At 47.5% G+C, this 72,089-nt stretch overlaps 1 protein-coding gene across 1 annotated transcript; it reads left to right on the top strand.

Moving 5' to 3' along the window:
- Positions 1-25,301: 25,301 nt before the first annotated feature.
- Positions 25,302-67,163, top strand: LOC119101076 (neuronal growth regulator 1). Its single transcript, XM_037224330.1, has 6 exons — positions 25,302-25,433; positions 54,987-55,111; positions 60,560-60,770; positions 62,684-62,811; positions 63,091-63,259; positions 65,929-67,163. Exons 1-6 carry the CDS (start codon positions 25,373-25,375, stop codon positions 66,033-66,035), a joined length of 801 nt encoding a protein of 266 aa, XP_037080225.1. The 5' UTR covers positions 25,302-25,372; the 3' UTR covers positions 66,036-67,163.
- The last annotated feature ends 4,926 nt before the right edge of the window (positions 67,164-72,089 follow it).

Raw genomic sequence — 72,089 nt, 5'->3', positions numbered from 1 at the left:
GTTTAGATCAGATTATAGTAAGCAGGCTCCTGTCAGTGATTCACACCGTTACGGGGTGATATAAGCATACATGTATATATATATATATATATATATATATATATATATATACATATATATGATTACCGTATTGGTCACACGTACAGCAGCCGCATATTTCAACTGAACGATACAGCATATACTCTCACGTGTGAACAATATGGACACATGTAACTGTGAAACACGTTTTTGCTGGCTGCGCCTTCTCCAGTTATGAAAGGCAGAGATACCTCGGACGCCATGCGGTGCTGGTGTTCCGATAGCTGAACGTTCCGAGTTTAAACCTTCGGTCATTTCACAGCCCTTAGCTGCTGTCGGACTGGACGTGGTTGTCTCTTCTGACAGGTGATGACATAAATATTTCAACTAAAAAGGTTTGGCTGTCGCGTTGAAGTAGTCTTCGGGCTATTCGTGGGCGTGACCCTTTTCATTTTTTTTTTTTAGCTGCTGACAGGTATGCCTTGGCAAATCAGCACGTCAAGTGGCCAGAGCAGCCGTGGAGCGTGGGTTCACGTCCCAAAAGCTAACTAATTTTACTAGTCTCTGACGGTCGGTTGCAGCCTTTGCCCTTATACGGCTTAGGCCAGTTGCTACTGGTTAAAGGGAGTGTTCCACATTTATATGGGGTTTTGAACTGAAATAGCCACCATGAAGACCTTTCAGCACTGTTCATAATTCTGCCTTTCTTAAGACCTAAGTCGCTCTATTCTCTGGGCTACTCGCCTGCGAAATGGGGGGAGTATTTCGGGGAGAATATTTCAAACTCACCTTGGCATTCACAACGTCACAATAGCATAAATTAAATCCTGCCATTCCGTAAGCCATGTTTCGACCAGGTCAAGTAGAATATCATCATTGAGGTGTTCATACAGTGATTTCGTGACCGCGATTTCCAGATATGATTTCCGTCAATTGGCTCTCTATCAATGGCGTGCAACGTACAACGACATAATCAAACCATGACGCATTGAGGAGTATACTTACTAAGCGGACAATTGTGCTGCCTAGAGCAGTCTTCTCCACTTAAAAGCATACCAATAACAACTTACATGAGCATGCCAGTAGACATAAGCGGGCTTGTTTCATCACATCTGATGACTGCTTCAATATCTTCAAATGTGAAATGTTCCCTTCTACGGCAGCATGCTGAAACGGGCTGGCTGTTTCACGGCATGATGTGCCATGGTAACCTCTTTTTCGGCGAAAATGGTTGTTTGGACTGAAATTTTTCAGCTTTATCTCAAGAAGCAGTGTTGTGCACTGACTTGAATCTCAACGCTATGCCGACAGTACATTCTGCCATTTTTTTCTATATGGGGAATCACACCCGGCCGATCGATGACACGCAACGACGCTGGTATGTGTTCATGTTTAATTTGCACTTGCTGCGAAAGGAGTGAGTGACCGGGGATTTTCATCCTACAACCGTAAACTAAGTGCAGAACCATGTTAAGCACATTGCAAGCGAAAAGTGTGTAAGCTATTCCGGGGCTCATCATCATAGTAACTTTCGCCGAACACAAGAAGTTTCGGCATCTGATAAGACGGCTAGTAGCCCGTAGCTAATGAAGCTCAACACGGCACGTCATCGCCAGCAAGTTTAGGCGGCGCGTGTTAGCTAAAGGGCACGTCGGGCTTGCAGGCTGCAGCCATTTGTGCGTGCATGCGTGCGTGCGTGCATGCGTGCGTGCATGCATGCGTGCGTGCATCTGCCTGTGCGTGCGCGCGCGCCCGTGTGTGTGTAGTTGTGTGTGTAGGTGTGTGTGTGCAAGTGCGTGTGCTCGAATAAAATATAAAACATCGAAAAATACGACATCGAATGCTCGGTCAACGTCGGCCTGTTCTCAGTCCACTCATACGGCCGGCAGGACAACGCAGAGTCGTTAGTTTCCAGGCTTGATTCGATCAAACCAGCATGTGACGGGTCAGGATGCTAGGCCGGTGAGGTCTAGATCCCCGAAATACAAACGTTTTTTTCAAGACACGGCGAGGTCAAGGCATGTTTCCAGAAGGTTTTGCGTGGGTGGTCGTGTGTGCAGAGAATCTGCTCAGCATGGCTTACTGCGTGCATCCCGAATCTTCCATTCAGGCTGCGCCGTCAAGTTCAACGGATGCTTTTGCCGCCGCCCTTTCGCCAGACAGGACCGCGGAGGGGTTTTCGTGTCTTCCACTGCTGCGGCACGGCCTCCCGGGCCTGGGTTGTCCCTCGTCGGCCGTCTGCCGCGTGACCTTTCTGTACGTCGAGCCGGAACGAGTCTTACACTTTCCCGAATACCACGGAGGCGATGTGGAATGTCGGACTGGCTTGACCTTCGTAAACCTGGCTTCATGCTCGCTCGGGTAAGAAAAAACTGTATCCAAATAAAGGGTGATAAATGCCATTGGCATTAACACTCATAATCTTAACTGTGTCGTGACCCACCGTAATGTGCCGGAGCCGCGGGTAATTGAAGCGAATGTTTGACCTGTGTGAGCAATTAGAAAAGTTCAAGTCGAAAAGGTTAAACAGAGCATGCTGAATAACAGCGTGAGTGCATAGCCTTTAGTGCACGTCTCAGTGATTTTGCTTACCAGTTGTCATTAGTAACAGCATTCATTATTGTCAAAAGCGATGTGAAAAAGCAAAAGGCTCAGCCCTCGTGTCATACAGCAGATAAGGTCGTTCTCAAACCGATCAAATTTTCACCCCATTCACCATCCAAATTTAATACCTTGGGCAGTGCAGCAATCCCACACCTTTTTTGCACGCGTGTGCTGAATGGACTAAGTTAAAGGGAATGTTCCACAATGAAAGCAATGGAAGCAAGCATCGGATGTGGTGAAACAAGCTCACTGATTGCTGAAGGTGAACTTTTAAGTTGAAAAGACCGCTCTAGACAGCACAATTCTCTGCTTAGTAAATATGCTCCTCAATGAGTCATTGCTTGATTACGCCTTTGTACCCTGCACGACGTTCGTTAATAGCCAATCGACGGTCGTCATATCTGGGAATCGTGCTCATGAACGTCAGATATAAACGCCTCGACAACTACATTTTTATTTGCCTTGATCGCTGCATTGCTCATGAAATAGCAGAACTTAAATGACGCTATTATGACGGCATGAATGCCAAGGTGTCTAAGAAATAATCTACCCGACATACCTTTCCCCATTTTCGCGGGTGTGCAGCTCAGAAACTAGAGGAGATTAGGCCTTTAGAAGGGAAGGATTGCGAACAGCAGCGGAAGGTCTTCAAGACGGCCATTCCAGTTCAAAACCCCATATAAATGTGGAACACTCCTTTTAAGACCCATTCACACCTTGCGGGCGAGCCGCAGGCGCTGCAGATCCTGCAGTCGTTAGCTGTTACAGGATAGGGATGCTGCATTTAAGCTTGCAAGCCTGCAGACCGTAGGTAAAGAGGGCTAAAAAGGTACCTCTCCAACCCGCGACAGCTGACGACCGCAAAATTCCCAGGGGATACTGCAGCCAGTTCGCAAGATGTAATCAGGCCTCAGCTATTTGAAAGATACTTTTTGTGATCACCATTATTCGTTTTGGTTGATGCTTAACAGATCGCACTCTACTCAGACGTTGAACGGTTTTGCGCAATGCTTAAAGGAAATATTCCACATTTGAAGATATCGAAGCAAACATCAGATGTAAGCTCATTTATAACTATCGGTATGTCTTTTAGTTAGAAGACTGCTTTAGTCCATACACTTTCTTCTATTTTACACTTTGCGTCTTGCTTTATTTAGTAACTATACCTCTCAATACGTCGTTTGATTCTGTCATGGACCGTTTGTGTTACGTTGAGGCGTTGCCAAACTAGCCGTGCGAAATTGCTATCCCCGCACTCACTTAAAGTACTTTAAACTCGCCGAGAGATGACAGCGCGTTGTTGAAGCGTTCGTTGGGCTAAATATCATTACAAGGCCGTGGTTTGGCCCTTTTTCGTGGTGGTCTCGCATATTTGTTCATGAGTCAAAGAAGTTAACTTGCATTCACATGCTCGGTTATGACATTGTTTTTAACCGGCACCCGGCCGGGCCGGGGGGTGGTTGTCTCAGTTGACAAAAGTTTGTTATATTGAGTCAACTTTTGGGCCACCAGAGGTCATAAAAGGTCAACAGCGGTCTGGGCGATAGATGCAGTTAAAACCTATACTAACACATCAAGACATGTTGAGGGCACGGAAATACACGTGAAGACTGTAGGGAGTCCATTGCTGTTCCCAAAAAGGGTCAGGTCAGATCAGGTCACCGTTCAAAGTTAGTCTACCAGTAGCCTACAAGAACGATGTTTTTCACAATTTACTACTGACTAAGTTCATTTTATTAGGTGCAGCTGCTGGACAAAAGTATTCTAAACGCAAGAATACCATGAAGGCTAACCTAGCGGTCGCCTGAGATCAACTTGGGTAAAATTTATAAACCACCCAGATGAAAACATTTATTGCTGACCAGGTCTGTGTGACCAGAACAATGCTTTTCTGTGGTCAAAAGTAGTGTATCGTACGTCTACGTGTTCTCAGATTGCATAGCTATTGGTACGTTATACATCGCCCCTTCGACACCCGACAATGCATTTGTAACGCACTGAGAACATGCACGTTGGTACATGAAGAATTACATCATCATATTTACAAAGACGATAAGGAGGTGGCTACACCATTGCATTCGTTTATCTAGCCTCTCCACTATTGGCAACATAAGTCATGAACTTGCATGACTCATGTGACTTAACATTCCCTCACGTGACCTTTTGTGAGCTCAGTATACATTGTAATGACGTCACATGTTTTCAGTGAAAGATTATAATCCCGCGTCTAGAATTGTCTAGACCGTCTTTTAAGCTCGCACGGTGTGTTACAGAAGGTATCCATAGAGGGTACGTTATGACCTCGGGCCAAGGACATTTGCTCTGTGGCGATATAGTAGCTCTTAATGTAAGTTGGTGCTCTTTACCTCATATAAAACACAAAAAGCTACTCGAATGTGCGCGTAAATTTGCATCATTTACGAAGAAACAGAAAATACGAAGAATAGAAATAGACTAAGTAAGCTTCCTTGAACCGGGCGCAGTTAAACTAGTCGATTGCAAGCCTTACTTTCGTATTGACTAGCATTCCACCCAAATTATTGTATTAATACTATAACACTTTTGGGTGATTGCAACTTGTACAGCTTTGCCCAACAGTGGTTGACAGTCAATAGACGTCCAATATACTTCGAAATCGTGCTCACGGACGTCAGATTCGAACAACTGGACCATTATAATCTTTCTGGCCTTGAATGCCGCATGATCTACAGAGCGGCAGGATTCGAATGACAGTTATGGCGTCACGCATGCCTGAATGACCTTGAAAAGGTCTATACGAAATGCTCTGCACACGTTCGGGGGCATGTTGCTCGGGAACTAGAGGGTTTTATGTCTTTAGAAGTACACGGCTGTGAGATGCACCGAAAGATCTGTAAAATGCCTTTTTTCAGTTCAAAAACTCTTATAAATGTAAAACATTCCCTTTAAGTGCAAGTGCGACTGCCAGTAACACGACCAGCCGCCGCTGATCGATACCGCGCATAGCGATCATTATACATTCATCACTCATCTATGCATGGCATTCATCAGCCAGTCAAAGCTTTTCTAGCTCGCACATGTCGTCGTCGCGTATGACGTAATGCTTGACACATATGCTGAAATAACCATGCTTTTAACCCAGGAAACCGGGGTGCTGCACCGTGCATTGCGAACTGACATCTCGCTCCAAACGCCTGCGAAGGATCGAACGTCTTTAAAACGAAGGAGTGCTTTATATATCTAGTTCTGCGGCTTTTGCGAGTTGTTGGTCGCTGACGGGCACGGCATTGTTATCGTTTAGCGGAAAGATGCTTGTTCCGCAAACAGACGGCCCTTGATAGAGAGCTCTGGAGCATGGGCATTGTTCGAATCGACGAGTACGAAAAGGCCTGGTGCTGAGTTCCCAGAAGTTGTCGTCTTGGTTCATAGCTAGGGTTCTGTAGATTGTTGGTACCCAAATAAGTTCCTGCCTGGCTCCACCATACATTTGTGTGAGCGGGCTCAAAGACCCCTTTACGTCCTTGCTGAGATGCTGGGCGCGTTATCCAGCGCCAGGTACGAGTCCCAGAGCGGTCACATTGCTTGGCTCCATCTATATGGAAATTTGGGTAGCAATTTGCCAGCGATGGTCAGCCATGACCCGAGGTGGCCGTGTCATTAAGCGTTGCGTAACACCCCCGCAGTCCTGTCTGGCTAAAGGGAGGCAGCAAAATTATATGTTGAACTTTGCGGCACAACTCCGGTGGTGAATGCAGGGTACATATAGCTGCTTTGTCCTAGCAGATGCTCTGAACCTACAGCCACCCTTGCAAACAAAACAGGCTATGAAATAGGAGATGCCGCGGGTTTCTCAGAACAGTCCCTGAACTAATCGACAGTGTGTTAGACCTTGGCAACTTTTCCTGATCATGCTGCTTTGCATGCTCTCTATATTGCAAGACTCCAACGCTGTCGATGGCGTTCCAGGAAAGGAGTGTGTCTCAGAAATTATATTAATTTGCCTGGGTCGGTAATACGAATGAAACGGGTTGCAGGCATGCAAAGTGTGACGTCCAATCATCTTGATGTCACGTGTCCAGGTGATGCAAGGTAACACTTATCAGTGATATCAAGACGACAGAAACTGATTAAGGTTACACAATGTGCTATAATGCTCAGTTCTATCGCACGAGATCGCTGCGCGTACCGACTGCGTGACGTGTTCTCCCTTTATGATTTGTTGGTTGTCAAAAGCTAGTTCTGGTAAGATATTCTTTCTGACTCGTAAGCTATTCCTTTTCTCCTAACGGTAATACAATGCAAAAATGCTGGAAATTTTGAAAACCTGACAATGATACCTAATTCATGGATTGACTAATTGTTCGGACTATCGACCATGTCTGGTGTATTAGTATGTACGCAGCGTTTCCGCCAACTAAGTCTCCGACCATCGTCAGCTGGTATAGAGTCCTAAGAAAAGTGTACGGATGTTCTACCTTTCAGCTTTGCATGAATCGCACCCAGAATTATTTCCCTCGAAGTGGTGAGATTTGAACCAGGGTCAACTCTGGTCTTCTCTGAAGACTCTGGTGGTTCGATTCCCGGCAATTCAAAGAAGAGATTTCATGCTGTGACGGGTACATGGCTGAAAGCCAAACATCATCCATTCCTTCTCAGGACTCCATAACACTTGACGACGAGCGGAGAGTTCGCTGGCGAAACGTTGCATGCATACTAACACACCAGACGAGAACGATTGTCTGAACACTTATTGCATCCGGGAGTTTTCATTTTCCACAAAAAATTTAAAAAATGACTGTGACTCCAACTTCGTTCTAAATCACCATCATGCCATGCCTTAAAAGTCGTACGTAGCGTATTGGCCAAGAAAGGATGAGATTCCAGTTCTTTAAAAAGAATAAAATTCGTGTTCAAAAAAGCTCAATAATGGTCCCGACCCGAAAGCCGTTTCACTGTTTCCATCCAGTACATAACAAGATATTCAATATTTGTAGCACGGGCTATTCAGTCAAACGTTGTGCGATATAGGCTGTCATGTTCCCAATGTATGCTGCTGCTTACATCTCAGTTTAAATTGGCTCACCGACGACTTGTGTTCGTCAGCTCTGGGTAGACCAGCCCCCACCCGCCCTCCGCCATCCGTGTAAGTGTTACAAGGCTGTCAAATAACACGGTGAAGCAGTGCGACACTAAATACTTGAACGCTAAGTTCCACCAACAGCTTGCCTTATGAAAGCATAGCGGGAACCCTTGGGGTTACGTAAGATTCAAACGAATAAATATACTTATGGAAGCATTTCCCGAGCCTGACAACGCATGTATTCGATATAACGGAACAGTGATGCAAAAAACCCAACGGTAGTAGGTCCCAAGATGGTATGGAGGGAAAGATGATGAAAGATGAAAGTATGATGCTGTGCTCTGCCGAGGATTTCAGGCCCTCAGTAATGTTTGTTAGACGTAAATATATAGAAGCATAGAGCGTGAGTGCAACAATGAGCCCTGGGATTGCACTATCCCTGACCAGTTATATAGATAGTTATGGTTTTTGAATGCACTCTGTCAGCAGAATCATTTTTAAGAAATCAATGAACATCCTCAAAGATTTGGAAATATGTTACACTTAGTTCGTATTCATAGATTATGCAAAGCTATCCCCCCTCTAGGGATGTGCATAACTGGCTACCAGGGATGGAGTCTTCTAGTCAGCTGAATATGTTCCAGCTTCCCTACCCCAACAGAACATTGCAGAGGATGGCATCGTCACTGTTCTATACGAGACTTTCTAGAGCACGTTCTTCATGTCCACATGTATGCCCATTCCGCCCAAGAGTGGTCAGGGCTTCTCACGGGCAGCGACCGGTCACGCCCGTTCCGGACCGCGCGTGTCCTCCGATGCTTCGCGTCAACTTGAGCTGCCCCTTACCTCGCCAGCTTCGAGAAGAAAGTATGCTAAATCCGAGCCGTAATGCAACGCGACGTAACAAAGCGCAAGACATTCGATTTAATCTCTACCTATAGGAATGATTTTACAGCTCATTTAGGTGACTCTCATTACCCATGTTTCAGACGACTCAACGAGCTTGCCCAAACCATCTGTATCAAGTCATAGTGTTTTCTATTTCTTGTGAGGAACGCTTTGAAATCATCTGTAAATTCAAGGGACTGCTCTCAGACTACTTTGCCGTTATTTACAAGATATATAAATATGTCCTTGCTGCCAGGCCAAAGTACAAAATGTGGGAGAGGTCACACCACCAGTAATCTTGGTTTCGAAAAGTAATCGCATTGTCAACAAGACTATGGCCTAATTCATCCTCAACACCATTAGTCGCCTCTTTCATTAATCACCCTTTCACCCCACATTTATTCTGTCCAGTGTTCTTAGCCCACCCATCCTGAATAATTGGTTTCTAATACATCACGTCTGGGTTTCACACGAGGAAAGCCGGCGGCGGTGGCTCGGCCATCAGCGGCTGGTCGGCGGCCGCCTCGCGCCGCCGCCTGGCGCCCGTCACGCGTCTCGTGTGCCAGAGGATCGGACGCAGCCTGTCGGACTGGCGTGCCGGGCCGTCAGGTCCGGTGCCGCGCGCCTCGTCTGGCTTGCTGCTCGCTGTCCTGTCAGCCGCCGCCGGTCGGTCCTGAGCTCCAGTCGACTTAGCTACGGGGCCTTGGCAGCTGAGGGGGCGGCCGAGGTGCGCCTGACGGGCGTCCGGCTGGTTTCCGGGGCCTTGGCAACAGACGGGGCAGCCAAGGTGCGCCTGACGGGCGTCCGGCTGGGTTCCGGGGCCTTGGCAACAGACGGGGCACCCAAGGTGCGCCTGACGGGCGTCCGGCTGGGTTCCGGACCTTGGCAGACGATGGGGCGGTCGAGGTGCGCCTGACGGGTGTCCGGCTGGGTTCCGGGGCCTTGGCAACAGACGGGGCAGCCAAGGTGCGCCTGACGGGCGTCCGGCTGGTTTCCGGGGCCTTGGCAACAGACGGGGCAGCCAAGATGCGCCTGACGGGCGTCCGGCTGGTTTCCGGGCCCTGGCAACAGACGGGGCAGCCAAGGTGCGCCTGACGGGCGTCCGGCTGGGTTCCGGGGCCTTAGCAACAGACGGGGCAGCCAAGGTGCGCCTGACGGGCGTCCGGCTGGGTTCCGCGCCTTGGCAGACGATGGGGCGAGGTGCGCCTGACGGGCTCCAGCTGGGTTCCGGGGCCTGGGCAGACGACGAGGCAGCCAAGGTGCGCCTGACGGGCGTCCGGCTGGGTTCCGGGGCCTGGGCAGACGACGGGGCAGCCAAGGTGCGCCTGACGGGCGTCCGGCTGGCTTCTGGGGCCCTGGCAACAGACGGGCAGCCGAGGTGCACGTGACATGCGCCCGACTGGGCACCTCGGGGCCAAGTCCAGACCCTTTATCACTGGAGACTGCTGCCATTGCGCCTACATTAAACACTAAACTTGTTCTAATGATTTCATGAGTTGGCGCGCAATGCCATTCAAGTATTTACCTTTCCGAAGCACTCAAGTGGTGATTCTTCCATACAGGTCTGTCAACATTTCTTCACGCCATGCTATTTTCCTCTAGTTCAGTTGGGATTCAAGGACCATAGTGCTTACACTAGCTTTGTTGGGTAAACGTAGAGGTGCAAAACCTTGAAAAAGTGCTATCCACCAACAGCCACAAAAGTCGCCAAATGAAGTTCTTCCCGAAGTTACGGCTAAGTAGAGCAAAGGAACTACAAGCTTTTTTTACCTTTCCAGGACCCCTTTACCGGAATGGGCTTAATGCAGAGGTTAGTGAGGCGCAGGAAATGATGGCAAATGCGATAAAATATACCTTACACAATTTACTGATACGATACTCAAGTGCAGCCGCTGCACCATAATGCAAAAACACTTCTGTTGCATGTTCGTTCCACTATAGTATTTACGCACCAAGAACTTGGGTTATATTCACGTCGCAAAACAAGCGTGACTGCATTGTGACTGTCGTGATCGTGGGAACCAGGCGCCAACTTTAGGGGCAGGCATATGTCTGTTTTTTACTCATGAAAAGGTGAAAGAGGAATTAACACAAGATCCACCGCAATGCGAAGAGCACTGCATTAAGTCCATTTAACCTCAGAAAAAAAATGAAGGATGTAGTTGCTGGTTGCCACACAAACCTATATGAAAGAAGGCTGGCATAAAATGATTGCGTTGCATGCATTCAAGCTCGCAACTATCAATGCATCCAAGCGATGTTAGCAAAAGCAGCACTAATGCAAAGATGCATGAAAATCAGGAAGTATGCAGTGAAAAACAATGTACTGAACAGAACTTAACATATAAGCCGGAGGGAATGCGCGGTAGTGACCATTAAAACCCGCCTGCAAGTAAACAATGGAATCCCTTCCCCAGTTATAGACTTAACGACCATATGTTCGTGATAGGGCAGTTATTTGTAAAGATAAGAAGACAAAAAGGAACATGAGTACACCGCAGAGCACGACGGAGTGAACTTTCGGGATCCAGTCCGGTCCAATCCGCCCGCTAATATGCCTTCCCCAGGTTTTTCAATCCAGTCCGGTCCGGTCCGACTCAGCAGACCAGTTTACGATATGAATCCGTGCGAATCCACTTCCACATCAAGGACTTTTGAAAATTCGAAAGGCAAAGTCGGTTTGTCTGAGCAGGTTAAATTTAATTCATTTGCTGATTTTCATTAGAAAAGGGTGCATTAAGTTGCCATCAAGCAGTGGGTGCTCAGATACTTAACACAGCTTGTTGCCTGTTGGTAAGGTCATATTTCATGAAGATCAAAACGTACAAATTGCTAATAATATCTACCAATTATTGGCCAATAATTCACTTACCGGTACATCCCGGGGACCAAAATCGCTTCTTGTTTGAATAATGTAAAGGCACGGACACATGATCTTACTTGTTAAGGGTCCAGATTAAGTGCAACATACTGACACTTGTCACTCGACAGTTTGAGCGGCACCCAGCTCACAATCACAAGAAAGCACAAACAGCTCATCTAATATGCGTTCTGAAAAACGAAAACGACCATCTCACCTCAAACATAATGCTTCGTAATGAGATGGTGTGTCTTCGTTCTCGGGCACACCAAATAATAAAACAACCTACACTGCAACCATTATTTGCTGGTAGATTCCGGCCGCGTCAAAATTATAGTCTAAGTGCACGACTGTCCACTGACAGATGGCTGCGGTACTTTCATCTGGGAAAATGATACTGTTGCGTCGTTTTTGAGCTCCATCGCTGAAATTCCAGATGGTACCAATTCTCCATTTTTCTCTCATGTTGGAAAAATGCGAAAACTTTTTTGGTTGTTATTGTGCATCACATAGCGGTATAAAGTAGCGTTTATGCAGTGAAAAACAAATTATGTTACTGTACGTCACTAGTACGTTAATACGTTAGTGTTAGTGAGTATGGTATAATACGTTACAATTAGTTTAGTACGCACAACAGTACGTCACTTTTTATCCCTTATTTTTTCAACATGCTAAGAGAGGTACCACACATGATTTGTTTGGATGGCGCAGCATTTAACCAAAGTGTGGAACATCTGTCGTACGCCGTTGTTGTTTATTGGGGTTTATGGGCGCGTCGACTGCAGTGTCCATTTGGCGCCCATAACAAGAGTTTTACCTAGCTAATGACCCGTGTAAATGGTCCCGAAGTTTATAAGTTTAAGGAACAAAAATGGCTGGTTACATTCAAGAAAGCGCGAGTTGTCTCCTAGAATGTCACGGAGCGTCAGAAAGTCATACTGCTGGAAGTTATCCTGCTGAGGTAACTATAGGTCCGTCTTAAGCTATAACGTAACAAAACGTAAGACATTTCATTCAATCTCTAACTATATGCATGATCTTAGAGCTTGCAAGGTTGAATCTCAGAACGCCCTCTTGTCAGGAAGATGAGCCATGTTGTCCAAAATGACGTAAACGTTCTTCCAGGAGGCGCGGGCGCACACAATCACATAGGAAACGGCGACAACAGCACCTCATCGATAGCACATAGGTTTGTTGGCTCCTTCCAACAGATACGTGGGCTATATACGTGTGGCCCATACGTAGGCTACGGAGGATCACTTCTCCACGCCTTACTCTGCGAGAATAGGATAACCACTGATCTAGCTTGGGCTTCATTGCTTTGAGCTTATTACCATCCGTACCATCCCAACAACGCTGCCATTTGATACGAAGAAAGGTTCTTATTGCAGGGGTTTAGCTAGGATAGAAAAGGAGCGTACGCATGGAGCCAGCGCTGCTCGCCTAGCAGCCACGCCATCCGACACGTTGTCCGCGATTTCAACCTGAATGAGGATCCAACACAAGTGGACTCTCTTTCTGGCCTGCTCGAAATTAAGTCCGACGTACTAAAATGTCGTATGTTAGGATACTTGACGGATAGAAACATATCAGACCAGGAGCACTGCCCAGAAAGTGTCAAAGAGAGATGCAAAGGTACGCCACGTACTTCAATGAAACTTAGCGGGCGTAAAGAATTAAAGAGAGAGAGAGAGAGAGGGAGAGAGAGAGAGAGAGAGAGAGAGAGAGAGAGAGAGAGAGAGAGAGAGAGAGAGAGAGAGAGAGAGAGAGAGAGAGAGAGAGAGAGAGAGAGAGAGAGAGAGAGAGAGAGAGAGAGAGAGAGAGAGAGAGAGAGAGAGAGAGAGAGAGAGAGAGAGAGAGAGTTTTGCTTTTATTTGCGCCTGTTTTTTTGAAGGTACACCGGCTTGGCTGAGCGACAATCAAGCATGACACCTGAGTATAAAAATTTCTAAAGAATAGTCACCGCCAACAGCACCATGAACGCAAATTTCTAAAGAACAAGGTTCGGATTGAGGATGAGGGCATAGGAGCATTCGTGTTTTTTAAGGGATTTGGTTTCCACGGAAAGCCGGAAGGCGTGGAGCAAACCCCGCGGAGCTGACTTCCTTTCTCCCGTTCCAACTTGGAAGACGCTGCAATTATAACAGTTCGTTTAATACACAAATGCGTAAATTATTGCCGTAGGTCCTTCTTAAATGATGCATTACGAGCCCTGGGAGCTCTCATTACGTTTCCTTGCTCTGCGCTAGCAATTAAGTCGTTCCGTAGTGGGGATGGGGACCGATGACACCACACGATGTTCGGGTGGAGGTGACGATAGACCACGCAGTCCAGGAGCCGGGAGCTCTCCAGAACGCGACCGCCGGCGCCGGCACGCGCTGGGGAAATTCAGCCGCCAGTTCGCCGTGGAAGTTATTACGAAGATTTACGGCTGCAGCTCTATTTTGATGGCACGCGGTTCCGCGGAGACGTAATGGAAAAATGTAACTCTGGCAAACAATGAGGCGCGCTGCTTTTGTGCACTGCTCCGTGGCCAAGGGTGCTGAAGCATGACACCGGCCGATTTATTACTGGAAACGCCTAGCTTCGTGCGTCACATTGTTTCGCTCGCTGTTGTTGGCGTTAGCTGCCATCTTTCAATACACACTGTACAACAACACGAAAAGGAACAGTGGCACAGACGTCAGCAGCTGTCATTCAACGCACACTGTGTAGTTACAAGATAAATCTGGGATGTTATTCACGAAGTCACATATATTATTACTAAGCCGTCCATTAAAACAGACATTGCTGAAATAATATGCGTGACTGGTCTAAATTGGCCCCGGGCATGAACCTACGGTTTAAAATTTTCCGCACAATGCAATCACCACAAGCTTCTGGTTCTCGTTCCACGTCGAGCAAAGGAATATACGGCGTCATAAAATGTGGAGATGATTGGGTCGCCCTCCACCGTAAGGGTGGCGCGTGATCCCCTGCTGGATTACAGTGACCGGGCCCGTAGGACCCGCTTTGCCGAGGCTGATCTTCCCCGGCGTTCATATCGTGACCTTTACGGCACGGCGTGGGGTGGTGAGTGTTCATTCCGCGGCCAGTGTCTGGCGCCCAATCTAGGCCGTGGAGAGCCTGCTGCCGCTGGAGGGCGGGCCGATCACGCGCCGTGAGTAGACCGCTAGAACACCGACCCAGGCGACGCTCGTAAGCTTAAGGAGACAAGTGTCTCATTACTGTAACCAACTGTGTAGTGATATCGTGCTGTGTAAAACCAACGGATTGAAAACGAACTGTGCAAGTGTGAGCCATACGCATGTGCCACGTTTTTACGAGTTTAACTTTCAGATATTTTCGGACAGGTACGATCTTACTTAAAGCGCTCGGTGCACCGAATAATCACCATTGAGCCAAGCACATATTCTTCCTGTTTTTAGGTCTGAAATGCTACCTCATGACAGCAAAATGTCTCCTCGTTCTAAAAAGAATGAGGCTGGCAAACTGTTGTGCTAGGCCCGATCCCTTCAGCAGAGGTGGCATGCTTAATTATTCATGTTACGCAGAATCCGTTTTGTGTTTCTGACAAGGCATATTAGCATTTGTCATACACAATCTAAAGAGCCTTCATGATCTCTTGTGGAGGGAAGAGCAGAAGGTGGGGCAGCAGCGGCGGCTGACCAGCAGCGATATTCGGATCGATCAGTGGCTGATACAGCCCACTGCCCTGCCTGACCTTGTCGCGAGCGGGCCGGCGAGCGCCCAGCAGCTGCAGCCGGCCACAGGGTTACAGGTCTGTCTGGAGACGCTGCAGGGAGGAGCGAGCTTGCCTGGAGACACGGCTGTATCTGGGGCGACTACAGGGGCTGGAAATCAGCCTTGAGACACGGGGGGAAATAGGGAAGGTCTGAGCGCGCTGTTGGAGAGAACGGTATGGCTCGGGGCAGTACAAATGATTCAGGTTTGTCTGGAGACATTCAGGAGGCATGGACCTGTACGGAGGCCTCGCAAAGGACAAAAGTCTCTCCGGAGGCCCTGCACGATGCACGAGCCTATCTGGATGCACCTCAGGAGACATGGGTCTGGCTGTGTACGCACTGCAGGAGACACGGGACGGGTCTGCTCAGAGGCACTGCTCAGGTTAAGACATCGGACTGTCTAAATGCAATGCAGAGGAAGCCATTCTGTCTGGAAACGCTGCAGGAGACATGTGTTTGTCTGGAGGCTCCGGGATCAGTCAGAAAGTCTAGAGATACTCCAGCCGACGCGGCCCTGACTGGGGACACTACAGGGGGTACGGGTGTGTCCTCGCGCACCGCACATACACCGCACGCACGGCGCAGTTCAACAAATCATTTTAGGATTTATTCTGTTTATACCGTTTACTAATGGCCTGCCTTTTTGTAGTCGCTGCGGATAACTCACTGCGTATATGAACGGCGCTCGGTTTATCCGTGGGAATACTGTGATCAATACTGGCGATCCTCGTGAACGGGTGAGAACAATCATGTGCTGAGGCTCCGGAGCTCCGACTGGTATCGCTCCAACTTGGTCTTCACAAAATCGTCTTAAAATAACTCTCGTAGAATTTATTTTCTGCCCATAAAATATCCTCGACGTAAGTTGAGAGCAATTTTAGGGTCAACTTTGGAACAGCAAAATCAAACTCTCAGCTTCATTGAAGGTTCTTGGGACTGTTGTTCATGCTGACCTAAACTGGGAGCGTCAGGCATCTCCCACTGTGAAACGATGTCGTAGCAGGCTCGTTCATCCGCACGTACGATACTGCCTTATAGCGTGGGTTGGTGGTCCATACACACCGAGAAACCAAGGGTCCAGAAGGTACAAGATTTCGGCGCCAGAATTATCAATGGAACCAAAAAATTAAACACATATATCTCGCACTGAAAATGCTCAGATATCAAAAGTAAACGCCTGGCCGAAAACAGCCTTCTAGCTCTCCATTGCTACGGCCGCCAATAGCGCCAGACGGTTTACGTGCTTCTGTTGTCCTGAGCTCTGATGTGTCTGCCCAATACACGGGGGCTCCGCAAGTCTTTTGTTACGAACGCCGCGTGTCCGAACCGAACTCGCCCGCCGGTCACTCATGTGCTGCGACAAATGCATGTGGCATTGTCTACCTTATAGTGTAGGGCCCTAGCACCGGTGAGACATTCGCGTGCAGATGTGTCGGCATGGCTTCAAGCTGATTGTGCAAATCATGCGGCTTAGGTGTTATTCTTAAAATAGATGGCACATTCATCCGTCAACTGTGACTGAACTAACTGATGACCTGGTCATGTTAAGTAGATGTGCTGGCTTGGAAATCGGGAGAGCCCGTTGTGGGGAATTTTACAGATGCATACATGCATACATCCATGCATGCATGTATATACATATGCCCACTCACACAAGCACACACACGCACATATATACACACATATATGTATGCATATATGCATATATGCATGTATATATATGTATATATATATATATATATATATATATATATATATATATATATATGTACACATTCACACACATGCAATGCACATATGCATGCATGTATACATACATACCCACATACCTACATACACATTTACATACATACATACATACATGCATACATGCATACATCAGAGACGATAGTGCTGACGCGTGCTGGATGTCGAGGCCTGGCCATCTCCGCTTATACCTGCTCAGCCGTATAGCTGAGTGGTGCGCTGAAGTGATTCTGTTGCTGAGCCAACTGATTAGGTCCGGGTTGCTGTCAGAATCCCAATGGCCGAATCTGATATGGTCCGCCAACAGAGCTCTGAATATGCTGTGTTTCACCGGTGCTAACAAGTCGGCCGAGTTTTCCAGTCGGATCAAAGTCGGCCGGGCTTTACTTTCCGGTCAGGTGGTCGGGCAGCTGCTCCATCCGGGTCGCAGTGGGGCTCAGTCACAGCTGCAGTTCCATGAGTTCGATTGTCGGCGGCTGCGGGAGAGCGAGCGGCCGGAAGCCTCCGGCCGCGACATGCCGGGCATGGCGAGGCGCCCCGGCCGGCTGAGGCACGCCAGCCGCGACACGTATCTCGACACGTCTCTCAATGGGTGGTATCGTGGTATCTCAAATCGTATCTTGACGGCGACGAAAACGGCCAGCATTTCAGAGATTGGTGAACAGAAATAAACGTCTCTAAAAGTAATTCTCGCTGCCGCTGCAATCTCGTCCGTTTGACTCTAGATCGAGATTCTCGTGTTTTACGTGGTGCTTCGCAACCCGCGATTTCTGCGAAACGAGATCAAGCATGTATCCAGGGGAAAAGGACAGCCGGGCCATGCTTCCCCTAGATGGTCAAAGTCTTGCAAGAAATGGCAGCTCTATGGGTCTAGACATGCCATTTGAAGAAAACAGAGGAAATTTTGCCCGGTGTTGTTTTGTTTTGATGTTGTTTTGGAACACTTGTATAGAAGGAAGCGAAATCCATTGAGTTACAAAAAAACCTGGACGCCATTTGACCCTTTTCTCTGCTCACAGGCTGCTGGTGGTCCCCTAAGAAGGCGTTTGGCTTTCGCCCGTTGCCGAAATACGCCAGTACGCACATCTTTGATAACGTCGCAGGCACGGCTTAAAGGGAATGTTTCACATTCAAAGATCTCGAAGTAAGCATAAGATGAAACATGATCACTTGTAGCAGGTGGTATGCTTTTAAGTAGAAACGAATGCTCTGGACACCACAAAATCTCTGTTTGGTAAATATGCTCCTCAATGCGTCATGGTTTGATGACGTTATCATACCTTGCATAACACTGACTGGAAGCAATTTGACGGCCGTTGTATCAGGAAATCGTGCTCACGAACACCAGTTATGAACAAGCCGACCGTTATATTGTTATGGGCCTTGATCGCAGCATGGCTTATGAAATGACAGACAGGACATCATAAATGACGTTATTATGAGGTCATGAAGGCCTAGGTGACTTTAAAATACTCTTTCCGAAGCACTCTCTCCACTTTCGCGGGCGTATAGGTTAGAAACTAGAGGGGTTTAGGCCTTAAAAACGGACGCGGGTTGGTGAACAGTATCGAAAGGTCTTCAAGATGGCCATTTGAGTTCAAAATCCCATGTAAATGTGGACACTCCCAGGAGTGTATTTTCCTATTCATCTGGATAAAACGCTCCAGCCCCCAAATTTGAGAAGAAAAGCAGGGGTGTGCGCGTAAGGTTACTGGCACTCGAGCGCACTTGGCCCCCTCCCACCAAATTTGTGGATCTATAAAAATGTAAGTGACTTGATATTGACAGATACAAATACCACGGCAACAATTAAGAGCTAGCTTTGCACTTGTGACTCAAATCTCATTACATCCATATCGAACCAATTTGGCGTTGTGTAATCGCATGAGCAGTGCAATTTGCTTGCTCAGAGCCCTCCATTAGGCGCCATGACGGCAGTCCGGCCTCTCCTCCAGGGGCTGGTTAAAGCTCTCAATACTGCAATGACAGGCGACCAATGCCTATATCGCATGAGGTTCGTGACAATCTAGGTGTCGCTGAGAAGGACGCACATCACCGGGGACGCAAGCACAAATGTTCAAAGGCAATGGCGTTACATCGTCAGAAGTTGTCTTAACGGCTACAACGAGGTTCTTTTGTTTATCATTAAATTGTCACTGACAGGTGCAATGCCCAGTTTGCCCATCTCCATTGTCCTTTGTTACAGCCCACGTTTTGTCATGTTTTCCCAGTTATAATACCACCTTCAGATCAGGCTACCCCAAACCAAACCCCCATCCCCAGGCTGTTTCCAGTTCGACCCATCCAATCCAGGTTTGTTCCACCTCATTTCTGAAACGTGGTTAAACCCATGGCGGGGATGTTAGCCGAATGAAATACGTCGTCAATGGAGGCATATATATGACGTCACGACACACAAACCCATCAGTAACAATGCAATTGATAATACTGGCAGGTGAACATAACCAGGTTGTGCTTAACCGCCCAGGAATGCAAAATATGCTTCAAAATATGCCGCACTGCACACACAGAGCCAGATGATCCGCAAGATATATTCAGTTTATCAATAAATTCATAAGAGGGCTCAAAATTTATAGAGCACTTCAAAAATATTCTTGATTTAGCGTAGAGCCATAACTCGGTAATCATTTGCGACATTGGTTATGTACGTCCGCTTGTTTGCACATTTAGCTGTATACGCACACATACTATATATATATATATATATATATATATATATATATATATATATATATATTTATCCTATTTTTAAGCAAATGTATGAGACTTTGAAGATGTTTAGGGATATTCATTATGCAATGCTCAAGCCTGGAAATGATCAGTCAAATTCACGCCTAACCTATGACCAACGCGAAATGTTCTTTTTGAAGACATGCGTATAAATGATGCGTGCAAACGCAATGGAAATTTCGTGTTGATATTATCGCCACATTTTTTACACCTCACAAAAGCTCGCCAGGGTGCGGCAAACTCTTGGCATTCAATGAATAGCCGATCATTGGCCAAGGGAATTATTTCCGTCAACGCATATTCTCAGACTGTGCACAGCCGCCTCACGCAGAGCTACGTTGGCGGCTTATTGGTCCACCCTCATCCTTCTGGCGGGCTGGCCGGCACGCACCCTTCCTTGACCCCGCAGGGTGGTCGAGGTCCGGCCGGCGGTACTGGTATGCTGAAGGCGGATCCTCCACCGTTCCGCCGCCCGCCGGGGAACCCAACGGAAGTGCGCAGAGCCGATAGCTGGCCCGCATCACGATTCCAGTTGGGACCCGCAAAAATTCACATTATTTCTGTATGTGCTAATTCTGGATTTCTTAGTTCAACGCTTTGACAAGGCACGTGACTTCGATGGAAATGATCGTACGTGCGGGATTGCGGAATGCCCGTGACATTTGCCGAGGCCTACAGCACCGATACCCTTTAATCGCTCTCTACAACCGTGATCGCGCTCTACAACAACCGTGATCGCGCTCTACAACAACCGTGATCGCGCTCGCGGCTCATTTAGAAATCGCGCCCACAATTTCGAAACCCCAAGGAGAGCATCAGTGGCTCTGATGACTGACAAGTTGGCAGCTTTTCTAACAATGTCTCGGTGCGGTATTTTCCCATACGGATCGTTTCCGCTATCATCAAACCCCTCGGTTTGACCATTTGAGATATGCGGCCGCGACCTGACCCACCCGCTCGCCAATGTCCCACCGGCGACGACGGTCGCTACATAAGCCTTGTGTACGGTGCCTGCGGTTTGTATAGTCCTTCGTCAGGCGATCAGGTGGGAAGAGCCAAGTCACCATAGTTTCAACGCGCGCTGAAAACGAGAGAGCGTGTCAGTAAAAGCTACAACACGCATGCACATAAATGCCATTCGCTATTGATGATAGTCCGCTTTCGTACAAGAAATATGTCCAGTCAATATGTGATGCCTCTCCAGCGGAAAATGTGCCACATGTCACACGAAGTTTCCTGACCAGCGGTTTTTTTAACACAGGCACTCAATTGCCGCGCACGAAAAGGTGATTACTTCCTCTGCGCTCTCAAAACACAAGCCCTACCTACGCCCCCACCCGTGATTGGCTGTGAGAACTTCGATCAAACATCGGTGCAATCGCCACAAACCGCTGCTGAGTACGGAGCGAACAGGGCCCTGACGTTTACGAGCACTCTGGCGAGTGGCGCGGCTGTGATGAGGTCGGCACGGGCCCTGAAAGCGCGTCCGCCGGCGGCATATACTGCCGCTCCAGAGTGGCGGCGGAGGCAGGGCCTTGGTGAACCGGGCCTGGTGACGGTGGCTGGGCAGGACACGGAGTTCACCGGCGCCAACCAAGCCGGGGCTGTAGTCGGACGCCTCCTCGTGCCCAGGCAGGGCAGCCCGATATGTGCTCTTGCGATGCGGATGCCCGTCGTAGAAAATACCCTAAACTAGCACGCGATGCAACCTTTTCTTGTGCACTAGTTGCCGAACATTTGGACAACGCTACATGCAGATCAGTGTTTGGTGCTAAGCTTTCCCTTTCTTCAATTTGTTTGCCAGTTAAGCTGATGACGTGGGCGACAGCATCTTATCACTGCCTTCTCCACGTCGCATTTATTTCAGGAAAATAAGCTAGAACAAGCATTAGTTGTTTTTGTTTGCAAGAACGCCACGCGGTTGGACTGTTCTCAAACGTGCGCAGCTTGAGGTCTTCAATTTTACCAGCGCAAGTTGCCTTTTGTCTGATTAATCGCATGGGAGTTAGTAGACTGACGATTATATTTAGTGCCTGGTGTTTCACAACCAACACACCATGACGCCTTCTTGGCCTGTCTAAACTCCCCAGCTCCCGCCCTCTCGCACTTATCATCAAAAATTCGTCAGTCACAACATATCGACAGATGAAGGGCAAATTAACACTTGCATCACCCAATTTGGGAGCAAGTACTGCCTTTAAGCCCTATCTGATGCACTGAATCCTGCTCAGCAGTTTTGATCTCAGTCAGAACATTGTTGATTGAGTTACAGCCTTGGTGTTTCGACGGGTTAAAGCCGCATGATTGTTTTTAACCGTTTAAATCATGTACGAACGCATTCGGAATGACGCAAATAATTAGTTTTAACCTAAAACTGAACAACGCATGGATCGCTTGGGTATTTTCTTCAAGTTTTGACTTTGCATCTTCAGCCTTACAGCTCCTTTCGCCGGCGTCAGGGGCATGCCAGAATGCCGTTTTGGAAGTTATAAAGCATTTCCGTCGAGCACAATATTGCTAAGGACGGTGTGGGCTTCCGGGCGGTTCAACTGTTCATTTCGTGCAGCACCTTGTCACGCGTGTCCGATACGACCATGCCGACACCAACAGCACCGGCAAAATGATGTGTATACATATCATTATATGTATGCATATATACTCATATATATATATATATATATATATATATATATATATATATATATATATATATATATATATATATATGCAATCTCTCGCCCTCTCTCTCTCTCTCCTCTCACTCTCTCTCTCTCTCTCTCTCTCTCTCTCTCTCTCTCTCTCTCTCTCTCTCTCTCTCTCTCTCTCTCTCTCTCTCTCTCTCCCCCTCGCTCTCTCTCTCTCTCTCTCTCTCTCTCTCTCTCTCTCTCTCTCTCTCTCTCTCTCTCTCTCTCTCTCACTCTCTCTCTCTCTCTCTCTCTCTCTCTCTCTCTCTCTCTCTCTCTCTCTCTCTCTCTCTCTCTCTCTCTCTCTCTCTCTCTCTCTCTCTCTCTCTCTCTCTCTCTCTCTCTCTCTCTCTCTCTCTCTCTCTCTCTCTCTCTCTCTCTCTCTCTTATACTACTCGTGACGCGTTTCACAGTACAACGGCTGTATCATCAGACAAAATAACATACGCGTTCAGTGTAAGCCAGTATGGTTTAAAATACGCGCAGACAAATTTAAAATGCATATACACATGCAATGACACACGTCAAACCCCCTATTCAGCAGATATATATCGTTTTTATCACAATTTCTAATGTATACGATGAAGCCGTGCTATTTAGCGCTGCACGTTTATCAAAAATGAAGAAGAACATGACTGAAGATTGAAGAAAATGAGCATTCTCGAATCAAACGAGGAATTGCCCTGCCCAAGGCACTAAAATTGGAAGCCAAAACTGGGGTGTCACATGTAAATGAATGTTCTTGTATGGGGAGGGGTCAGGTTTTGCAAGACATTTTCCCGTCCGGATAGACTTACCTACATGCTGCGGAATGTAACTGTGCAAGCTCCGAAGGCTGGAGTCTATGTAGGATGCCCCACATGAGGCATATCTAAACTCATGTACAATTGTAGATTGGCAGCATTTAGGTAGTCTTTCTTTATGTTTGAAGGAGGACCAAACTGAGAAGGAATTTGCCAGAACAATCCTAGGATCTAAAAATGGATAGGATTTTGAAAGGAGACCGATCAACTAACGTTTGAGGCTTTCAGAATGCAAGCCATAGTCAGCAGAACAAAATAATTTTTTAACTTCGGAACGTCAAAGGGCTTGGACGAAGAATGATACCTAGAATCGAGCGGCCTTTGAATCAATAAATTGATACTGCCCAAGCGGAAGCTGCTGTTCCCGAAATACCTCTTTAAATCATTGATATCAGCATGGGAGAACCGGTAAGTAGAGCTAAGACGGTATGCCCTAAAGATGGCTGTTCATATTGAACTAAGCTTGAGTGATTCCGGAATCATTTTTCGGGAGCATTTCAACATCAACTCGGGAACAACGGTTTCCTGTTGAGAATCATCGATTTATTGACCTGTACGCCCCTCGATTCTAATTATCAGGCACAGGAATTCATATCACACCGGACATAATCCTTGCTTAATTTGAGAACCTTAGAGTTGTCATCTATTTTTAAGAAATAGCCAGTGCTAGATAACATAACTCTATCACATCCGTCAGAGGCTGTGATAATATATGATATATGTCTGTTGAATTGGGGGTTGGTCGTGTGTCATTGCATGTGCAAGCTCAGTATCTTCAATTGGTCTATCAAGTTTTAAACCATTAATGGTTTACACTGAGCGCGTGTGTTTTTTTGCCTGATGATGCAGCCGTTGTGCTGTGAGACGCGTCCCGACTAATGTAAGTTTCATAAGTTGATCAGCATGTGTTGATATACGTCAGTTCTTAATGATAAAACTTGTTATATACACAACTATTCACTTATGTGTAAAGATTTGTGTATATATATATATATATATATATATATATATATATATATATTCATATGCCAACACTGACAGCATGAGTTATGACAAACTATCCTGCATGCTCGGCGGAGGCAAAATTCAAGGTGACGACACCAAAAGAGGAAGAAAAAATAAAGCCTTGAACAAAAGTTACGCTCATGGAATATCATGAGAAGATTTCAAACCAACCCTTGGATCAAAGTGACGCATAGTTGGGCTTGGACGAATGGATGTTAACCTGTAACCACAGCAACTTAGGGAAACAGCTCGAGGACATGTTAACCCCAACTGGATGGTTCAAACACCATTTTCGACCGGAGCGGGTGGGTATCATCTGCCGATATGTAGAAGCTTAAAGAAACGGCGGGGGCATCGTTTAACCCAACCGAGTAGGTCAAACGTAACAGATTAATTCAAGTACTATAGATAATGTGTAGAAAACACGCGGTGAATGCACTCAGCCGCATCGCGTGTAAGCTAACGCGGTTTATTGCTGAAACACCACATCGCCGCAACAACGCAACACGAAAGCAGTGCTGAAGTTTCACAACAGCAACGTGCAAATGCATTATTCAGAAAGCCGAAACTTTTCTTTTCGAGGACTGTCAATGCATGACAGCACGGTACTAAGAGCTTCTCTGTTCAGGAAACTGCCATAACAATGGGATGCGCCAAACAGCACAACAAACGGCGAACATTCTATGCTGTCACTTGTCAGTAAAATAAAGGTTCGGAAGAATAGTTCTAGTAATTCAAGGGACTATGCATGACATATAGAAGCACGTTTTCCTCGGGATGTTCAAGTCCCTACGACTTCCTGAACCATTGCGCGGGATGCAATCGTCATGGTTATATACGAGGCCTCTGAAATACTCCACAATCACGCCCATTCCATCCAAGAGTTTGTCAGGGTCTGACAGGCAGCGGCCGGTCACGTCCGTCCTGGACCGCGCGCACTCTCCGATGCCTTGCGCCTGTAGCGCTGCTGCCTCACTGCGTGCTGGTGGTGCCTCCGGCCGTGCGGGCCGCGTGCTTGCCGCCGGAGCGCCGGAGCCCACCGGAGGCGTCGGCGTCGGCGTCGGCGCCGGCGCCGGCGTCTCCGGCTGGGGCGGGGGTCCGGCCGCCGTCGGTCGGCCAGTCTCGCCGTGCGGCTCGAGCCCGGCCCAGTGTGCGTGAGCTCCCTGAAGCCCGGCGGGCATGTCGACACTGCCCTCGACGCGCTGCCGATGAGGCCCTTGGAGCTGCTGCTGACCGTGACCGCCTCGGCGGTGGCAGGCTTCGCAGATGGTGAGCAAGCGATTGCGGGGAAAAGCGGCGGGGTCTGCTCCGCCCAGCTGGGATTGTAGACTGAATACGACGAGCAGTGAGCTACCTAAGTTTGATGACGTTTTTACTTTTGGTATGAATCCGTAACGCATTGCTTAGAAGCACCACACCCAAGCTTATATTCGGAGTCCGAAATTTGGTTACATTGAGCACAAAACACGCCGGTGCAATATTGCATAGCTGTATTTAGTAATCAGTTGCGGGGCATTTGTGGATGCCTCCCGCCATAGTTGGCAGTGGAGAAAACGCGATATTAACAGATGTCGGGCGGAACATGGTAAATTAATGACACATGCTTGAATTTAGAGGTCTCATGATAGTAAAAAGGGCCCGGTTTCAGCGTCATGTTAGAAGTTCCGTGACAGTACTGCTGATCATTTGGATACAATAAACTACAGAATATAAACACATTCCGATGTCTCCCTGGTGAAAAGTGTCTTAGCGTCGCTACATTGTACGATACTACACTGTGTTTCATACCAAATGTGTTCATTTGTTTATGGAAGAACTAAAATAAGGTAATTTTTAAATAGCGCGTTTTCTTTCGAAGAATATGCTAAAATTTTAGGAACTGTTGAATTGTTGGCGCCATGTCACTAACCTTTTCTCAACCCCGGATTTCTACGCTAAAGATCCGGGTTCAAATTCTAGCATCCGCCATCCCTTCGGAGATCGATGTGGCCAGCGGGTTTCACGCCTGTACAATGGTTTTCGGGAGGGCACGGCAGGTGAGAATGCGCGAGAGTCACTGACACAATGGAAGCAATGAGGACGACGTACTGGGCGGAAGAGACTCCTGATAGGCTAAGAGATGTCCGGGTATACGGGTCTCCGAGATATCCGCAACGAAGAAATTCCGCTGCGCTGGGGAACAGCTTCCATCTTATTCGGATTACGCTGGATTTGGAGCTGTCTGAAGCTGTCAAGTCGTGAATATGCGGTTGAGGCTGGAATTTTAAGGACATCTAAGCAACGTTTTCAAAATCAGCGCCTTTAGGGGATATCGATGTCATTCGCCACCGAGAGTCGAGTATGGCCGGCCGTGCCATCGTGCAGGGTGGCGCTAGCCGGTGAGCCCGCTCGGGCCGTCAAATGGAGCCCGGACCCTTCATCGACCCGGGCATTCGAGGCGTATCTGAGAAATGGAACGAGATGCTGGGAATTTGCTTCAACGACTTCTACGACAAGGGTGTATTGCGCATTGTTCAACATATGCTTCGTATTTGATCAAATAGGAATATTTGAAATATTCTCCGGCGTATTCCAGCAGCGACCACTGCGTCGTAGGGCACGAAGAAACTTCCTGGATAAAACTGATGGTCAAAACCAATTCATTCCGGGATATCCAGTCATTTTCCGTTCAATGGTATGCTTTTACACTTAAAAGTAGTTTACATGCACCCATTACAAGGCAATTCAAATCAGTTATTTCCAAAACACGTGGAAGTTTGCACTCCCGTGAAACCGTAGCGTGTGATAATGTATAACTGACATTCTTACTTCATCTCACCAATGAAAACGTTCATTACTTTAATTGCACAATCGATTGACAGCATTGCGTATATTTTTGAATAATCGATCACTTAAGTCTATTGACGGCTCGGCTCGGACGTCAAGGTTTGGATGATGGTTTGGACGTGCATTGCGAAAAATTTATATCTAAACCTTAATGCAAAGAAGTTTAAACCCTGTACCTGGGGCCTAGTGACTACCCATGTTCATGGTAAAGCCTGTTTCCCTGATATATCTTTAACCTGACTGTTGGCGGCCAGGTTATGAATAGTCTAACGGTGTGATAGTGTTACAGAATGTATGCCGTAAGATGGTACCATTGCTCAACAGGCATTTTTATTTTATGCGGTCGTGTGCGGTAACGGCGACTACTCATGGTTCCATACATCACTGCGTGTCAAAACTGTGGTATCGCGTTTTCAAGAGAAGGCAGCGTAATGACGCCATGGTTAATGCATAATATCGGCTCATTCACAACGAATTAATCATCGGGGCGTGCATGCTTATTTGCTCTTCTTCGGGCCCATGAATAATCGATGTTTTAACCAACCGGATCCAGTCGCAGTCACAACTTGTGATCTACCCAACAGAAAGCCAGGGCTTTAGCGACCCCCCTGCGATGTCAGTGGTGTGGGTCTGGCCGCACTGTTGGCTAACTGCGCTGGTGCGGGGCACAGTGCATCTCTTACGGGGACTAGTGTCGGATTAACTCCGGGATGAGATGGGCCAGTGTCTCGGCGGATGACGTCGCTGAATGATGCTGCAATATGACCACTTGATAAATGGATGCAGTTTCTGTGCCGTAATATTGCCGAAGTGGTGGGCGACTAACAGACCCAGTATTATTTAAAACAAGAGGGCCTCCTAAAAGAGGTTTTCCAGCCTGACGTTATTGGAATTGGTCAACATTGTGGCCTAAATACATGCTTTTCAGACCCAATAACGCATACTAGCGGATATGTTGTCATTTCTGCGCCTTTTCTGCTCACGTGCCGTAGCGTTGTGACCTTATGCACTGTCGTAATCTTGGCACCCTTATATGGTTGTTGGCGTCTCAAAGTTCGGAGAAATACTTCAGCGCGAAGAGCAGCGGCTAGCCACAATATACAGTGCAATTCGAGTGCCACTGTACAGCTTTCCACGCACCAAGTCGAGAATGATTGCTTTCAGTGGCCTGAATCCCTTTACACGGATTGCCCCCATCTTTCAGTGTTTCCTGAATAATAGCAAAAAAGATTTAGGGGCTGGCTGCTGTTACCACGTCGGCATGACGTTCCGTGAACTTCTTGCCATACCAAATGACAACCTTTATATGTTAGGGCATATGACTTCAGGGCTACTTTGTTTATATTCCTCCATTATGAACGTGCCTTGCAGCGCGTACTGGCCGGACGCCTCAGCAGTTCAGCATTTCCAGAGGCACCTGCACATTTGGGAAACGCAATTTGTAGCAAAAGGAACCTAGTACGGAATATAACGTACCATCGAACTGATGAGCGTTATGATTACATTTGATACGTGGGGCTTAGGTTACCTGATTAGTGTGCGGTTTTATGCAGGGCGTGATCTGTATGCCATGGGATTGTGGCAGCGCCAAATTGTGTACATACTCAAGCTGAGTGACCTGGGTATGGTAAAAAGTGGAGAAGCGTTGGAAACAGGGGTGCAGGGATGTAAGTTTCCTATTTTGCTAGGGGCTTCAGCCCCCCCCCCCCCCAAACATTTCGAAGGAAGCGGACCAGGGGTGCGGCGAAACCTGCTTGTTGGCATAATTTGGGAACAAGCTGGGTCATTATTCACTGTTCAGCCCCTTCCTCCAACTCATTTTGTAAAACTCCGCCCCTGGTAGGATGCGATAGATGTGACGTGGTGCGATTCGCTGTGTTGTTTTCCACGCATATTATCATTAATAGTTTTTGCGTTGTAGATACTGTCAGCGGTCCCATTCTGGACAAAACTGAACATGATTTTTGAGAGGTTAAGGCAGAGCTTCGGCCGTGCGTTGAGGTGGGTAGCATTATCACCTGTTTGTTGTCCCGTTCGCAGTTTTAGGGAAGAGAAGCATGGCACTCGATCAATCCTGGTTTGAAAGCCTCTATTACTAAACAAGATAACAGTATTTAGGAACTTTTCGAGCCCCAAGTGTACCGCTCGTATGAGGTCTCATGCTTTCAATTGTAATCAGATTATTTTATGAATAGTACTGCTGTCAACACCATCATAAGTGAATCTCTTTGAAAGTTTAAACTCTAAAAAACGGGCAAGGCAGTCGGCGAATAATCGCCTCATGCGAACGCTTACAAGAGCGATGGTATACGAAGGTGTTCCCCTAACACATCCCTTTCGGCACATCGCTCGCATCACGCCATCAATCCACCAGAAGGGTAAATAGAGAGTGACATGGGATCAATGGAGATGAATTGAAGCTCATCCCAAAACAACTGCTTTTCAAGTGACAAGAATCACGAGAACATGGTGGGGCGAAGCGTGTTGATACGACATGCACGCCGTATGTGACGAGCGTCGTTACGAGGAGTTTTTGTCATGATTTCCATCTTTGATGGGCATTTTTAATTCATTTGGTGATGATGCCTTGTCTGCACGAACATTGATCGTGTATAGACGCATGGTATGTCCTGCTGCCGGCTATGCCTTCCTGGCATCGCTTGGAACTTGCACCGCCTGGCAGAGATAGGAACGTCCGTCGGTCGGACGGAGAATCGGTCTAGGGATTGCTGTACCGGCTGGTGAGCTTGCAACAGACGCCGGGCGCTCGCGGCTAACATGCATGACGTAAACAGCATTGTTCCACCGCTGCACCGCTAGCTCCAAGGGGGCTACACATTCGTGAACGCTCTGACGCGAGAACGTAGCCAAGGGAGGACAAAGCCAAGAGAGAGACGCTTTCTGGAGTATCTCCTTTGTTGCATTGGGATTCCACGATGATGAGGTTGTTGCAAGGTTTCCGGAAACGTACGTGACCTTCAAATCGACCAAGAGGCCCGCGCTGATCTGAGACGAAATAGTGTAAAGAGAGTGACCCTCTGTGTAGGAAGAGTCAGCTAACTGTGGTAAAAGCGCAGAGTTGGGAGTCCCTAGCCAAAGCGTGTCGTGACTTCATGGGATGGAACCCCCTGGCAAGCAGTGGCTCCCTCCCTGGGCTGAAGTGCTAGTTACGTGCTTGCTGTGATGACCGTTTGTAGCCTTCACCAAATAGATTGCCTTGGACGACCAGCTCGTTACATATCATGTCGAAGAGTTACAGCAACTCATGCCACATGATAATTCACACCTCAACATAGAGCAGCATATCATCCATAAACCATAAAATACGCGCAGTTCTCGCACTAGCTCCTTATAGGACTGTTTCATCACATCACTTAAACACTTAATGTACACTTGACAAAATGGCAACACTTTCTACGGACACTGTGGGAATCGCCTTTATCTTGGGATTCCCCGCCAAAGGGAGTGGAGATATAGTGAAACTGTGGCAATTTTTTTTTTTAAGCCGGGAATCGCAGGATTATATACCGTCTTGCGTGCGCTGGGAATCAGTGTGACCGACCACTGATTGTGAAAGCACTTTCCAAACTTTGTATTCCATCCCGGTAATTTTCAGACCTTAGTGTAGATAAATCGTCAAATGTGGCATGGTTGTTGACGCCCCACTTATCACAACGAATAGCAGGACACCAAACATTTTTTTTCAGAATCAGTGTGACCGACCACTGATTGTGAAAGCACTTTCCAAACCTTGTATTCCATCCCGGTAATTTTCAGACCTTAGTGTAGATAAATCGTCAAATGTGGCATGGTTTTACTCCAAGCTGTGAAAGGCTAACTTTAACACTAAAACGCAAATCAAGAGCTAACGCCAAAATTGTCAATGTATCGATCGTCTGCAAATTATCCAAGAAAAGGTCACGAAAGGATTCTTGAGATGCAGGATGGGATTAGGTAGGATTTTGTAAAGTTGTCAGTTGTTATTCTTGTCAGTGATTCGAATCACATAACATAATCACTACGGCAACAACACGAACAGGTTGGGCTCACGAAACGGGTCTAGAGCTAAAGCGTTTCGTGATTAATCGTGTGAAAGCCTTAACGTAGACAAAGAGAAAAGAGAAAGGATAGTTTTTGGTGGATTGCGGTGGACAAAATGTGGCTGGATACGAAAAGGACCTCGATTTCTGTGGTGGAGATTTCTGTGGAGGTGAAAGGAACTGTGCTGGTAAGGAAGAACATGTGGTTTTTGACCATGCAGAACCAAAGTAAGTTATCACTTAAGTTGACAGGAGGTGTCATGGCTTCGTAACCTTTTCATCGTACATATGTGGTAGTGACCATCAGACCAAAAAAGTAAGAATATCGAGACATCCTTGCCTCAGACGCGCTGGGTAGGCCAGTCTCCTCAATGTATATATGTTCCCTTCATGCCCAATAGTCACTACAACTGAATGCAAAACTAAATAAATATCAAACTATTTTATCCAGGCTATAGACATACTCAACGAGCATTCTTTTAATCCTTGACATATGGACCGGGAGGTCAATGCAAAACCCCACGTCCCAAAGTTTTCCAAGCATAGATCTCCTGCGTGTTGCGTAATTGTGCGTAAATTTTGGGTACTTTCGTGGACATTTATTGCATTTGTTTTGACATCAGAATCTCTGGAATAATGGGTGTCTGGATGGCAACTTGTTTTTAGGAACACTGCACGGCAATCTACTGCCGGCGAGGGCGTCAGACAGTAACCAATGAATCCGTTGGTGGCGGGCGGCGGAACAACACAACATTAGGACATTAGCGAAGCTCTGCATCATCAATACATATTAGCTCAAAAGATACAAACACACGTATTAATATGCTCTAAATTAAAGCAGAAACACTCCTGTGCAAGTTCCATGCTGCTGTGTAATGTACTGTGGTATCTTTTGACAGTGTTAAGGAAGTTAAAGCTGAAATGTAACACAGTGAAGTCGTTTAAAATTTAAATTTGGCATGCAAGAACATTTAAAGCTGAAGTTTAGCGGACCATTCGTCATGTAAATGTATTGGTATCTAAAGCCAAAATAGTCCAGTTTCCATTCACGGTGTTTCCATTAAGTCAGTTGAACCACTAGCTAACGAAATTTTCCGAGCCAACTTCAGAATCTCTAAAAAAAAACGGCATCACCTTCGATCGCCACAAAGATTGCGTTTGTTACGATACATTGCAACGCATTTAACGTTTTCAGCTTATTTGGGCATATAATGGCCTATACAACGGTTGGGATTTGCCATCAACTTTTCAGTTATAAAATTTGTTGATTCACCCCATCAGAAACATGGTCTGGATTCGCATTACAAGCTTGGGAAATGAGACATGCATGACCCAGCTTAAGCCGAGGATTTTGGCTAAAAGCCTAGGCTATGACCAATATCCCACAAACACCTTGGCTATAGATCAGCATTTCAGGCCTATTTATGTAGCCTCACCACCCGCACTTGAAATTGACGCATGCCAATGTTTGTAGCGCCGACAAGAGTGAGCCGGGTACGCAAGTCATGGGTGTGAGTGCCATCTGAGGGACTGATTACCTTGAGAGCACGAGGGAAATAGCCATGCATAGACCATAGCCTGCCATCTGCCATGCACCAGACACCATAGCCTGCCAGCCATCTGTCGGGATGGTCAGGTTTCGTACCAGTGCTTGAGCTGCTCCAGAGAGCTGGCACTGCCACTTCCAATTTCCAGTTAGATTAAACTTTTGGCCTGGGCTAATGGGTCCATTTGCTGACCTAGCAACATCATTGTCTTCGCCAAACGCGAGATATCGCTGAAGTCCACCGTTGTATTCCGTGAGGCTGTCTATCGTTCTTGGAAACAGCAGGTGCGGGTCGATAGACCTCAAATAAATTGGTTTCCAGCAAAGACCTTTCCTCCGTTTTCAAGGGTAATGCGGCGCACGTCGTCTTGCATGCTCTTACGGAGCGTCAGCGACTGCAGACGTCATCTTATCGCTCAGGAGCCATGGTGTAACTGGGGTCTCGAGCTCGGTTCCCCATCCCCAAATGGAAGCCAAAGGCGCTAACGACTTAACTATCACGTCCCTATCCAGAAAATACCAAATCGAGCAAAATCCGATATTTGTATATTGGAAGTGGTACATCAAACATCTTACCTTGCAACTGAAATAGGTGCAAAATATAAAATACGCGAACGAAATGTGGCTGCCCCTAATCACACCATAATTCCTATCGTCACTTCTGATGCCGTGACAATAACTTAGCTCATAAGACAACATCTGGATACAGGTAAGGTAATTGAGACATCCTTCCTGTTCAAACCTCCTGTGAAAAACAGCCCAACCCCGAACGTTGCTTAGCCATGACCGTGCCCAGTTTGAATGTATGGCATTAACAGTGAGGACCATAATGGCGAGATCGGGCAGTATTGATCGCGCCCACATTAGCGGTATGGCTGTTTAATTAATTGCGGTCGGTGTCGGGCCATGTGTCCGGTTGGAGCGGAGGTCGCTGCTGCTGGGTCTCAGAATGCCCACGACCGCTGACTTACTGAAGGTGATGTCCAAGCGTGTGTCGATATGCGCTAATGCTCTTTAGGAAGTGCTCGGTCTCTTGAGAAAGCTCCAGGAGAAGTACCAGACGAGGCCGGCATTTCCTTCCCTCTCCCCTTGTAAGCTTTGGTGGCCTGATGACCTGCTAAAATATGCAGAGCAGTGCAGCTCTAATGGCTGCATGCTGCGCTGAGTCGAGTAGACTGTTGTCTCTGATAAGCGCCTGGGAAGTAGGAAAACAGGCCCCAGCTCAGTGTGCCCATCTACTGTCCTCGGCACGTATGCTCATATGGCCGCCTCGCAAATGTGCCAGCATAAGAGGCCATTATCCGCCGCGCAATCGTCATCTTCTCGGCAAATGTACCCAGTTTAACGCTGCAAGCACTGGTACTCCCGCCCGGGTATTTTGGCGTCCTTTGATAATGAGCCCGCAGATAACTTGCTGTTTTTCATAGGAAGCTGTATCGATTCGCTTTCCGAAGATCAACCAATGAGATTACTTATTTAGTTTGTGATGAATGATTTTTTGACACGACTGGAGGCCCATTTACACCTCACGGAAAGGCGTCGGTTTGCTGAAAAATTTGCGGGTAGTCAGCTATTGGATATTCTATCTCTGATTGACGTCACACAAGGGTGATGTCACACAAAGTCGGAGCTTCGTCACCTCACAAGTCCACAACATTGGGAGTTTGGATGTCTGCAGCAACTCATCTCGGGTCTGTAACGGTTGATTGAGTATAAACAAGCCCCAACTGTCCTACGGTGCCCTCTGCCTCATCGCCGTGCCGAAGTCTGAATTGAAGCCTGATAATTGCAGTGCATTTGTTCGATGTTCACCGCGCATTGTTTTTTTTTATCTCTCCAACATCGTCTACTTCCGAGGCGAGGATCCGTGTCTGTGCGCCTTTGGGCCGTCGTCGGCAGAGGAGGTAGGGGATGTTGGGGGGGGGGGGGGGGGGGCACGGCAGGTAATTCATGTTTGAGTCAGGACCATCCTCCAGCGCTGCGAGGAGGTAGGAGAGCTGCATACCTTGGTGAGGAAGCTCTGCACCGACCCGCCATGCACCTGCCGCGGATTCAGATGTCCACCATACGGTTCGACGACACGCTGAGAGGAGTTCAACCCTGCCTTGTGGTGGTCTAAAAATGCTGCGGTCAGAGAATCTGGATATTATGGTGCCCAGCTTGTGATGGATACCATGCTTCGTACGAAAGCTGAGGTAGCGGCCCATGGACATGACATTGCTGCGGCAATTACGGCTAATTTGACGGTCGGAAGATTGAGGTCGCGCTTGAGAAATTTGGTGGTTGAATGATTGATTAGAAGGCCGGGTAACCGGACGGCTTACTAGCTGCGGTGATCGGGATCTACACGTGCTTTTAGTGCCTTTCATTACGGCTTCTACTTAGCTAAAATAGTGCATTATTTCCGACAGCTCATTAAGCCGTATGTTGGCCACACGATAGAAGAACTTGAACTACACAGGATGGTGTTTGCACCAAGATGTGGCTTAACCATTACTAAATACGCTATTTTTGTCAACTGTTATTATTTTTGACATTTTGCGATATTGGGTTAGTATCATCAACGTTAAAGTGTCGAAGCTACCATTGCCATGCGCATACAAAAAGTATGAATGGATAATATATATATATATATATATATATATATATATAAGCCTTAGAGACGATTATGATCGTTGTCTTTCCTGGGATCTTTTTTGCACAATTGTAGCTGATTAGCAGCTGGTATTTTCGTTGAATCGTATTTTTCCGTATAGGTGCCTCGTGACTACCGCTTTCTGCTTGAGTAAACGTCTGAACAGGGTAACCATGTAAACGTAGGTACACGGCCATGCAACGTAGCTTTGGCTTGTCAAAGCTATATACCAAACATATTCACATTTAATTGCGTTAAACCTTTCTTAGACTTGCGGGTCTTAGGTTTGGCTCCGTACAATGAAACGGCGATCCACTTAAACGTTGTGATATTCGAAAATTTGCTCTGCGACAGTCTTATGGCACCGACGAGCGTCTAACTGAGCTTTGGCGTAAGCCACCTAGGCAAATGCTGTCGTCCTGTTGTGGCTCGTGGAGGGCGCTTGGATTGAGGCTGTGACAGTTGTTGGATGCGGATGATGTACAGTCTCGGCATTCACCACATACTGCGGACAAGATGATGATGCAGGCGTTATGTGTTTACTGTAGCTGTGATGATGACGCCGGCAGACAACTTTGCCGTGTTGTCTCTCACGCAGTTAGTCTGCATGTCCTACTTAATCGTGGCTGCCGGTACCTTGGTACCCAGAGAACAATGTTGAGACTAAATCAATGCCATGATTTTGAGTTCTTGTCCCCTAGCTAATGACTGATGCCGCAGGGGTAACACTTACAGTTGTTATCACTTTCACTGTACCCACAATTATTTCGGTTCATTAACAAATAATGTAACTGCTGCGGCCGTCAAACGTCACAGCGCGAATCAATTGATACGATATAGCCACAAATGAAACCATAAGAATATCACTAAATCGTCTCAGCTTCTGCGAGCTTCTATGCAGCTGACAACGCAAGTGTAGATCAAATTCACTTAGATAAATATAAACACACAGCAGATGCTTGGCCTGCAGGCTGAGAGTGTGCTTCCACTGCAGCCGTCCTGCACAGTCACGTTAGAGTTCTAGACCGGGCTAGAAAAGATAAGGCAGTAGACGCAGGCTAATCACTCGTAAAAATCAGGAGAATGGAGAGATCAGGTTAAAAATCATTGATGCAGAAGAGCACGGACAGAAATACATTTCCCAGAGATTTGTTTCTTCCCCGTCTGCAAAGACACACACAGAAACGCACAATGTTTAACAACTTAAGCATTTACGGGCAGAAGAACGCCGAGAAGTTGGGTGCAGCGGAAACACGGCATTGGTCATTCAATTTAGTTAAGACTACCACCGGGTCTAATCGCGCTTCGCGTGGGATCCATATTCACTTGAGCTCCGGGTGACGCGTTTAAAGGGGGTAGTCCGCCTTTTTGCATTTTCACGCACAGTGAGCAACAGTTGACACAGTTTTCACTACCCGTTTATCAAGACGTTTAATATGCTCTTCTCAAGATGCCATGACTGATTTTTGCAAAATATCACACACTGATACCGATGCAGAACTGCATTGCATTATCATTCAGAACAACAACATCTGCATCATACACTGAAACAGCCTGTCAAAAACAGCAGTCATAGGTTGTCACCATGACAGCATTTATATCAGAGTTTGACATCTGGCATCAATATCAACCAACCATAGCACGCAAGCAACAAAGCGTCTCAGTCAACCATTTTTATATTTGCCATGCTGACAACGGCACAGCAGTAATGGTGCTTTGAATGTTCACATTCAGTCGTGCAGAGAATGATCACTGCTCCTAATGGTACCAGCTGAACCTCTCCACTTTTTCAGCTACATACAGAGTTGCACAAAAACAATAGGAAGCATTGCACATTTTAGTGATACAAAAAAGGCATAAGGTACAAAAAAGAAAAGGCTGCTGTTTTGACCAGCTGTTTCAATGTATCCGTGTTGAGCACGGATGCTATTGTTCTGTAGTTGTTATGCAACATGTTTTGACTACTAGCCATGGAATCTTGAAAAGAGCACTGGACATTTTGGCAAACATCTTACATTGCATACAGTTTCAACACTTCTGGCTCAAGTGGGCTGATGATCACGCAGCACAAAGTTTGATACCAGCCACACAATATTGTATACTGTGTGGTAAAGCAAAAAATTCCAAAATGAACACATTTTACCAATTTCAGAGAGCCATTGATAGGTGGGCGATGCTGGCAACAACATAACACAATGGTGTTTTAAATTCCTACACTCGTGTTGCAGTATGTTTGCTGTCATTTATTATTTCAGCTGCACCTCTCCAGCTTTTACATGCAGAGTTCAACAAACAGACAAAGTAGAGTCTCCATCAATATTTTGTTGGTTCCAATAACACACGATGCATGGAAAACAAAACATAAGCTGCATTTACTGCTCGGAGAGTATCAATGGTTGATGTTGATGTTATATGGCAGCCCCCGTCTGCTGTCTGGCCAGCTGTTTTGTTGTTCAAGGTGGGCTGATGTTCTGTAAGTATTGGAAAACATGCATTGTATTTATGTTTTTAAAAACATATGTTTTATGTTTGTCATAAAACATGCATTGTAAGTATTGTTAACATGGATCAAGTATGCGTATGGTTTAAGTATAAGCATTGGGGCATTGTTTGGAAAGGCAGTCATCACATGTTGAGCGGAACAATATGAACATCAGGGTAGACTTCCTACACAATTTACGTTCCCATCTTTTGCTCGGGTACGTTGCTTATCAACCAGCACAGTTTTTGGTGCGATTGGCCACATCCAGCAGTGCTCGCAAACATGAAATAGCAGCATAAGTACACATAACTCAATCTCGCAAATTAAGTTGTATATTCACTGTGATGGTAATAGCACAGCCAAATTATTTTGGATTTACTTTGCTCACAATTGACAATTATGGCTGTGCAGCACCTACTCCTCTCAGTTTTCACTCGCATTTTACAGAAATGGGCACGTACCATTTTATTTGTCCTTATGAGATATAACGGATCCAAAGCAACGCAATTTATGTCTTTCCTTTTTATGCGCCACCAATGACATATGTCAATAAACAATAACAACATCGGATTTATGTTTTTCAGCAAATGATCCAAAGAAAGCTGCACTGTCTTGTGACATAATTTTGATGCATTCTGCTTGGAAAACAAGCCATCGCATTGTGAACAGGGCTGTTTTAACACATCTTGAAGGTCCTTGCTCGCAATTTGCATGCTGTGTGCAAAATCCAATCATGATTCAAGAAAACAACATGAATTGCACAATGGTGAGCGCCGTCTTACGCGCACTGGAATCGTACAAGGGTTTAGAAATGCAAATCATCCATGCACGGAATGACACACGGGAAGAAAGAAGGAAGGAAAGAGTTCAGTACTGGCCTGGAACACTGCCCACGCAATTTGGACTAGAAAATAAATAAAACTAATCGCGCATAATATCCTGTTCGTGATGGAGATCCGCTCCCCCAGTGCATTTTACATTCATGACGTCCTGAGGGTTCACCGGATCATGTTTGTGAAATACGTTTCAAAGGTGGAATTCCTTTTAAGCATGTCCTCCTCGCTATTTCTCGCGAAATGGAGCTACGTCCGCGAAATTAAACCAACCGAAACCAGCAATTATCTGCTTGATCCGTTCAGGTCAGCAAGATGCCTTACAGGTCAGATTGGCCGTAGCCCTTGCATTAGCGACCGACTGGGTCATCCTAGCGTCGGTAGGGGCTACCGAAATAGCCAAGATAGCTTCTTCACCAGCATCTGATCTGATTGACAGAACTTCGATGTGTTGAACATCCACCTGGCGGATGTTACTTGTACTACATATGTCGTGATGAGTTCAGAGTTGTTTTTGAGTTAACGACCTTCAGAAGGCTGGGAGGTGCTGGTTGAATGGCCTTGTTGTGCTTAACGATTTTATTAAAGATACTCAATATTTCGAGCTGTGCTAATTCTCAATGGTCATTTCTTGAGAAGAGACCTGTCACGGCATCTTTCCTTACCCATGACAAGCTGCACTTTCAGGCAACCTCAAGTCATCTCTTAGGGATGAGCACTGCTCAAAATATTGAAGATTGTCAATATATTCTTATTTAGCACCTGAACGTTGATGAACCAGTAGCTCGTGGCGCAATGCAGGAAGTTAGCTTGACGTAATAACTTTACGCCCATGATGCCGAGAAACAACGATGAAAAGGTTTTTTATCTTGTATGGAGAAGTGCAGATGTCAAGATGTTTTCACAAATGAAACAGTGTTTTACCGTTCTCCTTCACCTTTCGTATGTATCGCAGTTAACGTTGACATGGAAAAAGAAACGCAGCCAACATGACAGCCAGGTTTGTCCGTCCCTGGCAAACAGGAACTGTCAGGCGCACACCTGCACCTACGCCTACAGACACGTGACGCCTGCAGGAGCTGCCGGTGTCACGTGTCTGACAGCGCCTGGCGTCGCCCGGTGCACTGTGACGCGGCGTCGAGATGCGCCACGTGTCGCGCGCCGCGCTCCGAACGCGCCGCGCCGCAGGACGCTTGTTGACCTCCCTGTTTGTGTTGGCGGTCTACGTGTCCCGGGTTTGGCGGTGGAAGGAAGAACATCGAAGTGCGTGTGCAGAGCTAGTGGGAGAGTCGGTTGCCATAGATAAGCAATGGAGGAGAGAAGCTTACATTTGTGAACTAAAAACAAAGAAGGAGAGCTGGGGGGGGGGGGGGGGGCAATGGTTTAATTGAATCATGGGGAATTTGACTGATTGGTCCGGACCGAACCCCAGATGTGCCAGGCGACCTAGTTCTCTCAATGACTAAAAGAACTACTGGTCGCATCGCACAGCGTGCGGCCGAAGTGGCATAATCATTCAACTGTTCGCTGTAATGCTTGAGGTCATGTGTATGGTCGTTTTGTAATATTGAAATGTGGCGTAAACGAAAGGTCACGCTGAGCTAGGACGACTTGGAATACCAAGAAGGTTTCCCACTTTAATTTTCATCGGAAGCAACAACTGACTTTTAGAAGCAGCTCTTCACTCTAATGCTTTTTGCTCTAGTGCAGCTTTTCCCTCTAATGCTTGAGACCATGTGCATCAGGAACGGCCCTTTTGCAATGCTGAATTACGGCGTAAACGAAAGGTCACGTTGGGTTAGAACGGCTGTAAATACCAAGAACGTTTCCCGCTTTGATTTTCACTGTAAGGAACAACTAGCTTTCCGGAGCAGCTTTTCACCGCCATGAATGAAAGATGTATTTGCGGTAGCAATGACTTTGTTGTGGTCATTTGTGTGTTGCACGTGAGGGTGTTTCAATAGGAAACAAGGTAATATCTGACATCTTATCGCGCTTTAAAGGTGTCTTGTAGTTTGTTATGATAAACTAAGCACAAATTACGGGCACAGACGAAGAGTTCAAGGAATATCACACTTTATAAAACCGTTCACTTCCATGCAGCGCTGAGAGCGTACCGTTAAAGAAGACGTCCTGGACCCATGCTCTGCGTTGCCGCCATATGATAGAACCCCTGTCCGCGTGCTATCCAATGTTCGGTGGAAACTCGTCTGTGTCAGGATATTGGCCTCAATTCCGTGACCACTACCATGCATGATCACAGTCACGTGTTCGACGAACTCCTAAATTATGCGTCATCAGGCGACATGATTGCCTTAGGATTCTGATCATTATTCTCGTGTCGCCACGATAAGGTCCAGACTCTCCACTGAGATGCAAGGCCATGTAATGTGCATGCCTCGCTGCATGTTGCAGGGATGACGGAAACCAATGTCACTAAAGGTAGTGCTTTGTGTTGAACGTGTCCTTCCATGTGGTGCGCACAAGTTTTTCAGAGCGTTTGGTTCCAGTGTTGCAGATGCCGTTTCAGGCGCACGAGGGTCGCTTATTTTGCGCGGACGTATTTCACATTGCACAAACATGTTTAAAGATGTACTCGCTCTCTACTATGCGAAGAACAAATCAATACATACTCAATTTCCAGCCTGTTTTATTTCCCGGAATTACCAAGGGAGTTACTATCTTGGCAGGGGGGTGGGTTATGCTGATGAGTTTCTATCTTGACAAGGTCACCAAACTTCCCCTGGATGTATTTCCCCATATCGGAACCCGGAGCCATCTCTTAGCATAAGTACCCGTAATATTGCCGCATCAGGTATCAAAACTCGTGTTTTGGAAACCATTAGCATCAAAACTTCAAGTTTTGGCAAGCTTGTCAATGCTTTCCTTGATAACATCGATTAACTTGTGCATTTTGGCATATTAAGGTCGATTATTGTCAGAACAAGATCTCCGACCCGCAATGGCCAGAGCTTAGAGCCATAGCAATTGTGCAAAGTTTAAGAAAAAATTACGAGATGTACAAATAAAGTGTCATTTATCTTGCAGAAAACGTATGCATTTTAACCAAGGTAAATCTTTATCCCAAAGGTTCTGTTCCCACATGTGTTGTATACATTTATAAGGCACTATTTTGTTAACCCGTAGATACATATTATGGTAGAGAAGAAGGATATAGTTAACTGTTGTGGGCTATTTCACATGCATGCACTTATAACTTATTCATTTTTAGGTAATCCAAGGCAGATCCAGTGTTGTCGTTTCATTAGTATTTAGTCACTGACCGCACCTTTCTGCTCAGCTTGTGCCTCATTCAGCATAATCTGTCTGATGCCGTCAGTTTCAATCATGAACCGTGCCTGCACATGGCATCCTGCCTTCAAACATTCGTGATCTAGGCGAAAAACATACTAGCTCCCGCAAGATAACAGGGCCCCTAACTTTCTCTGCATTAACATTTGGCCCACTGTTCACATTATGTTGATATGCTTTAACTTCTGCGTGTGAAACATTTACACGCCCTCCGCAAGAATCGCAAAGTTAAGTTTTGCCTCTCATGGGGCGTGCATGATGACCTCTTTGTCTAGGTCGTATCATTAACCTTTCGCGTCCAGGCGGTCGATAGGACGCTGTTGTACCTTAAGTTCTCGAGATGGTGAGGCGGTGACCATGCACATGAGGCTCGACCCGTGTGGCCCTATGATATGTCCCAGGTCACAACCACCGATGGCCCATTATCAGTGTTTGAATCAGTGTTTGATGCAATAAATGAATGAAGCCGAATGAATGATAAATCAATGAAGCCGAATGAATGATGAATCAATGAAGCCGAATGAATGATAAATCAATGAAGCCGAATGAATGATAAATCAATGAAGCCGAATGAATGATAAATCAATGAAGCCGAATGAATGATGAATCAATGAAGCCGAATGAATGATAAATCAATGAAGCCGAATGAATGATAAATCAATGAAGCCGAATGAATGATAATTCAATGAAGCCGAATGAATGATAAATCAATGAAGCCGAATGAATGATAAATCAATGAAGCCGAATGAATGATGAATCAATGAAGCCGAATGAATGATAAATCAATGAAGCCGAATGAATGATAAATCAATGAAGCCAAATGAATGATAATTCAATGAAGCCGAATGAATGATAAATCAATGAAGCCGAATGAATGATAAATCAATGAAGCTGTCATTGGATGCATGAGGAAATAAAAGGCTTGTCACAATACTGCACACAACTATGCACACAACTGCACACAACTGCACACAACTATGCACACAATGAAAGGCGTAAAGTACGGCAACTGACGTCATATTAGTGTCTCCCTGAAGCTTTAACTCTTGCCCACAGTGCGCTCGTCCTTAAACCACATGTGCGCGCGCGCGGAGGTGTACGCGTCATTACACGGCGGGCTTTGTCGGGAAATCAGAGCATTTGGCGAGAGCGTCAGGCTGGGAGATAGAGGATCTCATCCACCCTCGCTTGTTTCTTCATTGACGATAAGAACTAGGTTTTCTCAGCCGTGCATCGCGCTCGTGGAAGGCCCAGACGCATGAGTCCAGGATGTCATATCTATCACGTCAAAAAGTAGTGTAGGTATGATGGGCGACTCTTCGAGGGTATGCGGAAAAGTTTCAAGAGGCGCATGGGGAACAAACGTGGCTCCAGCCGTGTTTTGCTGAAAATTACGGTTTTGATGCGGGAGGAAGATGGCTGGCATGGGCGTCACAGAATAGCGGGTTATTCATTATTGGGAAGATCGATTTTATCCACACCAGCAATGTCTTCATATTCCTGTTGTTTGTCTCGGAGGAAACAAATGTTCATTATTTGAGCAAGGGAACACCGTTTTTCTTTTACTAGCAACATTTACAGCACACCCTAACTTCATATGCATCGGGAGCGTGTATGAAATTTGCAGTAGATAGCGAAGCGGTAAAAATATTAGTTAACTCATTGCTTGTGGTATTTTCGGTGCCCATCTCCTGTTTGTAGAACAAATTTGCCTCAGATACGACGGGAGATGCATCGCTTTATCTTTAATCTTCGAATCGAAGGAATCTCATTAGCTGAGCGTGCTCAAAAACATAACGCTTAAAATAGACCGAATTTGTTGGAATGCAGCTTTTAGGTACTGTGTATAGAAAATAATTTAACTATACAAAATGTTCAGAAGTTAATCTTAAGAGTCTGCTGTGTGTTTAGATTGCATATATATATATATATATATATATATATATATATATATATATATATAGATAGATAGATAGATAGATAGATAGATAGATAGATAGATAGATAGATAGATAGATAGATAGATAGATAGATAGATAGGTAAAGAGCTTGAATAGGCTGGGGAGAGATGCTGTCGACCCGAAAAGGGGAGTTTGGAGACTGCAGCATACTTTTCGAGAGACAGTGAAACATGCTTTTCTACCTCTGGGCCGTGAAGTGGTCTACCTTCGCAAATGTGACTGCTGACCTGGTCTGAGCCATCAATGGCCACTTACAGTGATGTTCAGTTACACTAATCTGACGCAGTTTTGCGCGTGTTGTCTGATGCTGTTGTCACTCATCGTTGCTATGTTTGTTCTCGAGAGAGCATAGATTGGCTAGAATAAAATAAACATCGAGGGTTCAGATACACTGGGTTCACGTCCATTTATTTTGCTGTAACATTGCAGCTATACAGCTGAAATGGTCCTTGCGAGGCATAGCTGGCATTGCGGGTCCGCCTTGGTTCGAATTTAATCAGTGTTGGCCTGTGAACCGTAGAGTGTAAGTGTTCATATAAATCGCGACTTGCCCACTTGAAGACGAGATGGAAAGGAAATGCTAAGGACAGTTGCTGATGTTGGAGGGATGGCAGCGTTGTCCTAACACCACTTCCCTGACAGTGCCGTTAGCCCTCTTGTTTGTTCGCATTAACACCCCTAATTCACCCCTGACCCTCGTCATGATGTTGCGCTAGGCCCAACAATCCGTCATGAACAATTTTCATCAGTCTTCTTCTCTCATCCTTCCTGCGAGTAGCCAGCATGACCACGTTCATCTTCGAACTTTTTCACCTAAGGTTTTAGTATTCAGTACATTCATTCGTTGTACCTCGAAGCCGTGCACATAAGTATTCTGTTGGCTTCGTCGCTAGGTCGATAGCCTCCGTAAAGCTGCCAATGGTGGGCTCGTTAGGCCAGTATACATCGTCGGCCATTCATGGACATGTTCTTTGGGTTGTCAGCTAATGAGGGCAGTACTCGAACGCTCAGTCCATCACTGCCCAGCTAACGAGGCTGGGAGTGGAGCGCATAGCCCTCCCTCCCCGCTTATGAGACCTCTACCGATTGCGTCCAGCCAGTCAACCAAGACAGGAAAAGAGTGTCAATTCCATTTCGTAGGTAACGCGGCCGGTGCTGGGGCACATGGCGCATACCACCAGCTTGGTGTGGCGCGGCACCGTGGCCGCGCTCTCCTGTTGCTTACCAGGCAATCCTGGCGCGCTATCCCCCCCCCCCTCAGAGCCAGCTGCCCGTTTGGTCAGGACTGCGGAGCCTGAGGCCGCGTCCTGCCGTTCGTCCCGGCCAGCTTCAGGCGGCGAGGCTTGGTCCGCCATTTCTCCAGCGGTGGTTTCGGTCGGGACGGTCTGATCCGCAGCTGGACTTGGGATGCAGTCTGTCGGCAACACGTGGTGCGGCCTTTGGTGAACGGCGGGGGCCTGGCTGACCTTCAGAGCAGCGCCTGGGGGGAGCCGAACGACAGTCGTGATGTCTCGCGGCCCGACGTCCCCAGTCACGCCTTGGTCTCTTAACCGTGTGCCGCGCGGCACTGCGTGTTGACCTGCGGGAGCCGGTATCCCAGGGTGGCCGGGCCACGCTAACAGGCTTATCGAGTCATGATCGTCCGGATCCTCTCGAGACACGTCATATTTTCCCTCCGCTCCGTTATTGCTGCTGAAAATGCACCTAGTCGCGCGGCAGGCTTCCTCGGGATTTCTCGGCTTTTGCGTCCGGCGGCAGAAAAGCTGGGAAATCCGGCCGTATATAAGAAACGAATCATGGCATTATGTGGTAATAGTATTCGTTTACGAAGCTGTGGTGTACGTGCACCAACTCTGCTCACTGACCGATCAGATCCAAGGCAGACACTGTGTAGTGTACAATAGATCAAGCGTTAAAAGCATATTTAGTAATTATTTTGGGAACCAGGTTTACAGATGTGTGGAACGGGATGCATGCATCTCCTCCTACTCCGGATGTGGCAGGCATTGTTTCTCGCACATTACTGAGCGCTTTTGGACGGAGGTGGCCTATGTAGTAAAATCCAGAATATCAAAGTCTGGTTGAGCGCTTAGACCATGCTCGCTGTGAATAATTGTTCAGAACGCATCTTAATCATTCGACGTCAACAAGTCTACAGGCCAATACATTGCGGGTACTGCATTATCCTGCGGTACCATTCCACAACCACAAATATGCGCGAGAATGTGGATGTTTCATCAACGGCACTCTTCCATTCATGGAAACGTAAAAATAACTGCGTATTTTGCTGGATGACATTTTCCGGAAACTGCTACGGAAACTGCCGTGGATGTTTTGTTGATCTTCGAAGATAGCACAATATACAGACACGTAGCATGCGGTTATGCCTGGTTTTCTTATTTCGCAACTCACGCTGTTCGCATATTTATTCGTGAGTTTAAGAAGTTTTCTTGTGTTCGCATGCTCGGTTATGACACTCCTATTAACCCTGGCCTAGATAGGTAGTGATGCGATGCCCAAAGTTTTTTTAGGTCATCTCTCCGACCTGTTATGCAATCGCGCCTCAAAGTTCTACATTTAGTAGTTTGGAAACGTTAGAGGCAGGGTTGTGTCAACCGCCCCCCCCCCCCCCCCTAGTAGTCCGCGTAATAGAAAACACTGAATCAGGGTAATAGTTAAACCCCTAAAACCCCTCGGCAGGATTTAAATATCGTTGCTATGGTCTCGTGCATGTGTGAATGCCCTTGACATGACCTGCACATCTACGCGGGCACGTAGCTCAGAAACTAGCGGATTTTAGATCTTAAAGCATGGCTGTGAACTGCACCGAATGATATTCAAAATGTCTCTTTCAGTTCAAATCCCCATAAAATGTGAAAGTCTCTCTGCAATATTGGAATTCGCTTGAGTTCCAGAGATGCTTGTAAATAGTGAGGATGGTCGGCCTGCCCATTCAAACAGCATCGGTCTGCAGGCGCTTGATACTGCGCCGCAGAACTTCGCCCTTTCACAGCGGCGCAGTATCGAGCGCCTTCAGACAGGCAATAAGTGTCGCATCAAGAGGCGAGAAATAAGGCGGAGGAGCAGAGTCTGCCTGTTTTTTATGTTGATTCATATGGCCATTGCAAAATTCTCCCAAAGATGGAGAGCAGGGACGTTCTCCGTTTATTCCGTCCTGGGGCTGACCTGTGTTCCGATTCAAGAAGATGAGCTCCGGTTATCCGCCACTGATCTGCCATAAACTCTCGAGCTCTAATAAATTGAGAAGTTATTGCTACCTTCTAGTAAGTGACACATTACCGCCCCTAGACGTCTGGACACCCACGGGTCGTCGTTCCCAAGCCTGCTACGTCCAGCGATTTGCCTTGCCTTGCGCCTTGGCATTACGGAAGTGAAGCGCCCGCAGTTACTCCAGTGATGTTGACGCAGTAGCGATGCAGAAAATATAAGCGACCACGAGCGAGAACTGAAGCTTCCATTGTCAGGGATCATAGCGCCACTCCTGGGGACCACAGCGTAGATAATAAATGTTCTTGCTTGTTTGAACATATGTATGCTTTGTGTCCGACTGTGCTTTGCTGCCGACGACACCAGTAACATATTGCCAAAGAAGCGTCTGATTTCGTTCTGAGCAGCAATGACATTGACGACATGTAAGACTCCCACGCAAAGCAACACTAACTATTTTCGGAAGCGACTACCCAATCCTATCATAAATCCTTGGCTTCACCCTTTTACATCAAAAGGCTTTTATTCAGAGGCCAAAAAGGTTAACAAGTTTATATATTCAGAGTGCATCCAAATGTCACATTTTGCCGCAAAAGTAAAGTGCAATTTAGATTGGTTGAAACATACATAATTGCCTTGCACGAAGACATATTGTGATTGCCTGTTTTCATGAGTATTCAAGATGTTGTAAGCAATATACTCCTCGGAAGCCGCTTTATTTTTCACATTCCCTTACATATCGTATCATTGATAGGCTCAAGAAACACATGGTCGTAGGTTTCTGAGGTGATTACGAAAATTCGTCGAAGGCTTAGTGTACATTGCCGCACGTGGATCTTTCAAAGGCACTTCGACTGATCACGCACGGTCCTATAAGACATAGCGTAAACGATGCCAGGGGCTTATCATTTTTTTAGAAACTGATATAATTCTGGTTATGGCAAGAACACTTGGTAAAGGGGGACCAATAAAACTATGGTTTCGAAATGAATCGTTGACACCAGAAACAAAGCGAAATGCGTTACAATTTTACACCATCAGAAAACACTGCTTTGGCGGCCCTCCGGCTACGCCACTGTTCCGTTTGTTCCAGCAACATTCATTGAAGCCGTTTATCCCTCCCCAAGCTGTCGCCGTTGTGACGTTTTTAATTGATATAGCCCGATGTACTACACCTAGATATGCAGAACCTTAGTGTTATGGTCTAATCACTAATGGAAATAACCTGAACACTCATGCTCATTTCGCATGTTTGATTGTTATTTGCCGACAGGGCTATTTCAAAGCGTTCTGCTTGTGCCAGTGAAGTGATCGGGAATAACACCACCAACGTCCAACGAGCTGCCCGCTAACAACTGCCGCCGCCGGGTGATGGTTTGATGTGACGTTGGATGGTTGGTTGGATCGACACCATGAGCAGTATGACGCATGTGGCATACTTCTTGTTTAGGAAAGCCATGATAACTCCTGCACTTTTAAGTGAAAGCAAATAGCATGCCCTTGTTCAGTATACGCTGATGGACCATATCTTTATCCTCTGACGTTCCCTTTAAAAGGCGACGGTATCTCCCTTGAATCAAAATGTTAATATGAATATGTTATGTTAATGTTAATGTTAACATAATGCAAAATGTTAATATGTTAAAATGAATAACGGGTTTACCTACGTGAGATAAAATTGGTATGTGATAATGACGTAAATATGAAAATTGCGATGAACTGGATGCAAATATTTGATTATCGTCCTCGCATCGCAGTATGAGGAAACACTGGTGGTGGCGCACTGAAGCACCGTTTCAGTTAGATTTTGGTTCGTCACCAATTTGTATGATCTTTCTTATCCACCCCATCGGCGTAGAAAGACGCACGTCCAGACGCAGCCAATAATACTGAATATTATTTTGCAAAAAGGTTCCAAAAAATATAACTTCCACATCACCTCCAGCTAAGTCCCTTAACATTGACATAGGAATGTCCCATATGTTGTATACATGTACCTATATCTTGCAATATGTTTAGGATGTTACATACTGCAACAATAATAAATGATATCAAAGTGAATTTAGATAGCTTCTTGAAAATAATTATATTACGGGATATTCGTCAATTCGGCCCGCCGCGCGCGTTTCGCGGCATAGTCTGTAGCCGCGGGCCGCCCGCGCCGGTCCTATATTGCCGCGCAGCGTTGCTAAATAGCCCGCCACTGCTCCGAAACCAAAACGCTGGGGATACGTTTTTGGTGTTCAAACACACGTAATAGATGCCCACAAGAGTTTAAAAACATAAATGTATCGTCAAAAAACCTTAAGGGGTTGCATCGACCCGTCCTATCAGGACGAGGGTTAAAGCCTATGGATGGCTAATTCTAGATGGCTTAGGTTACTGACACAGAAGATCGTCATGACAACTGTGATGTCTAACTTTGATTATAAGGCTTGTCAGATTCACTCGTGTTTTTCCAGTCAGACTCGGTCTGAAGCTCGTTAAATTCATTCACCTCTCAGTCCTTAAATCAGAGAAGACAGAGATCTGCGAGCATCTCATCTTAATCGAGGGTGGCAAGATGACATAATAGTCCACACCTAACCATAGCCTGCCACAAGCGCAACGCGTTAAGACTCCGCAACGCTTGTTTGGAACTCATGGGCGCCTAACACGTTACAGTTGCTCAGTTGCAGCACAGAACAAAAGACGCAATAATCGTAGAAACCTCCACATTGTCTAAATCCACAAATAACGACGTAGTATAGACGGATACTCCTAGTCGTATCCTTGCACTGCTTGCAATGCCTGCATATCTACGGCCCACTGCCCACTGTCTTGCTCACATGTGCTAAGATGCAACGTGTCACAGGCGCGTGGAGCGATCTGGACCCGGCTGATGTTAGCATGCGATGCAAGAACTCAAAGAAGCACAGCACAGCCTGGGTCGCAGCCTATGCCTTTGAAGGAACTCATAACTCATGGCGGCATCTCAACGCAGTAATCCCACTGCTGTGAACGTGATCCTCGTGATCCTCCCACCCTTGTTCCGTGATGTGCCCGCTCCTTCTTCTGCTCTCTTTCTGTGAGAGCCGCGGTGAGCTAGGAATTGCTACAATTTTTCGCCTTCATTTCAGTGCATTTTCATAAACTTACCGTCAGTGACGGCGCCTTTCGGTGGCTGAATGATATTTCCACGCACATATAAATGTATCCACGTCTCTAAGATTGGGGTTTGTAAGTCAGTATTGGCTGAGTCAATTGGAGAGACATGTCCCAGAAGGTGGCTCCCCAGTAGGTACACTCATGCACATAAATACTGTGCTTATGTGCATAGGTGCCTGTACTTGCCGCTATCCCCAATGCTGAAGCACGTCGTCAACATTTGAATTCATAATGATGTGCGCGCATTGCAAATGATGCTACTCCATTTAAATGACTTGGGGTTCGCACGCTGTAAAAGTAGGCAGAATAGTTATTTCCATATAGCAAATCACCACGGTGTCTATAAATACCACCACCAAGGTATACCTTGGTGGTGGCATTATACCATAAAGTGGTGGCGGCATTATATGTAAATAGTGTTTTTGCTACGCTTGTAGGGGGATTCGTTGACAACCGACAAAACGGAAATGTGACGTGACCATTATGTTCACTACGGCTGTTTAACTGGATTGGGTGGTACCTTGTAAACGCACTGAAGCCACATCGTGAAATCCTAGAGAGGACAAAACAATATGAACACCTCCAACAAGCTCAGTCATTCACACTCGAGCCTCATTTGTGTCCGTTTCTTGGCATGTGTTCGTAGCATATGGTTGAAATGTAAGATTTTGTTGTTTCATTAGAGATGGCATGTTTCATGTGGGAATAAAAAGCAAAAATAATCAATTACGTATTTGTGGAGCAAACAATCACGGCGCTTGATGACAACATGTATAATGTGAAATCAGGGCGTTACTAGGTTTGGTGTCGAATTGTGGTCTACTGAAATAAATCAAACGTAAAAAGAACATTTTACTTTGAAGTATTCGGCTGACCTCGACAGCGGTATCGTCATATTCACGGTTTTGCTCAGGCATCGTAATTACCCAACCATGTTAGATGTTATGGATGTTTGAGTTAGTAACCAACGACGTTAGAGAGATAGGCGGCTCTTCTCATTGCATGTTCGCGGTTTGATGTATTCATTCTAAGCACCTGTGATCTGGGACGGTTTATCCAGAAATACTGGCTTATACCATTTAACGATCAATGCGAGTTGTACCTTAGGATCAGTATGTCATACGTTGGATCGCATGAACTTTGAAAGTGTCACCCACTGTGCGAAATTTTGGTGACGCGGTTTTTCAACCACCCCAGCGTAGCAAAAGGTTAACAACGAACCCCGTACGGTTCAAATGTCCTTCAAATGTCCCAACATGTGAGGTCCTTCAAGAACTCGGCATCATTCAGCACGCTGTTGGACGCTAATGGCGCGGGAGCGACAGTTACGGAGGACGTATCGTTGCCATCGTCTCACGCACACAGTCGGGTATTTTGCGGGAAATCTTCGGAGATGGGCTAGATCAGATCGACTTGGCCTATTTTTCTTTCCCTGATAGTTACAAACTGTTTTGTTACCCAACCCTTGTAATTGATTGCCTCCTTTGGATTGCTATGGTCGCCTAATTATGTTTCTTTTAGAACAATCATCTACTATGGCTTGCAACAACAGGCACCATTTTCTCCGGTAAGTTGTTGTCTCGATCTCCGCGTTCTTTTGGCCTTGGCCGAGCCAATCCTGGCTTGTTTTCTGGACTACGCTGGCGGCACGTTCCGAACAACTTCCCCGTTCGATCACCGTCATTGCTCGCAGAGCTGGTGGTTATGAGCGGCGAACACTGCTCTACGTCGGTGAATCAATTGCCGTGCCGAGAACGAGGCGGTTTTTGTATTTTGCCAGCAATGCTGCCCTCTGCCCATTTACCCATGCTGTACCTAATACCCATTTGTGCTCGCCGCACAAATGGGTATTATGCCAAGCCGTATCGTTCAAGGCACAAAAATAATCTGATGATCACCCGAAATGTGTATATATGTGAATATACATTCAGTGTTGTAATTTCTATTTGCACGATGTACAATGCCGCTCAAAACGTATGTGACTTATATAAGCCATAGTGATATAATTCTGATATGCTGTGTAGTGATAGTTGGGTGAAGGCATTAGAGCGTTCAGCTAGGCCAGTAGCTAAGGCCAGTGCAATGGGTTTTTTTATCGTGTAATGCGCCGCCTGCGATACTTTTTGTCACCATCATTTGAAGCCTCAAAGCTGTTTTGTCCGCTTTCGCCGTCTTGGGGCGTTTTTACCAACCCTATCTCTAAAGCTTCTTGTCGCATGCAATCTTATCAACCGGCACGACATAGAATAGTTTTAGATCCATTTTAGATTCAGTATCGACTTTTGTAGCGGTGCAAAGTTAGTTGTTAGTTGATCATAATTCGTTGAGAGCTGCTTAGAGGCAGCTCCAGATTATCTCTGTGCTTCTGCTCATATAAAATAAATTGCTCCGAACTTTCTGTTCAATGAAAACCTGAACAAACCATTCAGTCATTCAGAGCTACGACGTTTGGTCAAATTTAAGGGTGCCCAACCGACTACCCCGGCGAGTGTTCATTTACAGGACACCCATCTCAGCAGGCATTGGTCAGCGGTATTTTATGCACACGATCGCACGCATTCCCTCGCTTTTGCTCGACGCTCGCTGAACTCGCTGGGTTCCAAGTCACTCGACTTAGATCTCAGCAACGTGCATTGGGGACGAAATGCCCCTGCATCCTCGCGCTTGCTACTGGCAGTCTCATGGTGGGAGCAGCGTCAAACTAGCACACGGTTGGAGGACAGATCACACTGCAGCTGCAGGCAATTAATGCCACCGCAGCGTCTGATCGGGCTACCGATATCTGGTGACAAATTTCTACGGGGTCCAGAGACAACCAATCAATGCGACATTTCGACGGAGTTCAGAGACGGGCAATCCAATAGTTTTCAGTACCGTACCGGATACCTGAAATTCATGGACACAGATGCTTCTAATGATATAATTGCGCAGATCGTCCTCCGATGCAGATTTTTACTTGTTTTTGCGCCCCGGTCGCTACCGTAACAACCTTAGGGCGACGCCACACTCCGCAAGCTCACCACAAGTGAACATTCTGGTAAAAGAGCAAAGCAAGACAGGAAACTGCGGACCCGTAAAAGGGCAAATAGTTGTGTACCTTCCTGCGCAGATCATGTCATAACTCAGTGATCTAACAAAGCTTTGCTACATGCGTTAAATTAGCCACTTGACAGGTACCGCGAGCTTGATGAACTTGCTTTGAATGGCTCGAAAGTCACTTAAGTAACTCTGAGGAGGTAATGTACGTTTAGCAGCCCAGGCCATCGTGTGTTAAGGTAGTACGCCAAATATTTTTACGTTATCTATCAATGAAGGATGCTCTTTTGTTCCCAAATAACCTAGGCACAATGGTAATTGATTAGCACATACACAAGCACTTATTATGAGCCATGTCATTGGTAAGTGGTGTATCGCGTTACAGATTACAACGTCCGTTATATCTTAAGCGTTATGGAATTACCTCCACGGTATGCCGACATGGTTAAGGCCTATTTTTGCAAAGGAGATAAGGCTGTGCATTCGAAAGGTGGAATACGGCTCTGTTTGGCGTCAATTTTATTTAACTATTTTGCAGCTAATGTAAATGCAAGGATTAAGAAGAGTGTTTCGTATTTGTAAGGGGTTTTGAAATAAAATTGATCATTGAGATGAATAAAAATATTGAAGATTATTTGGTGCAGTTCACAGCGCTATCCTTTTTGAGACCTAAGCCCTTCCATTTTCTGAGCTACACGCGCGCGAAGATGTGCAGACTATTTGGGGAAGACTATTTCCAGGTCAAAGTCCATGACAACATAAATACGTCATTGAAAACCAGCCCTTCTATTGTCATGCGGCGATCAAGGTCTATGCAATTCTGGTACCGCCATGTTCTTTAGTTGTCGAGTCGTTCTTATCTGACGTCCGTGAGCGCAACGTCCAGATGTAACAGCCGTCGATTGGCTCTCAATCAATGTTGTACAAGGTACGATGGCTTAATCAATGACGCATTGAGGAGCATGTTTACTACGCATGGAGATTGTGTTGTGTACAGCAGCCTTTTCCCCTTAAAAGCGTGCTAACAGTTATAAATGAGTTAATGTCATCATATTTGATGCTTACTTTAATATTTTGAAATGTGGAACGCTCCCTTTATGTAGCAGGTTTGGCCGTCTCGCTGATTATATCTAGTCATGCTCGATATCTTAATATTGGCAATGGACTTGACATGTATCACATGCACTTGAATATCCTTACAAGGTTGACGTCTGGGAAATCTTTTACCTATCCAACGTGCAAAACAGAGCGGTTGGAAACAAGTGATAAATACGTTGTACACCCATACTGTTTAGCAGTAAACGCTAAAAGCATTGATTTCTGAATGCTAGCTTCCATTTTAAGTCGCTTTACAGCACACAAGTTATGCAAAAACATCGAGTACGTCAGCAAAGACAACTGGTGAACTCAAGGAAAAGAGACCACTTTTTCATTTTCGGTAACAAGCGCTAAACAAAGATGCTTTCACGTGCGTCATTTCAGCGCAAGAGCCCCCACAAATTTTGCGGACTTCAAGTACATGATCCCGCTGGAATGCGTTGGATTATTCTAAACAGCTCGCTAGACCCTCCCATTTGTATTTGCGGTCTATTTGCTCCCTTTCCTCCTTTACATTTTTTGTTTTATATGCCATCCGTTGCTTAATAAGTCGGATGACTCCACAACTGCATTTGCTGTTCTGACAAAAAGGCGTGTCGTTGAGCGTGTTTCAACGCCTTGTGTTCATTCCGGGACAAGGCCGCCGCTCTCGGTCACATGAGCTCTGCCCTGTTTCAGATGGCTGGCTTCAGCAGGCGTTCGATTCGCCGCATTTCGACACCACCACGCCCCGAAACGTTACAGCTCTGCAGGGAAAAACAGCACACCTTCACTGCAAAGTGAAACGCCTCAACAATAAAACGGTATGCCACGCACATGTATGCATGGCTTGTGCATCATTTTTGTGCAAGCTTTTTACGAAGCTGTGAATCAACACCGGAGGTTGTGGCACTCCGGCAGAAAAATATCGATGCCTTCAGGTGGAGAATATCCCGAATTACGTATAGTCAATATACATATAGTTGATATTTTACATAAGCTGATATTTTCATATGTGTAGTATGAAAAATGCATGACATGTCAAAAATCAAAGGCACTTTGAAATTAACAGCGAGTGGCTATGTGCGGCGTGGGACGGTGGGTGTGTCATGTGTCATTTTTCATGTGAATTATAACTTTCATGTGAATGAGCAGCGTGAGGTTCACTGTTGCGGCGTTCGCGCGTCAATCCATCAGTTGCATTTCTGCAAAACTGACTGGCTGTGGCTTTGGCTGAGCTTTTCAATTTATTCGACAAAAATATCCAAATACCTGAAAAAGTTAAAACGGAAAGACCGAAAGGTGAACTTCACCTTGTTAAATGAAGGTGAAGTGGTCATGATTTACATTCCCAGAGGCTGTTGAAGAGCACTGAAGAAAAAAACTGTTGTATGTGGATATTCGTTACGGCGAACCGGGCTACACACATTTTTAGGGTCATGGCACAGTCTCACCTCGGCTTAGGCTGCGTCCTGCTGTTTCTGATAGCAATCCTTGACATCAGTCGCTTTGGGGCTTTGTAGTTTTGTTGGCCACCGGCGCACTTGCGGGCCAGACAGTGTAAAGATCGCCTGGTAGTTTGCAGTCGGTATGCTACCCCACAACGTACCAGCTGGTTTGACACCCTTATATTCTCCGTTCACTGAGATGTGACGTCAAAAGTGGTCAAAAAAACGACCGGATCCATGATTTGCACTCGGGCATAAGTAGCCGGCTGCCAACATCGATCCACGCTTTTGTGGGTAGACTTGCCCGTCCTCGTCCTGTCAGTCGGTATCGATTTGGTGTCGCTGTGACGCCAGGTCGTTTAGAACGCAGCACAGCGCGACCCGCCTTGTACGGCATTTTGGCAACTACCGTATTGCACGTTTTCCATCTTAATCGATTGGTAAGGGTAGATTTGTTCGCATAATAAGGCTCCAGAAATATCACGTCTAATTAAACAAGGTGTGTGACTTAAGAGTTTGCCTGATGATTTAGATGCCACAACTTTCAAGGAACTGCGCTTCCCGAAAACTAGACAATAATGGGATCAATGGGCGTGAAGACATTGGCCTGGGGAAATCATGACGGCTGGGCTGGTTCGGCTGGTTCGAGCCGCTCAAGTGGAACATGTTTCTCAACGCTCAAGTACATCTCGCTTGGCCTGCGGCCTAGATCGCAGCAAAGTCTGGCCAGGCTGTAGCCCAGGTCGAGTCAATATATGAAATAGCACAGAGCTGCTCAGATCATGAAATCAAGATGACGGACATCTGTTCACTTTCAAAGCATGAAAATGTCATATGATGATACGTTGTTTTGGACGGTGGTAACATAACTGGTTGATTTTTGCACACAAAAAGAACTGCCACAACAAAAAATTGGTGTCGAATGTAAGCGCGGTGAGTGGAGCGAAACGGCTGATAACAAACACCACATGCCCGACTTGCTTGCAACAGTAATGATTACGCATACCTAGATGACTATCTGCGCGATGTACAGCCGAGTTTGGCACCAATGATGTCTTCTCGGGCAGCTTTCGCTTGTGCTTAATGAATATACGGTTATTCAAACCAGCTAGCTTTTCTTACAGTGTTTGCTTTAGTACTCCATTTCAAAGCTTTACGGCTCATTACAATGAAATAATAACACAGAAAGATGTCAGCGTGTAGCTTCCAGAAATGGCGGAGCGGGGGCAGGATCCCACACTACTTGTTTCATAAAAAACTAGTCTAGCTTGCTTTGGCCATATTTCTCATTGCCAGTTGTGAAAATGACACAATAGCGGTGTGTTGATGTTGCGGCAACGGGCCTGTATTGAAAGATGTAATCAACTGTTGAAAGAGTGCAGAAAATGGACCCAAAGTAAAGTAAAACCTGTCTGTGGCTCCAATGTGATTTTGGAAGAAAAAAGTTTTGGACGGCTGGATCGGTTGGTTGTTCTCCATGGAGCAAACGCACAACGCTGGGTTTCCTTGAACAACGGAACACTGATAATCACAAAGTCGTCATTTTCTATGCATCATGCCCGGTATAGAAAGGGGTCACCATATGTAGACCCACAGATGACAGCCGAAATGAGGAACAACACAATGTCAAACGGAGATTTACATCAAGCCTACCAACCATGGTTTCCCCTACTTCTGCGTTGCAAATTTTAGCATCCCACCTCAATTAAGCACAACTAACTTATAAAATTATTTATGCAATTATAAACAACTGATCGAATAATGGAAAAATAGCAAGGGCGTGAACAAAGTACAAGCTTAGTAGCAAGAAAGGACTCCGAGCAGGTATCCGGGCCCCTAAGCGACCAGACGGAGCACGGATAGAACCCTGAGCGTTTAGTGCGACCTCTGGGCTTCCAGGGTGTCTGGGCGGGCGAGGGGCCACAAGAACCCAGAAGAACTATTAAGCAGCAGATGGGGCAGTCAAAGGAGCTTTGAGCAGCCAAAACTCGTTTTCTGATGGTCATGACGATATAGCCAGAGGGTTCTTCGCGGCCAAACATTTCTTTTCCCGGCCAGGACGCCCTCAGCAGTCAGGCGGGCCCCTGATACGTGTGAGATGGGCCCCTGCGCAGGTAACAGGCCCCTGAGCTGCCTCAGGATCGCTGAGCGGATAGAGAGCCGTGGACGTTCACCAAACCGTGGCGTTCAAAGGGCTCCTGAGCTGTCAGAGAGATATGCGGACAGCCAAAAATGCTTTTCTGAGGTGGTAGGGGCCTCCTAGTGGACAAAGGGGTCTTGAGAACCTCACGACAGTCCATGTATCCAGAAGGTCGTGAAGATACAGCGGTACGCCTCTGACGACCAAACGGGCCGCTGAGCGGTGGTATGGTGACCCGCGGTGACCAGAAGGCCCTGGGATGGCCCGCAGGGAATCTGTAAAGCAACAATTAGCCTCAACTTTTGCGATTCGTTTCCAAACATCAAGGACCTATGGTTTAAAGCTTTTGGTTACGATTTTCTGTTTGGGAGTATGTTGAGCTTCTACGGATATTATGTACGAGCCTGTTCTATACGACGCATATAACTACTTGTGTGCTCTCTCGTGGCACTTGATAACTGGCCTCTGCTTTGTTTTGGGTTTCTTTTGCCTTTAAGTCGTGCCCGTTTTTGAAGATCGTGATCGGCTGAGAGACAGCCAAGTATGTGACATCAATGCGCGAAATTCATGTAAGACAAGTCCTCTTCTCTTTTGCTTTTGAATGACAGCTCTAAGAAGGTGGACATATTTATTGCACATCGGCGGTACTCTTCCGACTAATTTCAACCTACTTGCGAACACTCTTCATGCTTTTTGATATTGCTTTCCAAGTAAACCCTTTTTATTTTTGATGAACAAGCGAATCGTGCATCCCATATACTGACAATACCTCTTACGATGTACATCTTCGATTGTTTCTAGACACATCCATTACCAGGCAGCATTCGGCGCGGATTGGCAGCCGAATCTGCACACATGCGCTCTCCTGATCGGACTAATTTGGAGATGGCATAAAGCATTTGGAGCGCTTTGGGCCGTAATAATCACACGGACCCCTCACTTTCGAAAACTTTGACGAATTTTGCAGCATGTAAGGTGAAGCATGCATCGGAGAGCGGGCGGTGATTAGCGTTTGGTCTGTCCTTTTCTTAGATTAAAACATGCCAGCAGTCATTCGGTGAGTTTGAGAAGGCAAATCTCGGCTCTGACCTGCTCGTGTACGATACTGAGATGATTTATCGAGTCATTTAATCGGATGGATCTACTTGGTTTGAGTTTGGTCACGCTGGTGGTGTAACGGCAACAATGTCGTGCACATTTACATGGGCCATGAGTTCTTTTTCACTGTTCATAGTTGACGGAAACAGTGGTGAGACAGCCTAATGAACTTCTTGGACACTGCCATGACTGGCGATGATAGCTCATGGATTTACTGAAAACAAAATGTAGAATCTGTTGCGGTAAATGGCCTGCTGTAGGCTGTTGACGTTGTTACCTGACCCTCTGACCGAGCTACCAGAGCTCTGCACAGTTTTGCACGTCCGCTTACGCTTTCAAGAGTTGACGATCAATACAACAATCACGAGTCTGGACGATTGTGTTCATGCGAATCCTAGACGACCAATGTATTATAGATGTTAGACGCTCTGTGATTTCATTAAGGTACTACCAGGGGCGTTACTTTGTCAGATTTATCATCATTTGTTTTCTCATTTATGTTGGCCAGCGGCGACTGTCCCCGTTTTCAAACGGCCTGGAGTGTGGTGTCTAATGAATACGGTGCCCTAGTTCTTATTGCGGGTGCGGCAGCGGCCTGCGGTGGAGCATGTGCATCACGGAATCATCAGCAGTGGGCCCTGTTGCAGGCAGCTGCAGCAAAGAGCTGCTTAAGGACAGTGGCTGTGGTATTTCGAGTGTGGAGGGAGGCGGCAGTGCGTCGGCGCCATGCGGAGTGGACGCCACCGACCGTGGCCATTAAAGAGAATGTTTCACATTTGTGAATGTTAAAACAAACATCGGATATGGTGAGACAAGCTCACTTATAACTATCGGTATGCTTTGTGAAAGTGAAAAGAAAAAAAGAGAAAAAGGAAAAACGCTGCTCTAGACAGCACAATTTTCTGTAAAGTAAATGTGCTCATCAGTGCACTATGGTTTGATTACGTCATCGTACCTTGCAACACATTGATTGCGAGCCAATTGACGGCCGGTGTATATGGAAAGCGCGTTCACGAACGCTAGATAGGAACACCTGGATAGTTAGAATTTTCTGGGCCTTGCTCGTCGCATGATTCATGGAATGGCAGGATTTGGATGGCGTCAATATGACGTCATGCATGCCGAGGCGACTTTTAAAGACTTTCCTCAATGTACCTTTCCACATTTTCGCAGGCGTGTGGCTCAGAAACTAGAGGGACTTAAAATTCTTAAAAAAGACCGGATCGCGAACAGCACCGAAAGGTCTTCAAGATGGCTATTTCAGTTACAAACGAGATATCAATGTGGGACACTCCCTTTAAGCCGTGCCAAGCTCGCTCCCCAGCAGCGGCGCCGGGCCGGTTCTTGGAATCGGGCGGTCTCGGACCTCCCACCGTCCAGTTGCCAGACGGTGATGGACCGAGCCACGCACCGGCCCCGCCCCGGGCACACCTGGCGGTCATTGGTCTGCCCGGGCTCGCACGCATGACAGGCGAAACAACCGAGCTTGGCGGCCGGAAATGGCCTGCTGCGAGAGACTCGCTGTGGCAGCGGACCGCGGACTCACCTCTCGCCCCTCTCACGCGGCTCTATTACACGTGTTGCAGGTGTCGTGGATCCGCAGCAGGGACCTGCACATCCTTACGGCCGGCACCGACACCTACACCAACGACGCCCGCTTTCAGGTGGCCCGCGACGCGGCGCGCAACGACTGGACGCTCATGATCAAGTTCGCGCAGCCGACCGACTCTGGCCTGTACGAGTGCCAGATCTCGAGCCAGCCGCTCATCTCGTACCCGGTCCGGCTGCGTGTGGTCGGTGAGTGCGGCCGGGGTCGACCCGTGAGCGCCGGGGGCACCCGCTCCGCAGCCCGCCAGCCCGCTGGTAACTGATGACGGCTCATCCCAGCGTCGTTTGTCACGCTGTTTTCTGCTCTGCTGATGACGTGCGCCAGCGGGCATCGCTCACGCTGATCCGGGGTTCTGTTTCGGTCAAAAGACGCCGTGTGTGACGACAGCCAGACGGCTATTAGTCAGCGCGTTCTGCGGGCTCGCTACAAAGGAGCGCCGCTTCGGCTTCGACCTGTCTTTTCCGAGCCGAAAATGACGGCCGATCCAATCTCTGGATGGGATGGCCGGCCCAGAAAGGCGGCGTCTCGGGGCTTTAACGCGGCGCTCCGACTGACGTCGTCTGCGTCGGCCATCGGAACAGACGTGGCGGTCCAGCAACACCCTGAACGAGTGGGAAATCGTGGCTGTTTAACGTCAGCCTTCCGAAGCAGCATCACAATCGTAATATCTTGCGAAGGTATTCAGATTAAGAAGACTTGTCCCTGGCGTGGAAAAGACGGCCCGCGGCTTGTTCTCGCTCCTAAAGCGAGAGAAACTCACGGGCGCGGACCGGTGCCACCGCTGCTCGCTCGGCACCCCCCAGGTGCAAGGCATTTCGAAACGATGGGCGCCGACTTTACTGTCGCCCTTTGTCACCGTCCGTCGGGTCAAAACAACACATTTGTTTGCTCATCTAAGTGCAGGTCACGTGGTTCCTTAGGACGAAAGTCCATTAGCGAATGACCGACCAAAAACATCCAGCGCTGGTGATTGGTTGGGCCCTGGCTGTAGCGTATCGGAAAGCGGTAACGTCAATTGCCGGTCCCGTACTCTGCAATGTAACGATAAAAAGCATTACTATATGTCATTATTTTGCTCCTAAGTTACTTATGGCACGCGGCTTATAAAATCGAGTAAGTCAGTGTCTTGCACAATATTTCAGACGATTTTTTTCAGTTTAATTCTCGTACGATATTTCAGATGTCCTTTTTTAGAGCTTCTGAACAGTTCAGCAAATTGTGACGAAAGTGTCGGCTATCGGAGGATACGATTTGCTTATACTTGTTCTGAGAGTTTAACCTCATATCCAGTTAGTTCATCGAGGCATGATCCCACTATGAAACCTATACGCCGCACGATGTCAAAAAAACCGTCATACTCATATTACATTATCAGCGCTGTGAGCGTCATACCTGCCGGCATTTCGTTTTTACACGTGTGGAAATGGTTACGTCATGCAGTTTCATTAAGCCCCGTAACATTCATAAGGCTGCTGTAACGTTAGAATGATATCAGTCCAGTTTAGTGTTTGATGCCAAGCTAGCTCTTTTCTATCCAAAGTTAGTCAAAGTCAAGTTAGCGTATTCTTTTCCGTCGTTTTACCCAAATGCGTAGGAACATGAGTCCGATGGTGTCACAGCATGCGCACTTTCCAAGATGGTTGAACTAATTTAGTCGATTAGGATTAGATCAAGTCGATTCCAGGACTAGTTCTAACACTTTTACTATCTGAGGCATTCTTCCGCTTATGGGCTATCGTGAACGAAAATAACCAGCATGTTTAAGCTGGTTTCAAGCTCATTCAGCATTAATGTAAACCATCTGAAATACGTTTTCAGTCGTAAACAACAATGCTACAACATACTTTATTGTCTGCGATCATGAGATGGGTTCAAATGCACTTTTGGCATCAAAGGCAACGGATATCAATGGGCACGATTGGCGTTGCTAGCAAAACTAACAGAAGCTAAATGGGTGTACTTAGTGCGTTGCTGGTCACACGTCCATGCTACAAAGTGGAAGCAATTCGATAGAACTGACATTGGGAGGCTGGAGCAGGCTCGATGCGTGTGCTCTGATGATCCTATTGGCGCGCCTGACATGGCGCCCTTCCGTGGCCAGTGCCCGAGTCGCGAGTGCTGGGCGGCTCCGACATGTACATCAACCGCGGCAGCCTGCTCAACCTCACCTGTCTGGTGACCAACTCGCCAGAGCCGCCCGAGTACATCTTCTGGTACCACGGCGGTCAGGTAAGGACGGCGGGTGGAGCAGCGCACGGGCGGCGCCAGGCCCTGGCTCTCCAGCGGCAGGTCAAGCACGGGGTCAGCTCTCATTCCGCGGAGCTGTGGACATAACATTTGACGAGTACGACACCGAGCTTTCGGAACGGTGGCTGAGAATGGAAGCCTGGGCTGATGCGGCGGAGCAACGCTGGTGATGCGGCGCGGTCGCTGCTGCGGGAACGCCGGAAAACGTGACGTGCCGCTCCCCCATGTGACCCTCGCCCCTTCCCTCTCCACTGCGGTCAGGTCATCAGCTACGACTCGCCGCGTGGCGGGGTCAACGTGGTGACCGAGAAGGGTGAGGTCACCACGTCCCACCTGCTGATCCGCCGGGCCGGCCCAGCCGACTCTGGCGTCTACAGTTGCAGCCCGTCCAACGCACAGGTCGCCAGCATCATCGTGCACGTGCTGAAAGGCGAGTCATCGCTGTCGGCGGGGATGTCACGCCGCGTTTGCGCCGGGCTAAGCCCACGCTGCGGGATGGGACCCGTGTTTGCCAGCCCTCGGAGCTACGCGTTGTCCGTAGCTGTCCATGGAGAGGGTATCCCCGACGCAAGCGGGCCGTGCCGGGCGACGGCGCCCCGGGGATGACCAGATGGGAGGCAAAGGTCACGAACTGCCCTCCCCCCTCCCCTAGCCATCCAGTCGATGCGGAGCCGTCACTCATTTCCGTGGCGCCACCAATACCCGTTCAGGGAACTTGCCAATATGAATGGTAGCTCTCCGTCGTTTGAGCTTCACGATCCCGTCGAGACCATGTCAGTCAGAATGACGCAAGCTTTCCATGTCAATGGTTTGCATTGAGCCAATGCCATTTGCCATTGACGAAGTTTAATGAAACTGGATCTTTGGTCATCTGCATTACCAAAGGTTATTTTAAAACCCTTCAAGTATAACAGATTTTCTTTGATTTTGTTACTTGGCTGGTTTTCATTTGTCTTTTGACCCTTGGGATTTTCATATCTTGGCTTGTGACCTATGTCGGAATGCCCCTCTGATACGGAAAACGACGCTGCATTGTAGCTGCTCTGAATACTATTATGCTGCAAGTTCCAACCTTTGAACGCATTAGACCACGTACGGGATGCTATGAATTGGGAACCTTTCCTGGCTTTGAAAAGAGTGTTGTTTATTTCATTGTGAAGTTCTTATTTACCTGCCTGTTCGCTGATGCACTCAACCCTGACATATGAGGCCAGACCCGTTTCCTAGAAGCTCTTTCCTACCTTTACCGAGACTCAAGGCCTTTGTCCCCGCGGCAACACTGCTTTGTGCATCTCGTCTGCATGCGGTCAGTCATGGAGGCATTCACAGGCTGGGTCGTAATCCAATTGGTATCCATATGTTACGGGTCACGGGCTGGGCCGGGTGATATGAGTGAACATTACGGTTCCAGGCTCGGCTATTAGCGGAGACGTCTGGAGATGTGTGGTGAATTACAGACTGTCTAGAACCTATCGCTCTATGATTTCTGTAAGCTCCAATTAGCCGCGTTCACGCAATTTGCAATCGAAAAAGCAACCACGATTAATCTAAGCATAAAACATTCTGAATCTGCTTTATAATTCAGAACTAAACCCCGAGAAATGGTAGTGTGGCGAGTACCCGCTGGTCTCATTAGGAAATGCACAGCTGGCGGCGATGGCCGGACTCCCTACCAGCGGATGGATCGGTTGAAGAAAAAAAGGAGAAAAAAGAGGGGCCGAAGTCGGCAGGCGTCACTCGATCTCGCTGCTCAGACCACTCACGACTTGCCGTAACCGCTGCCGTGGCGCGCGCGACGGCGGCCGGCCCAATACTCCACGGCGTTGCCGGCCGCCGGGGGCCGATATATTGCACCTATATTGGACTAGTGGGACGGCGAGTAGACAGCGGGCTGCCCTCCCCCTCCCCACGCGGCGCGGCCGTCGTGCTCGGCCCGAGGTGCCGGATCGACCGGGCCGTAGGCGTGAACAGCCGGCCGGACCGCAGACGACTGGCTTGCTGAGTACCCGAGCTGACTCATATATCCGGCTCGGGGGCTCAAACGGCTGACCTGACGCAGGGGGAGCTGACTCATACATCGCGCCGGGCGCCGGACGTCCGCCTCGGGCGCCAATGACGTGCTAACGTGGTCAGGCACGGGTGTTTGCTGACTGACATCGGCGCTCGGCACGAGGGTCGCTGACGGTCGGTGCTGGACACGAGGGTCGCTGACAGTCGGTGCTGGACCTGGGGGCTGTTGAGGAGCGCCTGATGCGGACCTCTAGGGCGCTGACGAGCGCCTGCGCTGGCCTTAAGGGCTTCTGACGTGCTGCGGCGCTGAACGTCAGGACTGCTGACGAGCGCCGACGCTGGACCTCAGCTCTGCTGACGAGCGCCGGTGCTGGACCTCAGGACTGCTGACGGGTGCCGGTGCTGAACGTCAGCTCTGCTGACGAGCGCCGGTGCTGGACCTCAGGGCGCGGACGGGTAGCGCTCCACCGCGATGCGTTTTTGATTGCGGCTGACGAAGACCGATGCGGTGCGGGTCAAACGGAGAGATCGCGTGCAGATCGCCGCGTTAACAGGCGACGCGGCCGGGATCGATCCTCGCACGCGTCAGCTCGAGGCTTTATGGACGCGGCCGCAGACTCGACGCTCCTCGACGCATAAACGTGAGGCAACAACAAACCAGAAAAGCTCTTGGATAACGAACAGAAAGCTCGACACAAAAATAAATCAGTATCACAAAGCAGTATTACTTGAACGCACACTTACAGCCGTCGTTGACAGTTTCTTGCCACGTTATTTTTTCTGATTGTATTCAGAGTTTGGTCGGAGCCTGTCTGTGAGCAGATCTTGTCTGCTATATTTTTATTTTTCGTTTCCGTGTTCTCAAACCGTCTCCCCGTTGTCCCACCCTGTGTTATCTCACATATTGTTCTATGATCCCGCTTCCCACGCAACCCAGTTTATGGGTCCATTTTTGCCCCTCCGTTCACCTGTTCTCCCGATCCGGTGTCCATTTTTGTGAGCCTCTATGTCCGCGAGGTCCGCATGTCCTGGCCTGTTCCAGCCCGGAACCGAGTACACGCAGTGTCTCACGCGCCCACTCCGTTGCAGGCGAAACGCCTGCGGCGATGCACACGTCCGGAGGCGGCGCGGAGCTGCCGCCGCCCGCTGCCGCCGCCGCCCTCATGCTGGTGCTGCTGTGGCAGTTCGGCACGTGAAGGGACAGCCGCGGGACGCTGGCGCGGCGCCAGCGCCGCTCAGCGGCGGGTCAGCGCTGAGGCAGCGGCCCGCCCTTGGGATCGCTGCGGAGGTCGGACGGTCTCGGGCGTTGTCGAGAGGTCGGCGGGCTCGCAGGGCCTGCTGGGAGATTGGCGAACTCGCAGGGTCTTCTGGAGAGATTGGTAAGTCCGCAAGGCCTGCTGGAGAGGTCGGCAGCCCAGCAGGGACGGCTGGAGAGATCGGCGGCCTAGCAGGGACGGCTGAGAGATCGGCGGCTTCGCAGGGACGGCTGAGAGATCGGCGGCTTCGCAGGGCCGGCTGGAGAGATCAGCGGCCTTGCAGAGACGGCTGGAGAGATCGGCGGGCGGCCCGCCCAAGCTGGAGTTCAGCTCTTTGCCTGCGACCAGTGCTGAGGCACGACAGCCACGATCTGTCTTCGGCTAGGTCGAGCGGACGCCAGGGGACGCAACTGCGGAAGTGCTCGCTCAACGGCGCCGCAAGCCCGTCGATGAGTGCGCGAGGCGCGTGCCTGACGGCATGACGGCGTCACACGGCGTGATGGGACGTCACGGCCGGCTGTGTCGTGCCTGTTAGCGCGGGCAACAGAATGTGCTACGGCCCGACTCCAAGTGACTAACTTCAAGCGACTGCCAAGCAAAATGTGTCGTGTCCAGAGACACCTGCCGTTGGAGTCGGTCGAAGTCAAAAGTGCAAAATATCGCCAGCTCTTTAGGCATTTGATATGACACTCGTACCGGCGTGGTGCATTGTTTGCTCTGTGTTTTTAGCTTTGGGAGCAGTCTGTCTCACTTTGGGTTTAGCTCCCCAGGTGAACTTGTTCTTGCTCGTGTGTACGTCACAAAAAACCTTGTTTGCTCTCCGTCGTAAACACAGGCAGCGTGGCGAGAAAGATGAATGATCTATGCATGAACTGGCTGCGGTTCATAAGGGCTGAGGCCGACAATCGCCGGTATACAGACTATCTTTTTAACAGGGCTGTTTTAGCTATTGGGGTCATCTGGGGGTAAACAACACAGCTGACCTGACATGACAGTGTTGAAACGGTGTGCGTGCATTGAATGTCGTCTGCTGCACGCGCATCATGAAACTTTGCCAATATACCAATCATGAAGTGAAATGCTGCCAAAGGTGAATTTTCAAACTGCATCCAATAGCGCGGAAGCATTTTCCCCCAGGCGTGTCAAGCGATCCACTGAAAGTGGGTTAGGATGATAAGATTGTTTCAATTAATGATTGTAGAAAATAACGCTTGAGATTATAGTGAGAGGTTGTTACTCTAAATGGTGTTACGAATGTGAGTTTTGCTAGACGATTCAGTTTATAAGCGGATGCTAGGTTTCCAAATTAAATTACATGTGTACTGCTTTGGACGAAGCCCATGATCATGCCTAAAGAAACAAAAATCACAGAAACGGATAATACGAATGCGATATTAACACGTGCAAAACATAGCCGGAGGCTCAGCAAAAACGAGGGTAAAATGGAGGCTGAGGAGAAAATTGTACAGGTCGGTCTCTTGTACTACCTTGGCGACGTTGAAGACCTTGAAGACCATGGCGGGAACGACTACGATTGGTCAGAAACCAAATATCGTTGATTGATCCGCGCCGTCAGGTGAGCGGTGGTTGTTGACGGACTCAAACAGACACGCGTGGCGCAGTGGCACCAGGCTTTACCCCGCAACATGCGCTCAACAAAAGGAATTGTAGCTCACATAGATGAGACAAAAACACCCGTCAGGCTTCGTTTCCGTAAACACAACCCTAAACGCTTGAAATATGAATGGTGATACAAGTTCTGGAGAGACTTTGATTTATTTTCACAAGGAGACTTTCCACGTCAGTGCATCCAGGCAGCAGCCCAATTCCACAAAGGCAAATGATAATTCCTAACTTGAAACTCTTGAAATTGACTTGAACTTGAACTTGAACTTGAAATTTGAAATTCGTGCGCATGTGCATCGATATTGTAGTTTACCATGCATGCATGAGCACCTCCGACCGACTCCCAATTAAACTGTTGAAGGATTTGGCGTCTACGCCGATTCTGAAGGCCCTGCAGTGCACTGGTAAATTGCTCTCGTGCTTCACGCTAACTTGCTGACTTGTATTTGATAGCTGTCATGAAAACGTCGTTTATTTGATTCCACTCACTCGCAAAATGCCGTTCTGGTGCTAATACCATCAGCTAACCATACTACAGCTCAAGTTTTTCACCTGTGCTGACCGCACAACTCAGCCTAACCGCACTCAGACTGCGCACTCGCGATGTTTGCGCAACAGTCAGCCCTTTCTTCCGCAATCATGAACGTAGTGCTACCTGCTGTTTGACTGTTACGTGCGGAATGTTCACATATCCGTGCTTGAAGCATCTGTTGCGACATCGAGAGCAATGCTTTGAGCGTTTTTATTTATATAGAGTTTATTTATATAGCGTTTAAATTTATTAATTTATATATATTTATTTTATTATATATATTTATTTTATTATATATATTTATCATACTATATATTTATATACTATTTATTTATATAGAGCGTTTTTATTGCAGCAGTCTTCGTTGTTCCGGCGGGCGTTTTTGTATTGCCTTGACAAGATAGCGAAAAACATTCATCATATGCTGCCGGCAACAGGGCAATCCAATGCATTCCAGCCAACAAATCGTCTGTAGTTCAGCGACATCGATTTTTCGAACTGTCTTATTGCTACTGTTCCATGAATTTTGCGATATCGCCAGAACGAAGTGTTGTGCGATTAAGCCAATTTGCAAGTCACGGCAATACAGCCCTTGATGTGCACAATTCGGTTGCAGCCCTGGTAAAAAATACACCTCAGCTCGGACACTCATCAGGGAATACCAATTTCAGGTTGCCAACGTGATTCGCTGGTTACTCACGGTAGGCGGCGGTGGGGTGGGATGAGCTGGGGAGAGGGAAGTGACTCCCAGCAAGCCGCAAGTTAATCTTTCATATCTTCCTCGCCCGTTTGTCATGTTTGCCATACCCAAGCGTAACGAACCCTACATACATTCATCTTTCGCAGATCCCTGAGAGCACATTTGCTGCACATACGACTCCCTCAGAATGCTGCTGATCACTGGCTCCGTCCGTCAGGACCAGAGTCATTGGGCCGGATGTGATCTCTGATGACGTTGTCCCCCGACAACCGCCCATGCATACCGTCACACGCAACTGCGCCCGCGTGGCCGCTCCCGGCTCAGCCATCCGTCCTCACCGCCGCAGCGTCCGACCGCCCGACAGGCCGCGGCGGCTCCCGGTAATGGAAATGCGGCGATAATGCCGCTGCGGTCGGCGGGCGCGCCGTCTCGCCGACGACAGTATCGCGTCGCGATCGACGCGGCGCGGCCGCCGCGGCCGCGTCATCTCCGGCGGCGGCTGATCGGCGGCGCGGGGAGTGCAGCCGGCGATAAGCCGAGCCCGTCGGCACTCGTCGGCCACCCGCCGGCGGCCCCGCTGTCGGAGAGGAGGCCAGCAATGGCGGGCCCGTGCAGCTTGTGAGCAAATCAAATGGCAAAGAGTCAAAAGTGATGATAGTCAGATGGATAAAAGTCGGACTGCAAGTAGTTAAAAGTACGAAAGGTCAAACGGCAGTTAGTTAAAAGTACAAGAAGTCAAACCGTAAAAAGCCAAATTTACAAAAGTCAAAAGCCAAAAAACCACATGCGAGGATAGGCAAAACGTCAAAAGTGTTACAGGTCAACGCAACGTCAAGACGCTTTTAAGCTGACCGGATCCCGACATCCCGAGAAAGTCGTCAGCGCAGGCTCCGTCCCGAGCCAAATCTGGAATACTCCACCCTCTGCCCCGGACGCGAGGCCTGTTTGCCTCGTTTGCTTGGAGGCTGGGACTTGTTTATGCTATCATGGGCCCTCATTACGTGCCAGTGAAAACAAAGGGGCCCGTTTTCTGGTAGGTTGAATCAGTGAGGTGTAGGAGGGGGAGGGGGAGGCGTCTGTTCCCTGCCTGCTGGCAGTGCGATAGTAATATGTATTTGTCATTCAACCATTTTTGCCTTTTGGTTATTTTGGGAGGTCCCTTTTACCAACACTGCTAGTTTTGCGGTTACCTAGGAGGTCCTCAGTTAGGTTCAGGAGACTCTGTCTGCATCAAACGTCATTTTTCATCATCATCATCATCAGTAGGTCCCTAGGTGAACTTTTTAGGTCCTGTTCCGAGTCACGAGGCCTCGTTATAAATAATGGATGGTTAAAGGGTCCCATTTATGAATCAGAAGGCCCTATTACGGATTAGGAGATATCCTCTATCAATCAGGGGCACTGTATACCTTTATGCATTGAAGGACCTCATATTGTAGCGGGTCCTTGCCCCAGATCAGGATTCCCCGTGCTGAGATATAGAAGTTTTTTTACTGAATTGTGGGTGCCTAATTCATACCGCACCTCGCCATCGGTCCATCTGGCGCAGCACATGCCACCGTGGCAAGTTATTGTTGATCTGCACTCCGATGTACCGGTTTCCTCCGCTCCCTATATTCCTTAATCAGAAACAAATATCACATGACATATGCTCGACCCGTTAACACTGTAAACACACATTAGCACAACACGTAAACAAAAAATCGGTACCCAGAGTAGCGACTGTCAGACTGATCTATGCCATGTTTTTATTGAGAAACTAGCATTCAAGTAAGGTGTGTTCCTCATGTAGGCAATGGGCAGCCGTGCCATATTTTTCGTTTTATTCAGCTTTGCGCAGTGCGGAACAGACGGATTAGTGCCGCCACATGAATGGGCCTGCTCCTTCAGAAGACGAGGCCTGCGCAGAGAAGAAAGCTAAAGCAGCCAGGCCCCTGCTTAGAAACAGCCCTGGCCTCTAAGATGTTTGCTTATACGTTTCACTGAAAACCACTCAGCTAACTTCAAGTAGATATTTGTCCATGGCTGTGACAAGTCTGACTATCTATCCAACAATAACACACAAAACGACGTTTGTTAGAAACTCTGCTGCTATTCACGACTCACGTCAGTCAAATAAAAATGCCTATCTGGCAAGGAAAACGTTTAAAATTGTATTATGGTCGCGATGTGCTGATATCGCCCCCCCCCCTTCCCGGAACCGAAAAATGGGGTGTCCTTTGTCTCCACAGGCCCTAAAAAATGTGAGAAGGACGAACCTCAGCTTCTAAAACATTGGCGAAGGACGCTAGATGAAGTTTGGGAAGTAGAAACAGGCTGTTGCGGTGGTTCTCTCTTCCCCGCTCAAGCTCAGGGAGTCCTTTAGGTCACGGACAGGAGCTCGCCCCCCCCCCCCTCCCCGTTAGCCCAACCTGCGAGTATGCCTTGTCTTGCTTGGGGGACACCCTGAAACTTCTCAGTTCCAAACCCGTAATGACGTTCGCAGACAGGGTATTTGCGTGACTATGATATTCCGAGGCCGAGAAGACTCATAGCAGATGACTTAAAGGTATCACATCACGAAAAATCATCGCACGTCAAGACATCTAGCATCGAGTGGGGAGGATCTTTCTGATCCAAATCCGGGATCCCTCGCGCTCTACGTTCAGTCACCAGGCTCCAAGTTGGCTGGGGCCTCGCTGGCCAAGCAAATATTTTATTCATTTGACTTCCTGTCATTCGACTATTAATTTACATTTTTTCATTCGTCTTTTGCCATTTTGATTTTTTTCCATAACTGTTTTGCATTTAAATTGTATCCTGTTTAGCTTCTTGCCGTTTCACTTCTTGCCTTCCAACTTTTTGTCGTTTGCCTTGTTGCGCCGCCGGACCGGCGACTCCGTAGAGCCGGCTGACGGTGGAGCAGGGGCCGCGTGTCGAAGCGAAAGGAAGGCGCTAGGCTGGGAAAGTACAGCCAACACTTATCTGATGGCGTGGTGTAATGTGAAGATCTCTATCCACCAAACCTAGAGTCGCTGGGCTATGGCTTCGGTGATTCGGACGACCCAAAGCCCATGGTGTTGCACGCACACGTGGATCACGCACTAGGTCACGTGGCACTGGATCCTGGAATGTTCAAGCAGCCTCCGTGTTATGA

Source organism: Pollicipes pollicipes, unplaced genomic scaffold (assembly GCF_011947565.3).
Source record: "Pollicipes pollicipes isolate AB1234 unplaced genomic scaffold, Ppol_2.1 Scaffold_4881;HRSCAF=5763_pilon_pilon_pilon, whole genome shotgun sequence".
Classification (NCBI taxonomy): Eukaryota; Metazoa; Arthropoda; class Thecostraca; order Pollicipedomorpha; family Pollicipedidae; genus Pollicipes; species Pollicipes pollicipes.
Note: the sequence above shows the minus strand (reverse complement) of the source record. Positions and strands in the feature narration are given on the sequence as shown.

What these genes read in the sequence shown, in the direction of transcription:
- LOC119101076 (XM_037224330.1), top strand. Translation starts at nt 25,373, where the DNA reads ATGAGGCCCTTGGAGCTGCTGCTGACCGTGACCGCCTCGGCGGTGGCA. An exon ending in AACGCCTCAACAATAAAACG is followed by an intron (nt 55,112 to 60,559) that starts GTATGCCACGCA and finishes CACGTGTTGCAG; the next exon opens with GTGTCGTGGATCCGCAGCAG. An exon ending in GGTCCGGCTGCGTGTGGTCG is followed by an intron (nt 60,771 to 62,683) that starts GTGAGTGCGGCC and finishes TTCCGTGGCCAG; the next exon opens with TGCCCGAGTCGCGAGTGCTG.